This window comes from Medicago sativa, chromosome 2 (assembly GCF_051527215.1).
Source record: "Medicago sativa cultivar Bolivia chromosome 2, Bolivia_mono, whole genome shotgun sequence".
Lineage (NCBI taxonomy): Eukaryota > Viridiplantae > Streptophyta > Magnoliopsida > Fabales > Fabaceae > Medicago > Medicago sativa.
Window position 1 is genome coordinate 17,712,025 of NC_140750.1, and position 72,089 is coordinate 17,784,113.

The 72,089-nt window shown below is 34.9% G+C and overlaps 1 protein-coding gene, 3 long non-coding RNA genes and 1 pseudogene across 11 annotated transcripts; 3 read left to right on the forward strand and 2 right to left on the reverse strand.

Moving 5' to 3' along the window:
- The first annotated feature begins 12,642 nt into the window (after window positions 1–12,642).
- Window positions 12,643–14,262, forward strand: LOC146945117 (GDSL esterase/lipase At4g18970-like; annotated as a pseudogene).
- A 2,924-nt stretch (window positions 14,263–17,186) lies between these two features.
- On the reverse strand, window positions 17,187–20,702 carry LOC146945118 (uncharacterized). 5 transcript variants are annotated; one of them, XR_015026244.1, is made up of 6 exons: window positions 20,625–20,702; window positions 19,891–20,227; window positions 19,358–19,536; window positions 19,119–19,205; window positions 17,586–18,901; window positions 17,187–17,473 (listed from the first exon to the last, which is right to left on the reverse strand). It is a non-coding gene; the product is annotated as an uncharacterized LOC146945118 (long non-coding RNA). The 5 variants fall into 5 exon arrangements; XR_015026245.1 differs by having other exon boundaries at window positions 19,980–20,234; XR_015026243.1 differs by having other exon boundaries at window positions 19,891–20,234.
- A 374-nt stretch (window positions 20,703–21,076) lies between these two features.
- LOC146945119 (uncharacterized) lies at window positions 21,077–22,032 on the reverse strand. Its single transcript, XR_015028157.1, has 3 exons — window positions 21,674–22,032; window positions 21,473–21,544; window positions 21,077–21,368 (listed from the first exon to the last, which is right to left on the reverse strand). It is a non-coding gene; the product is annotated as an uncharacterized LOC146945119 (long non-coding RNA).
- Window positions 22,033–36,279: 14,247 nt separating this feature from the next.
- LOC146945120 (uncharacterized) lies at window positions 36,280–36,809 on the forward strand. Its single transcript, XM_085748028.1, has 2 exons — window positions 36,280–36,462; window positions 36,555–36,809. Exons 1-2 carry the CDS (start codon window positions 36,280–36,282, stop codon window positions 36,807–36,809), a joined length of 438 nt encoding a protein of 145 aa, XP_085604154.1.
- A 12,830-nt stretch (window positions 36,810–49,639) lies between these two features.
- On the forward strand, window positions 49,640–54,572 carry LOC146945121 (uncharacterized). Of its 4 annotated transcripts, XR_015026248.1 has the most exons (7): window positions 49,640–49,889; window positions 50,467–50,525; window positions 50,627–50,735; window positions 51,644–51,728; window positions 51,814–51,891; window positions 52,528–52,695; window positions 54,154–54,572. It is a non-coding gene; the product is annotated as an uncharacterized LOC146945121 (long non-coding RNA). The 4 variants fall into 4 exon arrangements; XR_015026249.1 differs by lacking the exon at window positions 51,814–51,891; XR_015026250.1 differs by lacking the exons at window positions 51,644–51,728; window positions 51,814–51,891; window positions 52,528–52,695; window positions 54,154–54,572 and adding an exon at window positions 51,370–51,388.
- Window positions 54,573–72,089: the final 17,517 nt, after the last annotated feature.

Here is a 72,089-nt window from a genome sequence, read left to right on the forward strand (position 1 = left end):
CTGGTGACGCAGTGTCCCTTAGCCAGTAGAGTTGGGAGCAGCTCACCATACCGCATTGGTATTGGTGGAAAAGAAGGTTTGGGTCGGGGACCCTGTTGTTGCTGCCGTTGCTGTTGAGCGGGAGGTGGTTGTTGTACTTGCTGAGGAATGGCATTGACGGGCATTGGTGGTTGACCCGGTGGTAGAGGATATTGCTGGTAGAATGGTGGGAAGAAAGGATGTTGAGAGTATTGCATGTAGTGATAAGGCAGAGGTAATTGTGTAGCAGCTGCAGACGGGTTACCAGACACCATTCCTACGTCAGATTCTTTCCTCTTGTGATGACCGTTACCGTACTTCTTTGGTGCACTGTTTGAAGATTCACCCTTCTCAAGGACAATAATACCATCTCGGACAGCCTCTTCTAGGCGAGTTCCCATTGTAACCATATCAGAGAAGTTGTTTGGGGCAGAGACTATCATTCTCTCCTTATATTCCTTCTTCAGAGTCTTCAGGAATGTCTGTGTTAACTCCTCCTCATCGAGTCGAGGAGAAACACGGGCAGCTGCCCCTCTCCACCTCTGAGCGTATTCACGGAAGGTCTCATCTGATTTCTGAGATAGGGCTTTAAGAGAGTCCCTATTTGGCCTTAGATGGGTATTGAACTCATATTGACCTTCAAAAGCAGCAGCGAGTTCCTCAAAGGTATGAATGTTATCTTTGCTCAGACTAGTGTACCAATCTGCTGCATCATCTGTCAAGCTACTCTGGAAGCAATGGATCATTAGTGCGTCATTGTCGGCGTAGTTAGCCATCTTTCGGACATACCGGATAACATGGTTATGTGGGCAAGAAGTCCCATTGTACTTGTCAAATTCTGGCTCTTTGAATTTCTTAGGAACCTCAAATCGGGACACCAAGCATAGATCACGAGCTTTAGCAGGAGCACCATTGTTTCCTCGGCTAGCCTTGACCTCACGGAGTTCTCCAGCCAACTCCCTTAACTGTCTCTTCATAGCTTCCATTGCGGGATCTTGTCCACGCGGAGTATCGACATCAATCACCTGTTGCACAGTGTGGACAATAGGGTCGGTAACAACAGTAGTCACCTGAGGCATAGCAGTAGATACAGGAATCTGTCCTTGTCCAGCAAAACCAGAGACACCAGCAGCAGTATTAGGAGAGTAGTAAGCTGAGAGGCCATAAGGACGGCCGTTGGGCATAACAAAACGAGCATCAGTAGCCACAGTAGACAGTGGAATAGAGGGAATCACCTCAGCAGTAACTGGAACAGAAGTGGCTGGCTGTTCTTGTGAAGCCATCATAGCGGACATAGCGTCATGAGCCTTAGCCAAGTCTTCTTTCATAGCAGCCAATTCGGCACGGAGTTGAGCATTTTCCTCTTCAAAATTAGCCATCATCCTTCTCTTGTGAAATCTTGTCTGATGAATTCTATCTGGTTGGTAGACTTTGCGAACACGAGCCACTTTTCAGACTGCGGCGGACAAAACCAGGAGGCAATGAGCACGAGAGAAGTTCTTTGTGGCCAATGAATGCATATGATGCATGAAATGTGTAAATGCATATGCAAAAGACTCTTTTTGTGTTATCGAAGGGTTTTTAGACAAATTATAAACTCGTAAACATTACTAAACAACAATTAACATAAACGGGAAACAAACAACCAACATATAGTTTTTACAAGACGATTCCCTTTGAAATGCTAAGCCAAGGGATAGACTTTAAAATGGAAATAACAACAGGAAATGGAGATCCTCAAGCATAGGAAGTGGAAGCATCATCCTCAGACTCAGACTCATAGCTGCAGTACCGTGCATAGAAATCACGGGCACCCCTAGCCCTCTTGGAGTCTCTCATAAGCAACCTATCTTTCTCTTCAATCTCTCTCTTAGCCTTAGCTAACTCTTTCTTCAGTGTCAAGACCTCATGAGTCTTCTGCTCATCCTTTCCATCCAAAGTCATGATCAAGTTCTCAGCCTCATAGTATCTAGACCTCCACTGATGTTTCTCCCGACTCTCCATAGCTAGATGCTCCTGATACATCTCCTGGGTAGGTGGGAGTAGAGGCAAAGGCATGGTAGGAACAGATGCAGACACATATCTCATAGAGGGGTAAGGCATACCAACCTCCTCAGCTTGGTTTATCACCCACTGTGTATAGGCCTCATGAGCAATTCCGGACCTTACACCCATATGCTTCACCTCTTTCTTCCGAAGCTTAGACCAAGCATCTATGAAGTCCTCTCTTATTCCCGTGGGAGCATTGGAGTAGTGAAAGAAGTAAGGAGCCGTAGCAAGATTGAGGGGCTTATCTTTCATCGGGAAACCAAATTGTCGCAAAGCAAGCTCCGGGTTATAGTTAATTCCACCCCGGGTACCAAGAAGAGGTACATTAAGAAACTTACCACCACCAAAGATAATTTCCTTAACCCTAGAAGCGGGAGTGAGCCAAACCATTTCATTAGGAGTGAGAGCCATAATCCTCTGTGAAATAGACCAATTCTCCGGATTGGCGTGGAAAGACTCCGGAAGGTGCGAAATAAACCACCTATAGAGGAGAGGCACACAACAAAGAATGTAGCCACGACCCTTGCCGGAACGATCATGAATAGCATGGTATGTGTCAGCTAGCAAAGTAGGAACCAGATTCTTGGAGTGGAAGATCATAATAGCATTCATGTCCACGAAGCCGTCAAGATTCGGAAAGAGAATAAACCCATAGATGAGAAGTGCAAGAATAGCCTCGAGAGTGTCCTGACAAGTAGTATTGAGGTTGGCTTTCCCAAGAAGATACTCTGAAGTGAACCCTCGGATGCGTGCTTTAGTGACAAGATTCTTGGAGACATCGGTGGTCCTGAGATAGAGATCCTTAGCAATAACCAATGGAGTAAGAGGAGGCTCAAGTCCTGAGAAAGGTATCCCCTTAGCAATAGATAGGCCCATCAAGTGAGAGTAAGCCTCTAGAGTAGGCACCAACTGAAAGTCTGGAAAAGTAAAGCACCGATACTTCGGGTCATAGAATTGCACTAGAGTGTGCACAAGCTTCTCATCCACATTAGTATGAAGAATAGGAAGTAAAGCCCCGTAACGACGTCGGAAACCAGTTGGATCCTCAATCTTGAGTGCCAAATCTCTAAAACTAGCCAAATCCACTTCCTTGAACTTGTAGGAATTAGTCCTCTTCATCCCTACAATGTTTACAAATTCAACTTGTCTAAGCCCTTCGATAACAATGCATGACAAAAGTTTATGCATGTATGCATGTATGCATGAATGCATGATTATGTTCAAGTTCGGAGAAAACATGGTGGGTTGAAGTTCAAAGTCGAGGAGTCATGGGTGGACACGGTGTCCGGTGAATCTAGGGCTTTAGGGTAATAGTAACCGGGTTCTAAAAGGTTCCCAAGCTGCAACCTCTCCGACGTATATCATGGTGTCACGAGACAACACTCGCTCCAAGATTATCCGCGGAAGATCTAACTTGAGTGTAGTATCGCGTGACGACTAAAACTCGAGACAACACTCGGTTTAGCCTCCGCACTACATCCTAGAAAAATGGCCATGGATGGGTTTGGTTATCTACGGTTCATAGCGTCATAGAACAATTAGAAGCAAAGTGCCTAAACGCGACAACACGCGCCGACAACATCACCCCCAAAATGCCTCAGCTATGTGGGATTGATCGCATAATCCAAAACACGAGGCAACCCCCGGAATGAATTGTCGATTATATCCCTCCTAAATCCTAAGTTCACTCAGCCCGGGTGCAGGACTTTTGATATTCTCACCCCACACGTTTGCAAGAAATTAAACATTTATTCACATAGAAAAGCAAGTAAAAGAAGCAAGTAAAAAGACAAGCGCGAGCGTGGAAATAAAGACTAGGCGTAACTCTCGAATCTCCCCAGTGAAGTCGCCAGCTGTTTTATCTTGGTTTTTCGGGTGTCAAACATTGATTACGTTTGAACCTTTTTAAACCGGTGATATCTTATTTTTTCTTGGGAAGGGAAAAAGTAAGCAAAACCCTTGAGAATCGAGGTCCGGGAGTTGTTTTCGCTACGGGAAGGTGTTAGGCACCCATAACGACTATAGTAACCTATAGGAACCGTCTTTAATTTCTACGCGTGCGCTTTATTTTTAAATGCTATTTTGAAATGTTATTTACACCTAAGAATATTCTATGTGAAGAATTGGAGGGAGAAGAATGTTTTTGGATTTTTATTTTAGTTGAATTGAAGGAATTTTGTTCCTTGCCTACGTACCCGTTTAAGGGATCAAATCCACCGTAGTTCTCTCTCAAAAAAAATGTTTTTTGCTTTTGTTGGTTGATTTTAAGTTTGAAAAATGAAATTTTGAAGAATAAGAGAGAGGCCTCAAGGGCGTGAGATTAGGAAATAGTGAGGTTGAATTAGTGAATTGCAAAATATGGTCAAAGTAGGATTAGAGTTCATTGAAGTTTGATTAAGAAAATGGAAAAGAAAATACTATGGGATGTTGGATCCCAAGGTTTATTTGGAAAAGATTTGAGTAAAGTTGTTCACATTTGTTTGGAAAATTGATTTTTTCTAAGTATAAGTCCTAGGCATTCATCTAAACATACAATCCTAAACATACATCTAAACATGCATATTCTAGCTATATAGTGATGTGTGTGCATGTGTCGGTGCTTGTGTCGGTGTACATCATTAGAGTCCATTGTCCTTTACATCATACCCTAGATCCATTCTATGGCCTCTTTGCCAAGCAATTAAAAGCATGGAAGTAAGATATTACAAAAGCTCCTAAGTGTCACATTCTAACTTTAGTACAAATTAAATTGCAAGAAAAATAGAAATGAATATGGGATGAAATGGAGATGCTTAAGATGAATATGAAACATGAAATGAAAAGGTTAGTAGCACATGATAATATCAAAAGAAATAAAGCAAGAGAAGCACTAAAATATAAAGGGTAGAAAATGAGTGCAAACATGGCCAAAATTTGTGCCTAGAGTGCAAGAACCATATGACCTATAATTCTCACATTCCAATACATTTTAAAGGTTTAGAATCAGGTCTTGGAATGAGGATTAAGGCAACATGATTTACTTGGCAACTTAAAGCAAATTTTAAGCGCATTTGCATTATTTAACTACACAATGCCTTGCAAGCTAAGTAACTAATCAAGATTCACATGTATGCAATAAAATCAAACACAAACAGTAGCAACAAACCCACAAAATCATCTAATATGTATCACAAACAATTATCAAGAATTTGAAATAGAATTTGGACAAAATTTTCATGAATTTTCAAACAATTAAGGAAATAAAGCAAGAAAATGCAATAATATTTTTCATCAAGATTTTCAGTAAACAAAATGCATAAAAACACCACAAAAATTAACAAGAACATGTACAAAAATTTATAGAATTTTCCAAGTAATTTTGATCATGAACAGAGGTGTAAAAAGCAAAACAGTGTTAGGAAATAGCAAAGATGCATGAGGAAAACGAAAATCTGCACAAAAGGAGGTTCAGGCCCAAACTGAGATGGATCCTGGATCATCCAAACGCACCAGGGGCGTTGGATTGATCCAGTACCTCTCAACCCTAGATCTAACGGTCAAGAAGTCATGAAGGCGCATGGTATGGTACTGACGTGCGCGCGTGGGATCATAGAGCAGGTATATAAGCAAAATCAAAGGGGAAACCTCACAATTCTCACTCCTTTCTCTCTCTACAATGTTCTTAGAGAGAGAGAGTCTACAGACTCTCTCTTCTCCGACCTAAGGCCGGTCATCTTCAACCTTTCTCCGACGCGGTGGCCGGCGGTGGCGCCGCCGCGTCGGAGCCCTAAACCGCCCAGAACTCAGACTTAAACACATGTTTTTAAAGCTCTTCTTCTCCTCTACTCGATTCTGAGGCTTGTTTCTCAAAGAAACTTACGAATCAGAGTAGATCAGACTTTTACTTCACGGTTTTGATGCTTCTTTTTGTTAACTCTTCTTCTTTTTCTCTTATTCGAAAGGTTTTTGCAAGAAAACTCTTAAAATGCTCCGATCTACTTTGATTCATAGCCACAGCGCATGTATGAAGCTAATTGTTCAGGATTTTCGAAAGAAAACGTGAAAAGGAAGAGATTGATAGTTTGATACCTGTGTTTTGGACTGGTGAAGTGACGAACGAAGAAGATTTTGAGTTCTTCGATTGTCCTTCCTCTGGTGAACTTCGTATCCTTTCCCTTCTTCTGCTACGGCTTCGAATTCGAACTTTTTCCCTCTTCTTCTTCAAATCCTTCGTGATCACGAAGAGTTCGTCGTTATTGATGAATCTTCGTTGGAATTGCGAAGGTGAGCTTGATGATGAAGATTCTTCAGAATCTCTGAAAGCTTCTTCCTCTTCCTTGCGAATTCGTTTGTTTTTTGTGGAATAGATGCGGAATTCTGTGTTGTGTGATGTTTTTGATTCGGTTATGGCTTGAATTTGATGAGAATTGATGAGTTTGGTGATAACTGAATTCGGTTAGGGTTTTTGGATGATGAATTTGTTCATCATGTTCTTGAGCTTTTTCTGGATTTTTTTTGTTGTGTTGATTCGTTTTTTGTGGAGAGAGAGAGAGTGAGAAGTGTTATTGATGATGTGTTGGAATCTGAATGGCACTGCAATGATTGGAGCCTTTTATAGGCTGCCAAGTGTATTACTGGACCAATGCAAAGGCGCCACCTGGACATGGACTTTGTAACAAACTCTTGGACAAATGGACAAATGAGAAACTGACACGTGTACAGACCTGATGACTTGGACAAAAAGGACTAAAATACAATTTTTTTAGGAATTTTAGGACTAAAAACAAAAATAAAAATGAATTAAAATTGGTAATTGGAAAATAACGTAAAGTGAAACGATTAAAATTTGACAAAATGGACTAAAACGAACCAATGGCCTAAATGAGGTACTTTAAAGTACCTCTCTGCCGAAATTTCGTGTGAAATGACCAAAATGCCCCTGGGGCTGAAAGCACTAAAAAATGACTCAGGTGCAGTTGAAAAATGGATTTTTTGACAGAGATTGAATCAAAGACTCATACAAGCAAAATTAAAGGACTCAGAGACAGTTTTTAGGATTTAAACAGTACTTTGACACTTGAAAAGACTAAAATGCCCCTAGGGGCAAAACTGACTCAAAAATGACTTCAAATGCAATTTTTAAAATGGATTTAGACATAGAATGAAACAGAGACTTATTCACACTACTTGAAAGGACTCAAACAAAATTTTGAAAGACTGAGAGAAATTTGACATAGGAAATGACTAAAATACCCTTGCATGTGAATTTTTGCAAACAATATTGAAATAAAATGCAGAGAAAGATGCAATTGATCAGAGACAGTTCAAATGACTTATAATGCAAGAAAAGAAAAATTGACTAGTATTTTTAGGTCCAAAATTAGGGTATAACACATAATATGATATATTTTTGTACTAAATTTAATATATTTTAGTACTCAATTAAGATATTTTTGTACTAGATCTAATATGTGAATTACTTAATCGCAAAGTAATATGTTACTTGTTCCCAAAGTTTCTCATATTACTTGTTCCGAAAGTTTCTCACTTATTAGTTGTGAATTTTCTCTATAAATAGAGAGCTCACACAGTGCATTCCAGACACCAAAGAGTTTCATTGAGTTGTCGGGAACTCTTTCTCTCTTCTCCCTTTTTTGACTTGTGTTGACGAGTCTTTCTTCTCTTCTCCCTCCTTCGACTTGTTTAACAAGTCATTCTCCTTTTTCTACTCCTTTCTGTCCCTTCGGAATAAAGAGTACTTTTAAGTTCATAGTCCCTTCGGTAATATATGTCCCTTCGGAATAAAGAGTACTTTTAAGATCATAGTCCCTATTTGGAATAATAATGTCCCGTCGGAATCAATAATGATCTTAACGGTATATAAATATTATAACAATATTTTTCTATTTGAGGAGAAATGGTGGTAACACCATATTTGAGTGGTCACAGTACCATATTGATAGTTTGGAGAACTTAAGGGTTAGAATGGTGGAAACACCATATTTGAGTGGTCTTAGCACCATAATAGAATGGTAATAATACCATATTAAAGTGGTTTCAGTATTAAAGAGTGGTCTTAGTACCATATTTGAAGGTGTAATTCTCGAACGGTTTTCTACAGTGCAGTAGTTAACCGCACAGTTGTAGCTGGGCTTGTTTTATCCTGGAGGCGGCGTGGTTGATAGTCTACCTTGCACAACTTTGGGTAGTGCCACGAAACGTCTTAAAGAGAGCGACCTGGTCGTGACTCAACCTAGTAACAACTTCGGTAGATAATAGAATTTGGAAATTCAAATACAATAGTTTGGAAATCCAAAAACAACAGATCTAAAGTGTCGGTGCTACAAATTGTATGTTACATTGCTCATACATGTCACCAAATTAACATTATGCCCATACATGGTTTTGTATAGAAAGTTGAATTAAAAGTTTTCGATAAATAATCAGCATCTTCGTGTGGTCACAAATAAAGCTAAGTTCACCGTTTCTTCCTCCAAAACTAATGTCGACTCACAGTTTCACCCTGCGAGACGCATCATAGAGGTTTCTTGGGAACCTCCACCACTCAACTACTATAAATGGTTATGGTCTCATAAAAAGACACTAGAGATTCTATTTGTGGATGATTGATTAGAGATCCTCGTGGTAGATTCATTCGCGATTTCTACAATAGACTCGACATTTGCTCTATTGTGTCGGCAGAAATCTGTGCTATTCGTATTGGAGTTGATGATATAGCAAACCAGTTAATTATGATCAATAGCGTCAAAATTGCAGCCACCAAAAGCATGTATGAAAACGTCACAATCTTCTAATTCCTCGTTTATTGTTTACAATGGCTAGTCTTTAGAACGACATAGAGTCATTTCATAATTGAATTTAGTTACACATAGAGTTGACAATGAACCGAACCAACTCGAAAATAGTTCGAAACTCGATTCTACAATTAACTCGTTAAACTTGGTTCATGAACCAAATGAGCTGAACTTGAGCGAAAAATTAAGTTCATTAACTAAATGAGCTCAACATGAACTATATATAGTTCGGCTTGTTTGGTTCATAAACCAACTCGATTATATATATATATATATATATATATATATATATATATATATATATATATATATATATATATATATATGGATTATGATAGAAGACACCTTTTATGAAGGTGTCTTTTATCAAGTTACTCTATGAGCATTTGCGAAAAGACACCAACTTACTTTTATGAAGGTGTCTTTTAGCAAAGTTATAACTAAAAAGTAAAAATCACACCTTAAGGTGTGACTTGTTAAAAGACACCACCAAAGGGTGGCTTGTAACAAAACCCTATATATATATATACCTTAAACTTTACTTTTAATTTAAAAAAAGAAAAATATATATCAACCTTTTTTCAACGTAACTTAAATCTATTCCTTCTTGAATTCTTGACTTTCCTTTTAAAAAAATAAAATATTACTTTTAATTTTAGTATTTAGTATACCATACACCTCTTTCCAACGTGTAGAAATTTTCATTAAGATGTTAACATTGAACCTTTACTTTACAAAACTAAGTTCATATAGAGTCCGTGAAGAGGAGGTCTGAAATGTAGGCCGAAGGGGAGGGATGGACCATGATATCAACGTTAAAAGAAGCTCAAAGCTTAGCTAAAAAGGTCGCACAACTATTTCCTTTCCAAAGGGTGCGAGTGATGCTAACATGCTTAATTTTGATATGAACTTAGATATTCCATTGTTTATAACTAAATTCTTAAATATTTCCTTAAATTTGTTTATGCAGCTTTCTTGCAGGCACTGTCATGGCTAGCAATTAAGGTTTTGAATTATTGTCTATGTTGTGTTGTCATCTTTGAAGCACCAACACTTTTGATCGAAGGCGTGTCTTACATGTATCAGTGTTCGACACCGATATATGTGATTAGTTGAATTATGGAACTTTTTTTCTTCAAATTATTAGAGGTGTGGATGCGTCGGTGTTTGTGTTGTGTTCGGTATATGTGCCTGTGTTTCATAGGTTGCCATCTTTGATGTTGTGAAAATTTGAGGTGAATTACTGTTTAGTTGCTTCCTTGCTAATGGGAATTGATAGTTTGTTTTTATTTTTGTTTGAAAAAATGAAGGAATGAATGAATGATCCTTTTTGTGTATGGCACTATGACCATGATTATCAGTAGCTTAGGATACATGCAATGCGAGTCATATCGAGATACAAAATTGAACTCAATGATACGAATCTCTAGTGTATATACTGGACATGAATCTCGTATTGAATCCCTATTCATTATGTTGAACCCTGAGTCACTAAGATAGATATTAATTTGTTCCAATGAATCGTTACCTAAACTTAGTTGTACACCACTTTTTTTTTTCTGTGAATTTTGTGTGGTCTGACACTTTTCTTTTGTCATTTGATTTATGATCATTTGATTTATGACTTGAATCTTAAATTATCTTGAGGTTCATATATGATATATGAGAGCACTGACAGTGTAAATCTTTTTTACACATGCATCTAATCATATCATGAGTAGATATTTGTGGAGATATTTTATGAATTAACTTGAATATTTGTGTGATTTGAATGGATGCATGTGTAAAAAAGTTTTACATTGCTGGTGTATGCAAATTAAATATACGATTCATTACAAGATTCGACCATCGATGTGGAAAATAGTTCTTCTGGTTCACATTATGAATCTCGAATTGATAACGATGTCTATGACTACTATGAAGAAAATAATTTGTTTTTTAAGAATTGGGTTTGGTGTGTGTAGAACTTTTATAATCAAGGAGTTTGGCTGAAACCAAGTTTCTGTGGGTGTGTAGTAGTAACACATTATTAATTTTTCCCTGCATTGCCATCAATCCAAAGGCAGAAAGAAGGGATCTTTTTTATTCTGGGCAGTAATGAATCCTAAAAGAAAGAAAAACTCAAACCCTGATTTAGAAGGAAACTTAGATAATTGAATATGAATATGGACAGAATAAGTATATACTTCGTTAGAACATTGCAAGTAAGTAGTACTTATATGTTACTACAAAACTGCCAAGTGAGGTGTAAAAGTAGAGAGTATAAAAATGGCTTTTAGTCCCACATTGCTAGCAAAGAAACATAACACATCTGAAGCTGTTACATGTAAGATAAGATTGCAAGTGAATTACTAACAATTGCAGTTTCACACCGGTGCCTATTGGATATCGCTGTCCCAATGCCACCTTTCATGTGCCATATAGTTAAGAGTTAATTATGTTTCTAGTCCCTATAAAATAGCGACCTTGTAAGTTTAGTCCCTACTTAATTTTAATAGCATTTTTAGTCCCTATAAAAAAAAATTTACTTATAATTTTAGTCCCTGCTAAAACAAAGTTTGATTAATTATCCTTAAACTCTTAAATTTTTGAACGATTTTTTTGAGACAAGATTAGAACACTATGAAAGGTTCGTTTACTAAAATTTAGAATTTTCTGACATGAAATGAATTAAATATGAATTTTTTAAAACGACAAAAGTTAAAGATAAAAAGTAATAAAATCTGGATGTAGAAATCAAATTTTGCGATAATTTTTTGCGAACGAACTTTTAGTAATGTTCTAAACATGTCTGCAAAAAATTGTTCAAAAATTTAAGAGTTTAAGCATAAATTAAACAAATTTGAATTGAGTAGGGACTAATACTCAGTGCAGAAAAACAAAATTATGGACTAAAAATGCTATTAAAATTAAGTAGGGACTAAACTTACAAGGTCGCTATTTTATAGGGACTAGAAACATAATTAACCCTATAGTTAATAGCGAAACTACGGACTTCCCGACTTTTCTTTTGATTGGTAGCAGTAGTAGTTTTGGTGTTAACGTTGGCATTTGATCAGCGACGTTGGACGGTTTAAAAAGTCAAAAATTTCTTTAGACATCATAACCTTGATCATTTCTTTTTCCTTTTCAAATTAGCTTGTTAGCACTCTATCTCAAGATAATTATTATGAAATAGATTATATTATAGATTGGACTGGTATGGAGGACCATACCACATAGACTTTACTATACATTGACTTTTCAGCATGTCCAACTCAGCTCGACCCCTCAACATGCTCAGCTCAGTACGTCTTCAGTCAACACTGGTTTGATTGTTCAAGACAAGCCAGCCAGTTCAGTACGTCTTCAGTCAACACTGGTTTGATTGTTCAAGTCAAGCCAGCCAGCTCAGTACGTCTTCAGTGAACACTGGTCTGATTGTTCAAGTCAAGCTAGCCAACTCATCTCCTCTTAACTTAATTCCACGTATCACGTACGGACGATCATCGCGTCTCAACTCCACGCGCCTATTACAGATGAGTCACTTCCTAGTCCACGCGCGGCCGTACTGAAAGCAGACAACCAATAGAAGGCTCTGGATCACAACTCCATGGGCCTTGAAGGATCAGAGAAAGGCCCATTAAGCCAACACTTTGAGGACTATAAAAGGGGAACACTTGAATGTTTGAGGGGAGGGATTCTAAGCAGTGAAAACAGTGTTTATTCATTTACTTCTTAAGAGTGCTCTTGAGACTCCACCTAGGACGTTTCACTGAGCAGCTCACCTGTTGTAATCAACTTATGTTTACATACGTGAACATAAATAATAATGTAATGTAATGTAACTTGCCAAAAAAACCAATTATTCGTGTGGTCCATCATTAATACTTATGAGTTATGTCTTCATCTTGTTCTTGGTTGGTTATTGTGGATTCACTAGCTTCATTATATTTTCTTCTTAGAGACTGAATCTATGATCAAGACATGGTTGGTGATGCTTATTCTTTTCATGTCCGCAAACTATTTACAACACTGTGTCTATGAGAAATATCAAGTACCTAGTCTGTTTATCTTTGGAGACTCTTTATATGATAGCGAAAACAACAATAACCTTCCTACCTTTGCTGAATTTGATTACAAACCTTATGGAATTGATTCCTCGATCGGCACAACCGGAAGATTTACCAACGGTCGAACTGCAATTGACATAATAAGTAACATTCTTTCAGTTTAACTATATTTGTTATCTATCTGTGCCTCAACTCAAACTAAAGTCATTTCATTATACCTTATCTTCTTGGATTTTAGATATTCATTCCATCATTTGCAAACACTAATGGTTCAGACATTCTCAAAGGTGTGAACTATGCATATAAGGGAGCAGGAATTCGTATCGAGACAATCATGACTAAAGTATAAATAAATTGTAGTGTTTTACGTTTCATACTTATCTTCAATTGGTTTGTCACATGAGCACACTATCACTTGACACTGATAATAATTTGAAAATTGACATAATTAAATGTAACCACACAATTTTTAAAAGGCTTAAATATGTGATTCGTCCCTGCAAATAGGGGTCGCTTAAAATTTCGTCCCTGCAATCGCTAATCCTTTTTTTTGCCCCTGCAAAGTTTAATCAGTTAAAAATTCGTCCTTTGACCCAGTTAATCACTGCCACGTCATCAATTTACCAAAAATGGCATGGGAATTGACGAAAATACCCCTGGCTTATTTTTTTTCCTTAAAAAAATTTTCAAAATTTTGAAATTTTTTTTAAAATAAAAAAAATCTGAAAAAATAATTAAAAATCATAAAAAATTTCGGACAAAAAAATGTTAAAATTAAAACTGAAAAAACTGAAATTTTTCTGAGAAAAAATTGTAAAAAAAAATCGGGAAAACTCTGGAATTTTTTTTTTGAAGGAACAAAAAAAAAATAAGCCAGGGGTATTTTCGTCAATTCCCATGCCATTTTTTGTAAATTGCTGATGTGGCAGTGATTAACTGGGTCAAAGGACGAATTTTTAACTGATTAAACTTTGCAGGGGCAAAAAAAAAGGATTAGCGATTGCAGGGACGAAATTTTAAGCGACCCCTATTTGCAGGGACGAATAACATATTTAAGCCTTTTTAAAATAAAAAAAAGTAACCATGCAACACGAGTCAGGGTCGTGTCTGTAGCAAATACTAACACGTGTCTAATACCATACACATGGATCATAAATACCGGTGCTAAAAAATGTATGTTACATTGCTCATACATGTCAATTATGTCCATACAAGCTAGGTATTACAGTTGACAAAATCACCGAACTATAGTTTCTGAAATTGCTAGCGGACTTGGAAGTCTTGAAAAAACTCGGCAATACCTTAACAAATGTTTGTGTTATGTAAATATAGAATGTAATATTACATAAACAAATGAATGAAATTTTATTATGTTGAGAATATATATGCGACAATGTTAAAAACAGAAATGTATTCATTAAATGTGGATAACTTTATCTTCTTCTTTATATTATATTATCATTTAATTTTACTAAGGGCATCCATAATGGTAACTGCTATATTGCACGAGGGCCACAACAAACGAAATCGTACTACTTGTTAAACTATGGGAAAAGAAACAACTTTCAGAACTATTGGTCGCACTAAGATACACAAAATCGCTTATTCAATCTCATGGTTTGCATTATCTTATGCAGTTATTCCCTTACTTAACGGAACCATGTTCTTTTAAGGACACAATACTTGAAAATTAACTCCTCGGGTATTACGCATCTCCAAGGTTTTGTGTCAGGCAACAATGCTTCTATGGGGCGTTATATATAATTGATACCGGAAATCTGTCTCACCAAGGAAACTGATATCAGCGATTCAAGTGTAAAGACTAATCAATCCCAATATTTTGGTCATCATGCATACCTGAATTTGTAAAAACAAAATACAAGTGTAAAGACTAATTATAAATGTAATAACTTATAGAAATATGATGGTGGTTTAAGGTGTCGAGCAAATTTTGTGTTCCATTTTTCAGTGGCGTGGTTTATGTTGGTGCGAGGTTTTTTCCAATAGGATTGTAATTTTCTAAATTCATGTTTAGCGAATGTTTGGTTAAAAAAAATGTTCAGTCAATGATGTTTTACAGAAAAAAGCAATGCCAATTAAGTGGTTGGAGAAGGCACAATACCTTATTTTTCAGTAGAATTTCTGAAAGTTGTAATGCTGCTTCAAGGTAGAAGGTATGAAATCATATTGAAAAAGTGAACAAACTCACACAGTTAAAAATTGAGTCAAATTTTATATAGTACTATTCTTTATGGTATTTGCCACATTTTTCCTCAACCTTGTTTCAGTTCAATTATGATATTTCTAAATATTAATTTAAGAATGCTTACGTACGTGACTTATGTTGAATATTTAAAATATTTCAAAAAGTTATTTATTTTATTTTGATTGATTTAATTAATATTAATGAGAAACCTAATTTTGTTGACTTCCTCAATTTTCTTCACGTTTCTGTTTTGCCAAATTTGTGTAACTTCTTTTGAAATAATCTACCTATTAAATAGGTGATAATTATTAGACTTAAATATTACTCCCTCCGTTTCAAAATGAGTGTCGTTTTAGGTGTTTACACACATATTAAGAAATGCAATGATTAAGAGAAAGAGAATGATTATTTTACCAAATTATCCTTATTAACTATTGGTTAGTTTTAAAAGTAATACTTTGGAAGTAGTGTGCAGAGTATTAATTAGAGGGTACAATTGAAAAGAAAAAGTTATTATTGCATTGGAAACTTAAAGCGACACTCATTTTGAAACAAATTTTTTTGGCTAAAGCGACACTCATTTTGAAACGGAGGGAGTATTTTTAATTTTAATGTGCTTTAAGTATGGTAACTGAATTTGACTTGTATCCATAGATGTGTAATTCAATTTCCTTAAGAGTAGAAAACGTACTCCATCTTTTTTTTTTTTTTTGAAAGGACGTACTCCATCTATTTTATTAGTTATAATCATAATTAACTAGCATATTATGTTGCATATAAAAGTTGCTTTGTTGTACATCGGAAAAGTAGTATTTCTTTAAGAAAACTATGAGCTTTTGTTTTCATCACACACCATTAAACTTCCGTGCTGCTTTTCTTTTTCCATTTCAAAAATACTAATGCCTGAGTTACTCTGTGTATTTCTCGTATCTTGATAGCCTCGATACGATTACTGCTGAGATGAATTTGCCCATTTATTGTATCACAACAAACAAAAAAGACCATATTCCAAACTAGAAATCATTTTCAAGTTTCACAAGAGAGAAATCCTCTCTGACGAAAAATACAGAGAGTACCTTCCCTTCCATCGTAACACCGAAACGCAAAGAATTACCAGAAATCCAACAAGGTACCGATCTAAACATAAACATAACAATCATCAATTTTCATTTCTTTTTGTGTGTTTCTGAATTGAACAAATATGATTTTCCATGCATAGAATCTCCATTTTGATTTTTCAAAAAATTGAAGTTATGACCCCCTAACGCTCTCATCGATTTTGATCACTGTTCGTGTGTTTTTGAATTGAACAAATATGGTTTTGCATGCATGAAATTTCGATTTTGATTTCTCACAAAATTAATAACGTATTCGATAGATCTAGGGTAGTATGGATTCAATTTTAATACTTAGTACTCTGCTAACTTCATGATTCAACGAAATGTATGATTTCTTTTCATAAATATTATCAAATAGGGAGGTATAATATTCTAGGTTTGATTCTATTAGTGCCTTGGCTTATGGATTTATGCTTTGTTTCACATCTCACTAGACCATCGACCCGTGCTAACGCACGGATCATACAAAAGAACAAATATAGTGCAAATATGAAAGTAAATATTTACCTTGAATTCAAAAAAATAGTATAAATCAACTCATAAAATAAATTGCCACAAACGTTTTTAATGTACCATATTAAACAATTTCCATGACATTGACCCTGTTACAGAAAGGAAAAACACTGAATCCTAAATGTCTGATTCATGAAGATTGAAGAAATTCGATAACAAAGCAGATAGTTCCAGCATTCGAGCAAGTTAAACAACTTTAGTGTCGGTAGGCTCAATCTTGACACGAACATCCCTGTTAGGTTTTGTAACCGATGCCTACCAGCTTCACCATGTTCAACAGCCACAAAGTTAATGCTATCAGAGGACCTCTTAAGACTTGTCTTGCTGGTTGGTGTGTCAATCACAGAGGTATTGCTGCATGAGTCTTCAACCTTCTGTACATCCTGCAGACATTTGCGTAAAAAAATTTGTTTAAAACATAACTTGAATAGATATAAAATACCCACAAATTCTTTGACAAAACAATACAATTGAGTTAATGTGAGTTTGAAAAATTACGATTGACTCCGCCATAGGATTGGATACACAGTTTTTTAATAGGGTACCTTAGAAATACATTATCTCAATAAGGAACTTAGTAATACTAAATGTATGCCATTCACACCGAAGAATATAACATAATGCATCTACAATGTCGTTAGATTGACTTCCAATACATATATTGACCGATGGGTCTTGAAACAATAATGGCATCTAAATCTGCTCACCTAGCTCCCAATTCACCTGCCAACATTCAAAAAAATACAATTTGAGAAGCATGAGTGTTTATATTAACATATATAAGTAAACATTTAAATGTTCCATCCTGAAATATGCCTATTAAACTCGAACATACCAATAAACGTTATGTCTTTCAAGTGAACAAACGGATTGAGCAGCATGTATCGCAGATCAGTGGGTCTACAATGTCACCTGGTTTCATCTGTACGAAGCGTACATGGCTAATAACATCACATACAGACTGAATTCTCCGGCACAAATACAGGAACAAACAAAGGAATCACTCACAGTACAATATCATTATACTATATACGATTCTGTTAAATCTCAAGTCACAATTTACCTGTCTCCATGCAAAAGTAGCATCTCAGCCACAACAGCAAAACTGATTTGATTTCACACTAAAACTACACATTGTAGAAAACTTCTTTATATACCACATTTGATGTAGTGTTGATGTAATTACCCTCTTCATCAATCAATAGAATTTTCAGTCTGTTTCTTGATGTAATTATAAATACCAGCATGATGATATAAAGATAATAGAAGATTCACTTTAATAAAAATAACATGATAAACATTGATCCACGTCTTTTTTTTTTTTGAAATAATCCACATCCTTTCTTGTATTACAAAAAAAAACATTGATCCACATCAATGATATGATGATAGGAGTCATTTTTTTATGTTTTGGATCAAATTAAAGATATATGATGTATGAACTGTGGCAAATGAGTAGTAAGTGATCTCAGAATATTATTTGAGCAATCAAATGTGATCCAAATGCTACCAAATTAAATACTATGCATCCCAACATACCTATTCACATATACACAATTTTAGATTTGAAAGAAACATCCCAAAATTTGTAGATAGAGTTATTAGTGTAATGGATTTTAAAAAGTAAGAATGACCGAGCTGAGAATCCCTCAATTTCTCATTGTTATTGAGAGAATATATAATATGTTTGCACAAAAAATTAAAAAATTTTAATATAGAGTTATTTTAAAACCATCAATCAGATAAAAAAGAGTTTAAAACCCAACACCAACATTCAAAATTATGGTAATTTTTTAACAGTACAGTAGGCCAGTAGTTTAATGGCTTAATTGCACTTTTGGCCCCCTATCTTTCCAAAAGTTGCGGTTACAGCCCCTTAACTAATTTAAATACAAAACAGCCCCTTAAGTATTGAATCTTTGGCAGTTTTGGCCCCCAAGGCTGACGTGGCACCATAAGTAAGGTGACACATGTCTTTTTTTTAATTTTTTTTTTGGCCTTGAGAAGGTATCAAACCATTGCAAGAAGGAAAAAAAAAGGACAGAAACTATACCAATTTAAGCTCTTAACATTGTTTACTTAACATGTAACATCATCATGTTGTGCGCTCCTCAACTCCTTCTTTAATAGCCTTCAAATTTGATTACATTCCTTCATAAAGAACAACTGAAATAAGCAATTTGAATATAGTAAACATGCTTAAAAGTTAAGAGGGAAAGAATAGCAATGTTATCTACTTTAGTCATTTTTGCAAATAAAAAGTCAAGACCAATAACTTCAACTTATATAATATAACAGGAACAAATATGTAGACAAAATTACACTAAAAAGCCTAGTGATGAAGTGACATCTGAGTCAATTATATTACCATCAATTTTAAAGATCCAACATCAATATCCTAACACATAGCAAATTGTCTTCAAATCCACACATACATCTGAGTCCACTCCTATTGCTGCAAGGATGGAAGGAAGTAAATTAATTATAAATAAGCAGAATTGTATGATTAGCAATAAGCAATGCATAAACCTCTTATTGAAATAAAACTATTCATTTCAACAAAACCAGCCAGCATATGTTGCTGCACAGACCACTGCAGAACCGCACCAGATAAAACACACAGCAGGTGCAAGGCAGCAAATGCAGATCATGGAGCAAGTTGAGACCAATTCCTTCATTAGAGAGTCCAGTAGTACTTTTGAGAACAATGACTACACTTTATCTTCTATCGTAATATAGGCAAGTTATACCAATGCAAGTTGGGCCCGAATTACATTCATTCTAACCTATATCAGCAGAAAAGTTGGAGTTGAAAATTTGTTTATCAATTGTCTAGGATGAACTATATCAAAGATACATTGAAACAAAGTATGCTATATAAATTAACCAATAAAATTAACCCTCAATAGTTAAAATGGTATTGAAAAGGACACTTGAGTAGTTAAACCCTCCACAAATTCATCTTAAGTAGACACAATCATTTCCAATATGATGATATTTAAAAGGCAAACCACATTTAATCATGTAGTAAAAGCATGTATTCGAGAAGAAAAAAAATCTAAATCATAAAGACATAAGATCCCTTTAACGGGAGTAATTGAGCATTGTGTCGCACTTGGTTTGAGCATTTAACAACATACCTTCCGGATAAGATTCCTTTAGAAAAGCATAGAAGAGTAAAGCTAGCACTAAAATCATAGTAATATTAACTTGATCAGCATAACCCTACCTAGACATTTTGAACTACTACAAATAACATCCAGTCCGAATAATTTTATAGCTTGTGGTGCTCACCCCGCACGTTCAATTGAATTTAAGGATAACACTCACATCCTGCTGAAATTCAAATCCATAACAGGAGCATTATAATTCCTAAGAAGAACATATAACTTCCTTTGAGGCCGCTGTATTATAGTAACCAACAGAAAAACCTCATGTAAATGTGTCGTGGAATCTCATCTCTTCATCATATCAAACCTGGAGACTTTCCATAAAAATCTCATTCGAGTCAGAATACATGCAGCGTAAGACATAAGTAAAGGAATGCCAAAATATACTTTCCTTTCTAAAAGAGAAATTAAATGTCAGAGTTTCAACATCAAGGTCATGGACCAATATTGATTACAAACCACATAATCCACCAAACAGAAATCAAAAGAAGTTGAAATTTTATCTAAAAAATAACATCAATACACAAACAAAACTATCATTCACAGATATTATAACTAATGTGCAGAACAATAGTAACTTCTTTCCAATTTTTTTCCTGATTCCTAAAGTAGTAACCTAGTAAATACTATATCATACAATCAACCTATGAATTCACAGGAGTATAACAAAATTTCTGCAAACAGTTGAAAGAGTTAATGCTTACCTATTGCTTCCAAACAGAGAGTTTGAAGTTGATTGGAAGACACATAAATGACTTTCTTTTTGCAGCTGATCAAATCTGAGAATTTGTACAAATTAATATTAGTATTTATCCTATCAACTGTATGGCAAATTGACACAAAAAAAGGCAATGATAAATAGTCAGCATAGTTGGGTAATCTGACACATTATTCTATTCACATGTTTTAGCTACTACTAATCAATGAGTAATCTGACAAAAAAGCCAATGATAAATAGTCATCATAATTAATTAAGTGTCCGAGACAACAATCTTAATTACAATTAAGTGGCATGATTTATCTTTATGGATGCTATAAATTTTCATTAAGCATACACTTAACACAAATAAAGCAATTCTTATTTTGATGCAATTAGTGTATATTCTTTATTGTTTGCTTCAATCTATATACATGATCGAAAATATAAAAAAAAAATTAAAAAAACCAATCGTCAAGCTAAAAAAACTCAGATTTTGCATTCACTCCAAAATATCTATTTTCAAAAGAACGGTGCTTTTATCAAGAAAGCATACATCCCGAAAGTATAGTGAAGAAACAGGGCCGTTGGATGCTAAAATTGTTTAAAAACAAACATAGCAGATGAAAAGGAATAAAATCTGCTGCAATACAATTACGCCTGCCGCGAGGTTGTCATGAGAACACAATTTGCGATATTTAGCATTAGCATTTTCAAAACAGGGTTAACAAAACCAGAAATCAACAAAAACCTGTAATCAGCAAATAAAACTCACTAAATAGGAATACAAACTTATAAGCAACATGAAAATCAAGTTAAAACATAAAACTAATTGAAGAAATTTGAGAATCATACCTGATATTGAAGGTTATGTGTAAATGGTACCAAACAATGAGTCGAGAAATTTGAAGCCCCTTGCGATTTTGTCTGTAAATGAATAAACAAAAAACGAAACAAAGATCAAAATCAATGAATGATTCAGTATTAGAAATGAGGAATACAAAAGCTGAAAATAACAATTAACCATGCAAAATAAAAGAAGCTTCTGACAACGACCTCGGCGAGATGAAGAGCAGATTCCGACACGGTGATTAACGACGGTCGTGCAACTCCGACGTGGTGAAGAGCGTATTCCGTGGCGGTGGTCAACAACGGAAAGCAAGTGAGTTTTGTAGAGGACGAAGAAATGAAGGTGATGATGCTTTTACTTTAGAGGATCGAAATGAAGGCAGAAGAAGAAGAATGATTGATTTTTGTGTGTTTTTGAAGAAGAAGAAGAAGAAGAAGAAGAAGAAGAAGAAGAAGAAGAAGAAGAAGAAGAAGAAGAAGAAAAGGGTATGTGTGTTGTTACGTGAGAGAGAGAAAGAGTGAGGAAAAAGAGGGGTCAATTTGTTTTTATGTTTATCTTTTGCGAATTGCGGAAACAACTCATTTGGTAGCAGAAACAACTCATTTGGTAGAGGAAACAGATGAAAACAACTATTTTTCTTTTTTGTTTTTAATAATTAAAGTTTTGGTTAGGGTAAATCAGTAATTATAATCATTAGGGCTACGGTAAAATTAGGGCGAAATTGTTTGCTTGGGACAACTTTTATATATAGAATAGATATTATTTCCTTTGGAACATAAAATTCCTTTTCTCTCAATGTATGCAGAACAATTGTTTGAGTGTTGGTTCTTGACTATATTTGTAGGGACTTTGAATATATTCGTTAGAATGTAATAAATAATAATTGATTTAAACCAAGCATAATCCATGGTTCTGTAAAGGTCAAATTCTGAAAATATATGAATGAACCTAGAATTTAGAGTGAATATAGATATCACTACCTTTAAAAGGAGAAATGTTAAACTATAGTTTTAGAGAGAGTAAGGTTGGCAATCATACTCTTGGTTCTAAATTGGAATCTCCAATCAAAATTGTGGCAGAAATAGAATACCTTTAAAACTTAGAAGTCTATGCAACAACATCTAAACTGCAATTGTAACTACATCAACCACATGTTACCACAACCTCAATTTAAAACAATGATGTTATGAAAGAATTGAAATTAATTGATTAAGTCATATACCTTTTACCATAATCCATCTAAAGCTAAAATTAAAAACTCATGATTAGATTCAATTCTGAGAACTTTGGTCTCAGTTTCAGCAATCACACATCGTTTCATGTGTCTATCACCAATGCTCTTTGAAACAACAAGATATACTTGGATTCTCCTTTGGGATACATTCAATTGATACTTGTAACATACATTGAACTATTTGCTGATTTGCTGTCTTTATTAATACTGTCATGATTCAGTGATAATTTTGCATTTGTGATTTGTCTCAAGTGAAAAACTTTGAAATGCATTCAATAATTGCCATGTCTGTTACTTAAAATTATGATGAACAAAATCCTATCCAAAATAAATATAAAATGTGATTATCTATGTTAGGATTTTTGAAAGTTTTGTAAGAAATGGCTGATCGAGAAGACGAAGATTTCCTTTCTCACTTTGTGATTGTTATGACCAAAAATTCAACCCTTTTTCAATCCATGCAGAAAAATTCTTTCATCGTTTTGTTTAACATATACTCTTCTTTTTGATAGGATCATTCATTCCAGGTACACAGCATCAGACAGAGAACGTCGTCAATTCGATAGATAACAAATATAGAACCTATATCATTGATTTTGAAATCGAATCTATTCGTGATCCTATACTTTTAAATTATTATTATTATTCTTTTGAAAGTAAAACCACATTAATATTGTAAATTTACAATTTGTCATTCACTACAGGGTATTGTCATGCTGCCAATCTCCTTTGCTAATAACTTTAACAGTGAAATTGATGATTATGCGATACTAATGGATAATAACCACCATTCTGTTGAAATAAAAGTCGATAGAATGGGTGGATGCATTGTGATGTAAGATTTTTCCTACACGTCATATAACTATGTACACGTGAGTATATATAGGATCGTTTCCACAGGGAGTTACGTTTAATCATAAGCATTTACACAATCGTTCACATTAAGGGTTTGGATATAATTTGTTTGTTTGTAACACTATATCCATATTTGACACTAAAGTAAAAACGAGAGGGGATCGAACTATTTCGCTTGCGGTATAAGATAACGAGCAAGCATAACAGCAGCAATCTCTCGATCGATTAACAGACTCTAGCTTTATAACCAATATTATCACAATCATTTCTACAATATCCTTCGTGTCCAAAGCGACATCGTTATTTCCAAGTTAGCGTTTAAACATTCGTGTCCAAATTCCTTAAACGATAACAAAGTCGATCAGATAACTTAATCGACCGTGTCCAGCCTGATTAAGTATCCGAAAGCATTAAAATCTTGATTAAAAGTAATTATCAGAGGTTTACAAACTTGTCAAGAGTGATATAACATAAGATAGATTGTTATTCTAGTTCTAGATTCAAGAGTTTGTGTCCAAATCATCTTGAATCTCTTTGAAAGCATTAAAAGCAAGAATAACAACAATATTGAATCATTAAGCTAGAACCTTATATATTAAAAGATCAAAAGATTACATAATAGCTTGATTGTTACCTCAATACTACAAAGAAGGTGATAGTTACATATAGACATGTAAACTAATGCAAGGAAGGAAGGAAAGATGAAGATTCCATGCCAAGATCCTTGATGTCTCAATGAATCTAGGGTTGAATCTACTCCTTAATCACTTGCTTTGTGTTTCTCTCTTATGAAATAGCTCTAACCTCTCTCTAGAAATGTATAAAATGTTTCAATGGAATAGTGAATACCTAAAAGAGAGGTAAAAATGCTATTTAAATGGCCTGTGTTTTTGCACCTGCGCTAATAGCGCAACTCACGCTAATAGCGTGGTAAGGCGGCCTATAATTTGGCCAATGGGAGCCTGCCACGTTGTTCTTGCCCTGCTGCTACGCTCCAGCCACGCTAATAGCGTGGCTCTCTGGAGCATTTACGCTAATAGCGTGAAATACGCTAATAGCGTAGCTCTTCAAGAGTGCTCCAGATCCACGCCCCAGGTGCGCTAATGGCGTATCCCTCTGACCTTTGGCATTTTTTCATCACGCCAATAGCGTAGGACACGCTAATGGCGTAGCTTCTTTGAACTTTGACATTTCTTGCTCCTTGCTTGTAATTTCCTGCACAAAAAGGGTAGACTAAGGCTCAAAAGCATAAATGACATATTAACACAATATTTGGAGTTTTCCATAGAGAATCTTGCAAAACAAGTCACTAAAACGCCTAAACTCCTATGCAAAATATATCACTTTTAAACACTTATCAAACTCTCCCCAACTTGGCTTTTTGTTTGTCCTCAAACAAATCAATTGAAAAGGAAACTAACAAGGCTTTGGACAAGGTTTTCAACATGATGTCAAACAATTCAAAACAAAAATAAACAAATGGTGATTCAAAAATGATCGCGTGGACAAGCATGAAGTCCTCCGCTACTCTAGGTTCAAACTAAGAATGCGAAAAATGTCCTAAGCACAAACTATACATCACAAACTTCAAAACATAAACATATCTATCTATGAACCACACCTAACACACTTCTTTGAAAGTAAATGCAATATAATGTTAACAATGAATGAGGTAATGAACACACATCCAACAATCATGCTAACATCCTATTTAAGTTAGGTGTCCATCCAAATATCGTCTCAAAAAGCATAAAAGCATGGATCAAAAGGTCTAGCAAGGGTTATAACTTGGCCGGGCTACAAAAGAAATGTCATATGTGGGGCAATTGATCAGAAAGCCTATCAAAGAGGAACATTTTTTTGTATCACAACTTGAAATCCATATACTTCCCTACCAAGAATTAAAACCTTTGGTGATTAACAATCAAACTTATAACCTTGACAACTTATTCTATTTTTGATTTTTCTCTTTCTTTTTCTTTTCTTTTCTATTCTTTTTCAAATGTACAATTTTTTTCTTTGATTCAATGTTGTCAGGTTATTTTACAACTTCACCAGAACTTAACATATAATGCCTCCTTTTTCTCCCCAACTTGAATACAACAAAAACTCTAATTGAATGTTCCCCTATCCTAAGGCAAGGGACAAAGTACAAAAAGGTTAAGGGTTCAACAAAGTAAAAATATCAAAGTCCTATAAGATTCAACCATGAACTGGATTTTTGAAAAATTTCAGGCAAATTCAACAAGCATTGTGCTTATGAATATTGACAGTTCATGTTTGAGGACTTGATTCATTAGGCTCGGATTGGGGTATCAGATACTCGCTCTTCTCACAGGTATGCTTTATGTGGTCAAGTAGGTTACTCTCAATTCAAAAAGTGCCTTGATCCTTTCCATGCTTTCAAACAATTCAAAATAATTATCAGATTTAACATAACTAAAACAAGTTAGACGGTGATTATTGGTCTCCAGCATATATACAACAGATTAAAGCTACCTCACATTTATGTTAAGTACTAAGTGGTTCAAAAATATTTATGTCTATGAAAAGAATTAAATGATATATATTTTGTGCAAAGTACAAGTTTCAAATTCTTATTAAAAACCTAGAATAAAAGAAAACCAATACCTTGGCCTTACGCTTTATCACAAGTAATATCATTATCACTCACCTGCTTTTGCTCAAACATGGCTCCATGGAGCACTTTAAGATTTATTGTTCATGAGCAATTTTCTTTTGAGAGACACAAGCAAGATGTAACAAAAATTTCATCCAAAGCATAAGTTATTAAACTAAAAAGCTAAGTTATTAAACCAAATATAAAGTAACAAAGTAACAAAGTAACAAATCAAGCACTAAAAACAACAGTGCTTGAAGAGTACAAAATACAACCAAAATAAACAGATGTTCCAACATGAAATAAAAACGAAGAGTTATAAAGCAAAAAGAAAAACATCACTAAAAACTCAAGTTCACTGATCATCCTCTCCAGCATCATCCATATCAAGATCCTGGTACACATCATCATCATCACCCACGACTCCAGCATCATCAGGTGTCGCCTCATCATCAACAGCATCAGCCACCCCCACATAAGGATTTGGCCTGCCCTCAGGCCAATGAACATAAGCCTGGTACTGCTCAGGAGTCATAACCGGGTACTCAGCATTTCCCGGATGCATGTGAGCATTGTAGAGGTCCTGGTGTATGCCCATGTTGCTCCTCCAAATTGCCTCATTCTGGTCCATTAAGAAGCTGTTCTGGTCCCTCACGTACTGGTTATGCATCTGCTGCTCCAGCATAAAGGTCTGCAAACCTGAAAAGTCAAAAGAACCAGCAGCCTCAGATGGGCCACCTTCATCATCAGAGAAATGGGATTGGGCTGCCCTTTGCTCTGTTTTCTCCCAGGTGCGAATATGAGTGTCAGTAATGACCCCTTCAATATCTTCATCATAGGGTCCAGAAATAGGCACTCCATAAGCCTTCAGCAATCCCATAATCAAACCCGGGTAGAACAAAGCCACCTTCTTAGCACCAGTGGCTACTTTCAAAGCCACAGCCTTCATCTCATTAGCAATGATGCGAGCAATATCAACAGGCACTTCTTTCATAATGTACCAGATGAGTGGTAGAACGGCTTTTGGGGCATCGGAAGTATGGGCTCTTGGAAGGGCATTGTGGACAAGGAATTGGAAAATTAAGCGGGCAGTAGCTGTCATCTCCTTGGTAAGTGCATGCCTAATCTCTCCCTTGTCATTTTTGACAAATAGCCTACCCTTGTTCATTATATCACGCTCAATTTGCTGATATTTCCAATTTCCTTGAGCGTTTCTCTTAGCATAGGTACACAAGGTGGGCATTGTGGGGTCCTCAGATGGCTCAAGGTTTAAAGCATTTTCAAGGAAATCATTGATTGCATCCCTATCAAAAGGGATTTGCTTTCCTCGGACGTAAGAAGTCCAAGAGAAAGTCTCAGCAAAGGTAGCGGGTGAGGCATCAGGGACAGCATTACAATAAAACTCCCTGATTAGGTCGGTGTTAATCTCGGTTGCGGGCACGAGGAGTTTGGTCCATTTGCGACCAGTGAAAATGTGGAGCATATCAGAATGCTCACCACTAGGATGAATGTCAAAAGTTTTCTCGTGCCAGGTTTTGTACTGTGCCATCTTCTTAAACCTGGCAGAGTGGGCAGGGGTGGGGAAACGGTTTGGGATTGCAGGTGCAGCAGAGGAAGAGGCACCTTTGCCTCTAGGACGCTTAGTCCCGGTAGTTTTTTCAACATTTTTCGGTGCCATCTGCAACAAAACCAGGAAACACCAACATATTGCATAGAAAATATTAGCACAAACTACAATTGGTCATTTAAAAATATCAAAAATTTTGAAAATCTGGACAAGTACGAAGAACTACGCTAATAGCGCCAGTCACGCTAATAGCGAAATTTTTCTGGGAAACTTTCGCTATTAGCGTAGGATACGCTATTAGCGAAATTTTTCTGGAAAAGTTGCGCTATTAGCGTATATTTCGCTAATAGCGTACTTCTTCGTTCCTGCAATTTTCAAATTTTCAAAATCTTTGTTCCTGCAATTTCTCAGCACAACCCAGCATATTTCAACCCTAGGTTTCATCCTATGTCTCTAAAACACAATAAAATCATGAAAAGGAATCAGAATCACAACATTGACACCAAATCATTCAAAACCCTTGTTTTTCAAATTTACAAAATGGGTCAAAATCAAAAGATGAATGTTTGTTGCATGTGGGTTATGATTATTGTTCCTTTTCCAACTATTATCATTAAAGAACAATCTCTATTCACAAATCAAAACTCTAACCCTAACCTAACCATCTCTAATCATGTCAAAAACATGGTTTTTTTTTTCAAATTTAAGAACAAAGATAGGAAGAGAATCAAACCTGTTAGTGCAGTGATTGGATGCAAGCAATAGAATGAATGATGCAAAGATGAATGCTTGGAACCAATTGACCCAAAAGAAAAGGGTTTTGATTTTTAGGGTTAGTGTGTGAGTGAGAGAAGTTTTTGTGTGTGAGAGTGAGAAAGGGAAGAATGAAACCGTAAAAGGAATAAGAGGAGTGGGTTGTGGGAAGTTATGGGGAGTTAATCCCCTGGGCCCACAAAAAAATTTTCTCCCACGCCAAACTCACGCTAATAGCGTGGCTCTCTGGAGCTCTCACGCTAATAGCGCAAATTTCGCTATTGGCGTGAGGCTTCAGGATCAGTTTTTCAAAGTCTTTCATTTCTGCTGTAAATGTATATGTACTACTACTATATGCAATAACCATAAAAATACTTACAAAACTGGGTGTGCCTCCCAGCAAGAGCTTGTTTTACGTCCTTAGCTTGACGCATTTTGAAGAAATCATGGCTCGATTAGTGAAATCGTCGTCAAACACCGATCAATTTCACCACCGAAGTAGGGCTTAAGCCTTTGCCCATTAACAGTCCAGTTGGCTTTGGTGACTGGGTCCTCAAGTTCCATAGCTCCGTACGGTTTGACCTCTTTAACCATGAAAGGTCCGGACCACTTAGACTTCAATTTGCCCGGAAACAACCTCAGTCTTGAATTGAAAAGTAATACCATTTGTCCCGGCATGAATTGTCTCAGAGTGATCTTCTTGTCATGATACTTCTTGGTCCTTTCTTTGTAGAGCTTTGAAGATTCATAAGCTTGATTTCTCAATTCTTCAAGCTCATGCATTTGAACTTTTCTTCTTTCACCGGCTTTCTCTTGATCGAAGTTTAGGAACTTCAATGCCCAAAAGGCTTTATGTTCGAGCTCGACCGGTAAATGACAAGATTTGCCATAAACCATTTGGAAAGGAGTGAGGCCTATAGGAGACTTGTATGCAGTCCTATATGCCCACAAAGCTTCATCAAGTTTAGCCGACCAATCCTTCCGAGATGTAGAGACCGTCTTCTCAAGTATGCGTTTGACCTCCCGGTTAGAAACTTCGGCTTGTCCATTCGTTTGCGGATGATACGGTGATGCTACTTTGTGCTTGACTCCATAATGATCTAGGGCCTTGGCAAGTTGTGCGTTGCAAAAGTGTGATCCTCCATCACTAATAAGCACTCTTGGTGTACCAAACCGGGTGAAAATATTCTTCTTTAAGAACTTCACCACCGTCTTGCTATCGGCTTTAGGCGATGCTACGGCTTCCACCCACTTTGACACATAATCAACAGCGACCAAGATGTACTCATTTGAATATGATGAAGGGAAAGGGCCAACAAAATCTATACCCCAACAATCGAACACTTCCACTTCAAGGATGAGTTGTAGAGGCATCTCATTTCTTTTTGACATTGATCCGGTTCTTTGGCATTCATCACAATGCTTGCAATGTAAGTTGGCATCTTTGAATAGAGTTGGCCAATAGAACCCGGATTGAAGTACCTTTGCGGCTGTTCTCTCCCCGTTGAAGTGACCTCCATAGGGCGAATTATGACATTGCCATAGGATCTTCTTTGCCTCTTCATCATCCACACACCTACGCAAGAGATTGTCCGCTCCAATTTTGAACAAATAAGGCTCATCCCACACAAAGTGGTTAGCATCATGAAGGAACTTCTTGCGTTGTTGCCATTCAAAATCTTCCGGAATGAACCCGGTTGCTTTGTAGTTCACCATGTCGGCAAACCACGGTCTCACATTGATTGCTAGCAACCGTTCATCTGGAAATTCTTCACGAACCTCCGGTTCATTCTTGGTTACCTCATTGTTTGTCAACCTTGAAAGGTGATCAGCTACAAGATTCTCCGTGCCTTTCTTATCCTTGATCTCTAAGTCAAACTCTTGAAGCAACAACATCCACCGGATGAGTCTAGGCTTTGAGTCGGACTTAGTAAGGAGATACTTGATAGCTGCATGGTCAGTATAAACAACAATTTTGGAACCTACAAAGTAAGAACGAAATTTCTCCATTGCATAAACTATTGCAAGTAACTCTTTTTCAGTTGTGGCATAATTGATTTGTGCCTCATTTAAAACCTTACTTGCATAGTGAATAGCATGAAAAATTTTGTCCTTACGTTGACCCAAGACCGCACCAACAGCATAATCACTTGCATCACACATTAATTCAAAATTTAAATCCCAATTAGGAGCAATGATTATTGGTGCGGTGGTCAACTTTTCTTTTAAAGATTCAAATGCATCAAGACATTCATTATCAAAAACAAAAGACTTATCTTTGTTGAGCAAGTTGCTCATAGGCTTTGCAATCTTTGAGAAGTCTTTGATGAACCTCCGGTAGAAACCGGCATGACCAAGAAAACTCCGAACACCTTTGACATTTACCGGTGGAGGAAGCTTTCCTATGACATCGACCTTTGCTTGGTCTACCTCAATGCCCTTAGCAGAAATCTTATGACCAAGGACAATACCCTCGGTAACCATGAAGTGACATTTCTCCCAATTGAGCACCAAGCTAGTTTCAATACACCGCTTCAGCACGGTATCCAAGCTATTCAAACACGTATCAAATGACGAACCGAAAACTGAGAAATCATCCATGAACACCTCCATGCATTTTCCAATAAGTTTGGAGAAGATTGCTTGAACACACCGTTGAAAAGTTGCGGGTGCATTACACAAGCCAAATGGCATTCTTCGATAAGCAAAAATACCAAAGGGGCAAGTGAAAGCCGTCTTCTCGTGATCATCTGGGTTCATGGCGATTTGATTGTAACCGGAGTAACCATCTAGGAAGCAATAAAAGGATTGACCGGAGAGTCTTTCAAGCATTTGGTCCATGAAGGGCAAGGGAAAGTGATCCTTCCTTGTTGCTTGATTGAGTCTTCTATAATCTATACACATCCTCCATCCGGTGACGGTTCTAGTTGGGATCAACTCATCTTTATCATTAGTGATCACCGTCATTCCTCCTTTCTTGGGAACTACTTGAACCGGGCTTACCCAAGCACTATCCGAGATAGGATAGATCATGCCGGCTTCAAGCAACTTCACTACTTCCTTTCGCACCACCTCTTTCATGTTTGGATTCAAGCGGCGTTGCGGTTGTGCTACCGGTTTAAAGTTTTCTTCCATCATGATCTTGTGCATACAATAAGATGGACTTATCCCTTTCAAGTCGGATAGCTTCCACCCTATTGCTTCCTTGTTGGCCTTGAGAACCTCTACCAACTTTGTTTCTTCATCGATGGACAAGGAGCTACTAATGATCACCGGTTTTGTACCATCTTTCTCAAGAAAAACATATTTCAAATTAGATGGTAAAACTTTTAATTCTACCTTGGTGTCATCAACTTTGGCTTCTTCCTTGGATTCTTCTTTCAAATCTTCAAGTATGGCTTGATTAGGAAGAACCTCCTTCAAGGAATCTAGCTCCTTTAAACACTCTTCAATGGCACTTGCTTCGTCTTCATCAATAGCATTGAGTGCGTCCACCAAAGCACTCTCAAGGGGTGTTCTATTGTGCATTTGCTTCCGAGTAGTCAAGATGACTTCTTCGGTTGCATCCATTTTGAAACATGCACCCTTGTCTTTCGAGTACTTCAAAGCTTCTCGGATGTTGAAGGTAACCTCTTCATCATTTACCTTGACCTTCATGATATTATCATCAAGATCAATCATCATCCGAGCCGTTTGCATGAAATTCCTTCCCATTAAGATAGGCACATCCTCATCTTCTTCGACATCCATAACCACAAAATCAGCCGGAAAAATAAATTTGTCCACTTTTACAAGAACATCTTCGGCCATACCTAGTGGTTTTGCAAAGGATTTGTCGGCCAATTGCAACATCATCCTAGTCCGCTTTATACAAAGGTCACCAACTCTTTTGGCAACGGACAAAGGCATGAGATTGATGCTTGATCCAAGATCAAGTAGTGCTTTACCTACATGTGTTGTGCCAATAGCTACCGGTAGAGTGACTCTTCCCGGATCTTGCTCTTTCTTTGGCATTGTTCTTTGAATAATAGCACTACAATTGGCATCGATTTGGATCGTCTCTTCATCGTTGATTCTTCTTTTCTTGGAAAGGATATCTTTCATGAACTTTGCATAGACCGGCATTTGCTCCAAGGCTTCCGAGAATGGTATATCAATTTGCAACTTCTTGAAGAGTTCAAGAAACCTTGCGTATTGCCGCTCTTTGTCTTTCTTCGATGGAGCATGTGGGTATGGTAAGCGTTGAGCCACCACTTGCTTCTCAACTACTTGTTTCTTCCCTTTATCTCTCCCCACATCTTTATTCTTCCTCTCCATCTCCTCTTGTAACTCTAGATCTCTTTTTTGATTTTTTTCTTTTTCAACTAATGCTTCTTTATTCTTTATATACACTTCCTCCTCTATCTCTACACTATCCTCCTCGAACTCCTCTTTGTCCTCCTCATTGACAACTTCATCATCCTTTTCTTCAACAACAATATCATCACCTACCCCTATACCTACTACTCTCCCACTCCTTGTAGCTATAGCTTTTGACTGCTATGCCTTGTTGTGCTCCTTAGGATTTGGTTGAGTGTTAGCGGTGAAAGCTCCACCTTGCGGAGGACCTTGAGCCATTTGTTGAGCTAACTGACCAACTTGTGTTTCAAGGCCTTTGATGGACGCGTCGGTGTTTTTCTGGTTAGCCATGGACACTTGCATGAATTGTTTCAAGACCTCCTCGGTGCTTTGGGAATTATTCGGTTGTTGAGGGTTATTTGGTGGTGGATTTTGGTATTGATTATTGAATGGTTGTTGGTAAGGTTGTTGGTAGTAGTTTGATGATGGATATTGATAGTTATTGTTGTACGGTGTTCTCCAAGGTCTTTGTTGGTTTTGGTTGGCCGGATACCTTCCTTGGAAGTTGGAAGTACCCGGATTTTGTTGTGAGGTTCCGGCTTGTTGTGGTTGGTTAGGCCTTTGTTGGTTTCCCACATAGTTGACCTCTTCCCCTTCAAAAGAACCGGGCTCGGGACAATAGCCGGTGGGATGATCCCCCGTACAAAGTCCACAAGTATAGACTTGAACGGTTCCTCCTTCTTGCTTGAGAGATTCAAGAATTTGTTTAGGCATAGCTTTCATCTCCTTTTGCATAGCTTCTAATTGTTGAGTGAGAAGCTTATTTTGAGCTAAGACCGCATCATTTGCTTCAAGCTCAAGAATACCGGCTTTCCTTTGATTAGGATTCCGATTGTGAGAAGATTTTCTTGTGTTGAGAGCCATTTGGTTAATGATTTTGACAGCTTCAGCTGGGTTTTTCAAAGCAATAGAACCTCCAGCACTTGCATCTAGCATCGTCTTGGACATGTCTTGAAGCCCTTGACGAAAAAGATATAGTTGCATTTGGCTATCAAAACCATGCTTTGGACAATTCCTTAGCAATGATTTATAGCGCTCCCAAGCTTCACAAAGAGTCTCACTTTGGCCTTGAGCAAAAGTTGTAATTGAAGTTTTAGCCTCAAGATGCCTATCCTCCGGAAAGAACCTTTCTTGAAATGCTTTCTCTAGCTCACCCCAATTTTCCATCAAAGAAGTTGGTTGATCAAGATACCACTCCTTAGCCTTCCCGATCAAAGAATGAGGAAACAATTGCACAAACACACCCTCTTCCTCATCTTCTTTCATACCAAGTGTACCGGCGGTAACATAGAAGTTGGTAAGATGTCTATATGGATCCTCATGATCCATACCGGTAAACTGGTTATGAGTTATCAAGTTTATCAACCCAGACTTCAGCTCAAAAGATTTGGCATTACGGTTGCCAAGATTAGCTAGCCTCCTCGGACTAACCCACATAGGTAGAGCATTCTCATCTTCATTAGCCATGACTACTTCTGGATCACTCCTCGGAGATGAATGTGCAGAAGAATGTGATGAAGAATCACCTAGTGATATAGTATGCACCGAACCTGACGGAGAAGGAATAAAAAGTAAAGATTCCGGCTGAGCCAGCCTGGCTAATCTCCTAGCTTCCTTTGCTTGCTTTCTAAGTAACCTAGCAGTTTTCTCAATTTCAGGATCAAATTGTAGGTCTTCTTTATCAACGGTACCTCGCATAAACAAAGTTCACCAAGACTATACCAGGTGGTTAGCATAAAAAATAATGAATGATATATGTGTATAAGTATATGCATGAAAGAATTTTGTGCAAAATTGACTTAACATGACAAAATTGTTTCGATACTTATGATAAAAATTTCCGTTACTCCCCGGCAACGGCGCCATTTTGATGTAAGATTTTTCCTACACGTCATATAACTATGTACACGTGAGTATATATAGGATCGTTTCCACAGGGAGTTACGTTTAATCATAAGCATTTACACAATCGTTCACATTAAGGGTTTGGATATAATTTGTTTGTTTGTAACACTATATCCATATTTGACACTAAAGTAAAAACGAGAGGGGATCGAACTATTTCGCTTGCGGTATAAGATAACGAGCAAGCATAACAGCAGCAATCTCTCGATCGATTAACAGACTCTAGCTTTATAACCAATATTATCACAATCATTTCTACAATATCCTTCGTGTCCAAAGCGACATCGTTATTTCCAAGTTAGCGTTTAAACATTCGTGTCCAAATTCCTTAAACGATAACAAAGTCGATCGGATAACTTAATCGACTGTGTCCAGCCTGATTAAGTATCCGAAAGCATTAAAATCTTGATTAAAAGTAATTATCAAAGGTTTACAAACTTGTCAAGAGTGATATAACATAAGATAGATTGTTATTCTAGTTCTAGATTCAAGAGTTTGTGTCCAAATCATCTTGAATCTCTTTGAAAGCATTAAAAGCAAGAATAACAACAATATTGAATCATTAAGCTAGAACCTTATATATTAAAAGATCAAAAGATTACATAATAGCTTGATTGTTACCTCAATACTACAAAGAAGGTGATAGTTACATATAGACATGTAAACTAATGCAAGGAAGGAAGGAAAGATGAAGATTCCATGCCAAGATCCTTGATGTCTCAATGAATCTAGGGTTGAATCTACTCCTTAATCACTTGCTTTGTGTTTCTCTCTTATGAAATAGCTCTAACCTCTCTCTAGAAATGTATAAAATGTTTCAATGGAATAGTGAATACCTAAAAGAGAGGTAAAAATGCTATTTAAATGGCCTGTGTTTTTGCACCTGCGCTAATAGCGCAACTCACGCTAATAGCGTGGTAAGGCGGCCTATAATTTGGCCAATGGGAGCCTGCCACGTTGTTCTTGCCCTGCTGCTACGCTCCAGCCACGCTAATAGCGTGGCTCTCTGGAGCATTTACGCTAATAGCGTGAAATACGCTAATAGCGTAGCTCTTCAAGAGTGCTCCAGATCCACGCCCCAGGTGTGCTAATGGCGTATCCCTCTGACCTTTGGCATTTTTTCATCACGCCAATAGCGTAGGACACGCTAATGGCGCAGCTTCTTTGAACTTTGACATTTCTTGCTCCTTGCTTGTAATTTCCTGCACAAAAAGGGTAGACTAAGGCTCAAAAGCATAAATGACATATTAACACAATATTTGGAGTTTTCCATAGAGAATCTTGCAAAACAAGTCACTAAAACGCCTAAACTCCTATGCGAAATATATCACTTTTAAACACTTATCACATTGTTCTAACTACAGGTTGCGGTGCCCTACGTGATTTTTACAACATAAGCACCGGAGTATGAATAACTTTGCTCTATATGGGATTTGGAAAATTTCACATCAAAAAAATCAAATCAAAGACTACAAAGAAGATGGTTATTCCTATTTATGATCCTCCGATGATATTTGAAATTGACAGGAATGTCAATCATGGAGCCTTATTTCATAGTCTTTCTGAATCAGTTCATCAGCTTTCATATCGACATAACTCAAATAATTTCCGCATCTACTATGAAAAGTTACTACACCATGTTGATATCGACTCAGAATTTCTGGTAAGAGATTATATTGACATTAGTTTCAAATACCATACTACATATTTTTGTAGAATATGCTTACCTAACAATTTCATTTCTTCATATTAAAGATGTTGGAACCCTCTATGTTCCGCAAACAATGTTTGCAAAAGAAGAACGCTAATTTAACACTAGTAGATGACAATGGCAATATATGGAAGTGTAGAGTAATTGTTGGAACTTTAACTCAGGCTAACTGGAAGATAGGTGGCCAATGGAAAACAATGATTGATGCACGTAACATTAAGCACAGATCATATATGATTATGGGTGCACCAATACCTGGAACTATTGACGCTGCATTTTTTAGCATTAAACATCTATGAATCTTTAGAAGTCAAAACTTTAAGATTTTAGTTTAGCATCCAACTTCTATGTTTATGTATCTTTGCTCTTCAAATTCTGATAAATGAACAATTTGAAGGCAAATGTCATATTCTTATATACGTGTAATATCTATGTTTGAGATCAGTTTCCTTTTAAGCATGTTAACAAATCTGTGTCAAAGATAGACTTAATATCCTTCAAGAATAGACTTAATATCTTGGTGTCAAAGATATGTATGGGCTGAAGAATAATCTGCATATTATCCAAATAATATGGACTTTATTTGGTAATGCTTTCATTAATTTGCACTATGGCTTACGGAACATTAGATATGTATGGTGTTCATATAACTAAAGCATTTTGCCTGATGTAATATATCCGTCGTTGTACTATCTATTCTTTCAATGTAATATTTTATCGAATATTACATTACTGAAAGAATAGATAGATAGTATAACGACGAATACATTACATCAGGCAAAATGCTTTAGTTATATTAACACCATACATATCTAATGTTTCGTAAGCCATAGTGCAAATTAATGAAAGCCTTACCAAATAAAGTCCATAGTATTTGGATAATATGCAGATTATTCTTCAGCCCATACATATCTTTGACACCAAGATATTAAGTCTATTCTTGAAGGATATTAAGTCTATCTTTGACACAGATTTGTTAATATGCTTAAAAGGAAACCGATCTCAAATATAGATATTACACGCATATTAGAATATGACATTTGCCTTCAAATTGTTCATTTATTAGAATTTGAAGAGCAAAGATACATAAACATAGAAGTTGGATGCTAAACTTAAATCTTAAAGTTTTGACTTCTAAAGATTCATAGATGTTAAATGCTGAAAAATGCAGTGTCAACAGTTCCAGGTATTGGTGCACCCATAATCGTGTATGATCCGTGCTTAATGTTACATGCATCAATCATTGTTTTCCATTGGCCACCTATCTTCCAGTTAGCCTAAGTTAAAGTTCCAACAATTACTCTACACTTCCATTTATTGCCAATGTCATCTATTAGTGTTAAATTAGCGTTCTTCTTTTGCAAACATTGTTTGCAGAACATAGAGGGTTCCAACATCTTTAATATGAAGAAATGAAATTGTTAGGTAAGCATATTCTACAAAAATATGTAGTATTGTATTTGAAACTAATGTCAATATAATCCCTTACCAGAAATCTCGAGTCGATATATGATGTAGTAACTTTTCATATTAGATGCGGAAATTATTTGAGTTATGTCGATATAAAAGCTGATGAACTGATTCAGAAAGACTGAAATAAAGCTCCATGATTGACATTCCTGTTAATTTCAAATCTCATCAGAGGATCATAAATAGGAATAACCATCTTCTTCGTAGTCTTTGATTTGATTTTTTTGATGTGAAATTTTCCAAATCCCATGTAGAGCAAAGTTATCCATACTCCAGTGCTTATGTTGTAAAAATCACGTAGGGCACCGCAACCTGTAGTTAGAACAATGCATCCACCCATTCTATCGACTTTTATTTCAAAAGAATTGTGGTTATTATCCATTAGTATCACATAATCATCAATTTCATTGCTAAAGTTATTAGCAAAGGAGATTGGCAGCATGACAATACCCTGTAGTGAATGACAAATTGTAAATTTACAATATTAATGTGGTTTTACTTTCAAAAGAATAATAATAATTTAAAAGTATAGGATCACGAACAGATTCGATTTCAAAATCAATGATATAGGTTCTATATTTGTTATCTATCGAATTGATGGCGTTCTCTGTCTGATGTTGTGTACCTGGAATGAATGGTCCTATAAAAAAGAAGAGTATATGTTATACGAAACGATGAAAGAATTTTTCTGCATGGATTGAAAAATGGTTGAATTTTTGGTCATACCAGTCATAGAGTGAGAAAGGAAATCTTCGTCTTCTCGATTAACCATTTCTTACAAAACTTTCGAAAATCCTAACATAGATAATCACATTTTATATTTATTTTGAATTTTAGGTACAATATTAATCTGTGTAACTCTCATCCTTCTGTTTTGGGTCATTGTTATCCATTTTTAGTCAAAAATCGGGTTTACGAGTTATTTGATCGGATTGTTCCGAAACTTCCCCTGAAAATCAGAAAAAATTCAAGGATCATGACTCCCTTAGAAGAGACTTTTTACGGGATTCCGCCCCTCAAAATCCAAAATTTCATCGTTTAGATCTATTTTTTATTTTTTTTATTTTTCATGTTCTCATAAAAATCTGAAAAAATTGCATTAGTTTTATTTGATTTTTAGAATTTTTTGGTGGTATTTTTATATTTTTATGATTGTATTTGACAGATTTTTAGCATTTTTTATTTAGTTTTTAAAAGCAAAATTCAAAACTGCTGAAATGTGAGAGAGTCTGATGGTTGATTATACATAAGAATTGTCCGGATTATAAAATCCGAAATAGTAAACATTATTGATAATATTTTTTTTTAACATTGTTTCTTTGATTTAAATACAATGGTGATGTTTTTTTGCCGTGATAGTCACACTTGAATTTTAGTTGATTCGTCGGAGTGATACGATTGCATGTGGAATTTTTTTTAGCTGTTTCTAAGTATAGATGTGGTTATATTCGTTTCATGATTGTTTTTGAGAAATAATTTCCATATTGTCAACAATTCTTATACAAAGGGAATCAAATTAGAAAAGACATATTAATTAATGAGTTAATTAATTAATCAATTATGGAAAAGAAAAGACATAATAAGAAAAATGAAATATAGACAATTATTTTTCACAATTTAATGGAAAACTTTCTATGTAAATTATTTTAAATTTTTTAATCTTTTTTTTTTGCTATGGTTTGTTGAGTTTGCCTATGGTTGTATCAGGAATTGGACCAGTAAGACCAATACTACAAAGGTTCAATTCAACAACATGTTCCTTATTGGAATCTCAGTAAACACCTTTCCATGAACATGAATAAATAGATACAACAAATCACGTTCGTACAACTAATGATACAACACTACACATCCGATACATGGTATATACACACTTGAATCCATAATAATATCCTGCAACCGGTACAAACGAGCACTTGCAGAATATCCATTCGGTCGCATGCTGCTACATCCTGCTAAACCAACCTGCTGGTCTGAAACAAATAAGGATTGGGATGAGACATATTGTCTCAGTGAGTTCTACCTAATCCTAGGCTATGGCTAACCTCGGGGAAACCTATGATCACTACGTGTCTACAACACAACCATTAGGTTGATTATACGTGTGTGGAACTTACTTATCTAGACGATCGTGATTAACTAAGATCGCCATAAATCTCTACATGCCATAACTTATAAGTCTTGCTAAATGCTCTGCATACCATGGCGGTCAAGGGAAATAAGACCACTATGACGGAAACCGTCATTATCATGGTTTAGACATATCATATGTGCATAACATATTCTGATTGGACAATAGGGGAAGGCTAATATCGTCGACGGCGAGTTCATAACTTGTTGCAGAAGCATATACCTATACACATCATAGCATAATCATATCGTACCGCATCACATTCATAGCCATTCATTATTTTAGAGGTTAGCGTGTAACAAACAACATTATCTTGGTTTGTTTTACGGATTAATTTCGAGTCGAGTAACCCTGAAATATAATCCCATGAAATAACCGATGAAATTCCTATTTGAGGCTAACACCGGTGCTCCTCTTAATGCCGTGCGGGCCTACCTTGCGGAGCGTATCCCGTGCTCATCGCATTGGAGTTGATGATATAACAAACCAGTTAATTATATCAATAACGTCACAATCGCAGCCACTAAAAGCATGTATGAAAACGTCACAATCTTCTAAATTTCTCGTTTATTGTTTACAATGGCTAGTCACATAGAGTCATTTCATAATTGAATTTAGTTACACCACTTTGAAGCGGTATATAAAGCCAACAATCTAAACAAAAAGTTGAACACAAATAAGAAGATATAACACTGTAAATAAATAGCCTAAATAAATTGGTTATAAGACAATACAAGGTTTGAGCAGAGTTGCGAAACATTTAAATGGCGAGCCATTAAATTTTGCGCATACGTCTAAGATAAGTGATTTTGTTTGACTATATGATCTTATTATTCATGTAATATATTTTGATCATATTTTCTACTACTACATACGTTAAAACTCTATAAATTAATAATGTCAGGACCGGAGAAATTTATTAATTTAGAGAGTTATTAATTTATCGATAAATTAATAATTATTATTTTAAAGAGTTTTTAAGTAATTATACTGTACATATCAAACAAAAAGGCAAATTAGTCTATGCCTCTTAGAATTACGTTGCAGCGAACCTTGGGACTCAACGTAAATTAGTAACTACTGTGTTTATATTGCATTGGAAATTAATAATGACTTTTGAAGTACAGTAAATGTAAACAAGAGGAACAAATGTGTTCAATGTATTCTTAATATATTTTTTTCAGTTTCTATGAATTATTAATTTATGATTTTCTTGGGACCGAAAATTATAAAGGGATCTTCCGAAAAATTATTATCTTATTATTTTATCGAGTTTTTCAATTTTTTACATTGACCCAAGTCGGGACTGGACAAATTTATTATTTTAGAGAGTTTATTAATTTACCGAGTATTAATTCAAAGAGTTTCTACTGTAATAACAAATGGTACCATATTTGTATCGATGAATATTTATAAAATATCACATTTTTATATTTTTTTGCTAATACATAATTAAATATATCAAAGGTCAAAATTGTGCATTGACATGTAAACTATGCAACTAAACTCAACTAGTAAATGGACTCATAATTATATAGAAAGTTGATGGAGATTTTAAAGAAGTACTCATAACTATATTGAAAGTGAGAGAAGAAGTACTCATAATTATATTGAAAGTGAGAGCAAAATCTATTCCAAATCAAATAAAGGTAGATTAATACGGTTAATTGACAGCGGAATCCACAATGGCGGAGCTAGAAAAAATATCTTGGGTGGGCCAGAAAAATATACTCTTATGTATAAACACAAATTTTTTGTTGTAATAAACGCTAAACACAAATTTTTCGAGTAGGATTGTAATAAACGCTAAGCACAAATTTTTCCAGTAGGATTGTAATTTTCTAATTTCATGTTTAGCAAAGAAAAAAAAAATGTTTAGTCAATGTTTTACAGAAAAGCAAAGCCAAACAAGTGGTTGGAGAAGGCACACCCATACAGTTAAAAATTGAGCCAACTTTATATGCCACTATGCTTTATGGTCTCTGCCACTTTTTTTCTCAACTTTGTTTCAGTTCAATTATGAGATTTCTAAATATCAATTTAAGATTGCTTATGGAACTTATAATGTACGTGAGGTTGATTATAAAGAATTTGCTACGTTGGAAAAGTTATCTTATGTAAGGTAGTTGTCTGAAAATAATCTCAATTATTGGATCATAAGATGGTGGACATAAATTAATTCTTTGAAATACTAGAGTCCACAGTACAACTCGATTATAGAACATTGGAAGTAAGTAGTACTGATATGTTACTACAAGTGCCAAGTGAGGTGTGAAAGATAGATAGTATAAATATGGCTTTCAGTCCCACATTGCTAGCAAGGAAACATAACACATGTGAAGTTGTTATATATAAGATAAGATGACTTACTAACATTTTCAATTGCAAAAGATGTCTATCGGCTATCACTGTGCCAATGGCACTGTTCAAGTCAGCATGATCATCAAAACTGTCGACTCTTTGACTTATCATTTGATTGGTAGTATAGTTTTGGTGGCCTTGGTTCTTGATCAATGATATTGGACTACGGTTTAAAAAGTTCAAAAATTTCTTTTTTTTTTTGGTTTTCAGATTAGATAGTTAGGACTCATAAGATAAAAATTAGGGTTAATTAAGTAAATGGTCCCTATAGATATTCAGAATTTTGTTTTTAGTCCCTACAAAATAAAATCACACTTTTTAATCCCTGAGACATTTTTTTTTAGTATTTTAGGGACCAAAAATGCTAACGTAAAATTTTTACAGGGACTAAAAATGTTGATGGAAAATTTTACAGGGACTAAAAATAATGACGGAAAATTTTACAGGGACTAAAAAGTGTGATTTTATTTTGTAGGGACTAAAAACAAAATTCTGAATATTTATAAGGACCATTTACTTAATTAACCCTAAAAATTATTATGAAATAGATGTAGATATAAAATAACTCATTTCAGTTATTTTGGACTGATTTTTTCTCTTTTCGAAAATACCATTAATTTTCAATACAAATGTAACAAATAGTTAAGAATAAATTTAAATATTTAAAAAAATGTAGCACATCTGATTTGATATGAGTATATGTTTGTCCAGTTTTTTTTCTTCCCTTTATTATTTAAAAAGTGTAACAAACTAGATGCGTATATTTATACTTATCTTCAACACAACTTTTTTTTCCTTTATTATCCTAAAAAGTGTAGCAAACCTAATTTAGATTATATTTTTGTTATATAGTTGGTGTCATTTAAATAAATAATCATGTTTAGTTTGCTTTGTTATAACTTAAAAGCAATAAACATTTATATTTTTAGTTTTAATCAAAATTAAAATTTCATAAAATAAAAAAAAACACCGTTCATAATTTTCAAACATTAGCGCAATAAAAAAAGCGAAAAAAACCCAATTTCGCTAATATAGATAACAATGTTATGTAACTTGCCCAAAAACCCAATTTCGGGCTTCATTAGATTTTCTTCTTAGAGTCGAAATCTATGTTGAAGACATGGTTTGTGATGTTATTCTTTTTTCATGTCTTCAAACTATTTACAACATTGTGTCTATAGGAAATATCAAGTATCTAGTGTGTTTTAAAACAACAATAACCTGTATACCTTTGCAGAATCTAATTACAAACTTTATGGAATTGACTCTCAGATCGGCGCAAAAATTTACCAGTGATCGAACTGCAATTCACATAATAAGTAACATCCTTTCAACTTAACTATATTATTGTGAACTATTAGTTATCTCATGTGATTCAACTCAAACTAAAGTCATTTCATTCACTACAACTCGCCTACTTGGATTGGTTTGCAAACACTAATGGTTCAAACATATTCAAAGATCTGAACACTAACACGTCAACACCGATAATAATTTAAAAATTGACATAATTAAGTATAACCGGACAATTCTTAAAAAAATGTAACCTCTGATAATGAACCAAATCAGTTCAAAAATAGTTTGAGACTCAATTCGGTAATTAATTCGTTAAACTTGGTTCATGAACCAAATAAGTTAAACTTAAATTAAAAACACAGAAGGTTCCTTTACTAGGATAATTTCATGTTCGTTTCCGTTTGGATCACGCAATGTTACATACATAGGAATTTGATACCCACACTCCCTTGTAAACACAGAAGGTATCTTTGCTTTTACCTGTTTATAATTTAAACATGGGGAATTAGTCACTTTAGTCCCTGAATGGGGAACGATTCGTCAATTTAGTCCCTGAATGCAGATAAATTGCAAAATAGTCCCTGAATGTAGACTTTGTCAGTCAATTTAGTCCCTGAATGCAGACTCCGTTAGTCAATTTAGTCCCTGAATATAGACTTCGTTAGTCACTTTAGTCCCTGAAATTGACCATGCAGGGACTGTTTTGCATATTATCTGCATTCAGGGACTAAATTGACGAATCGTTCCCCATTCAGGGACTAAAGTGACTAATTCCCCTTTAAACATCAAACCAAATGTTCAAAATGATATATAGTAGCATGAGTTTTTTATAAAACAAAATTCAGATCTTACCTACTTAAAAATGTGTATGTTCCCTTATAAAATGTGTCTCTCTCTTTTTTTTTTTATCATAAGTTTAGTCATTCATATTTCACAAAAACGTGTTTGTTCCCTACCATACTAACATTGTGTCTGATGATGTTCTAATCATGTATACATTTAATTTGAATAAGTTCTGCTGTGTTAGGATCATCATGTCATTCATCTATAAACCAAATTTAGTTATTTAATTACAATTGACATCCATATACCATTCCATAAATTTGGAGTATCCTTCCAAGCATGAACCTCGCTTGGAGGCTATGGCAGCAGGTACTGGTTTATTAACTTATAGTATCAAATTTATAAACTTGAATTGCAGCCAAATAAACCTATCTATTTGATACTCAAAGTAGCATGATGGTTTCAAAGTGATCAAAGAACACTGCAATTTGGAAGTAAGTAGTAGTACTGATATGTTAATACAAGTGCCAAGTGAGTTGTGAAAGTAGAGAGTAAAAATATGGCTTTTAGTCCCACATTGCTAGCAAAGAATCATAATACCTGAAGTTGTTCTATATAAAGATGACAAGTGAACGACTAACAAATGCAATTTGATAAAGATGTCTATTAGTTATTGCTGTCCCAATGATACTGTTCTGGTGCCTCATTGCTGAAACTGCTAACTTCTCCTACCTATCATTTGATCGGTAGTGTAGTTTGTGCTGTGGGGTTCCAGAATAGTAGCATTGACAGTTTAAAAAGTTCAATTTTTTTATTTAGAAATCACAACTTTGATCCCTTTTCTTTTCTCTTCATTTTCTTCGTTGATTCAGCTCAAACTAATGCCGTTTCATTGAGCTGCAACTCCTTCTTGGATTTGAGAAATTCATTTCATCATTTGCAAACCCTAATGGTTTAGACATACTTAAAGGTCTGAACTATGCAAACTCTAATCGTATTTTTTGACTGTTCATCTTTAACTTCAATTGGTTTTTGGTAGGTGTCTAGAGGACTATGTAATACTCATGCAGTTATCGAACACGACACTGACACGTGAACATCAGTAACAATTTGACAAAAAATTTACATTTAAATGTAATCACATGACTCAGTGTTGTGTCGGCATCTATGTTGCACGGACGGGTGCGGGTACGGGATACGACATTTCTCAAAAAATAAAGGTACGGGTACGTTAGGATAAAAAAAAAATTTAAAATAACATATCATGAGGAAATTATATTGCAAATATAGTATAATCAAGTGAGAAGTGAGAACAAAAGCTTAACAAGGATTGGATTTTATACAATACGAAAAAGGAGGATAAGAATATACATTGCACAGTAAAATAAATGGTTTAACAAGGCTTTTGAGTGTTAGACTTTTCTACTTTTCCAACTATTAGCAGACAAGAAAAGGTGGACAATAAGTAAGTAGTAGCAGTTCCAGAGTCTAGTAAATGTTGTTGTGGCTCTTGAACCGTTTGAGTTTATAAAAAAACAAAAAAAAAACTATAATTGCTATTAATTCTCATGAAAAGCCTCATTTCTCAAGAAAAACGGTTATGAGTACCCTGAGAGTACCACCCCGTACCATAACCGTACCAACAGTTAAAAATTGAGCCAACTTTTATATACCACTATTCTTTATGTTCTCCGCCACTTTTTTCCTCAACTTTTTTCAGTTCAATTATGAGATTTATAAATATCAATTTAAGAATGCTTATATAACTTATAATATGAGGTTGATTATAAAGAATTTGCTACGTTGAAAAAGTGACCTTACATAGGCAGTTGTCTGAAAATAATCTCAATTATTGGATGGTGGACATACATACATCAATTGTTTGAACTACTCTAGGCCACGGTACAGTTTGGAAGTTAGTATAAATATGGCTTTTAGTCCCACATTGCTAAGTGCGGTGTGAAAGTAGAGAGTATAAAAATGGCTTTTAGTCCCACATTGCTAGCAAAGAAACATAACACATGTCCCTCAAAAAAAAAAAAATCATTAATATTAATACTTATGAGTTATGTCTTTTCATCTTGTTCTTGGTTGATGTTCTGGATTCACTAGCTTCATTAGCATTAGATTTTCTTCTTAGAGACGGAATCTATGATCAAGACATGGTTGGTGATGCTTATTCTTTTCATGTTCGCAAACTATTTACAACACCGTCGTGTCTATGAGAAATATCAAGTACCCAGTCTGTTTAGACTCTTTATATGATTACAAACCTTATGGAGACCGTGTCTATGAGAAATATCAAGTACCCAGTCTGTTTAGACTCTTTATATGATTACAAACCTTATGGAGACGGAATCTATGATCAAGACATGGTTGGTGATGCTTATTCTTTTCATGTCCGCAAACTATTTACAACACCGTCGTGTCTATGAGAAATATCAAGTACCCAGTCTGTTTAGACTATATGATTACAAACCTTATGGAATTGACTCCCCAATCAGCACAACCGGAAGATTTACCAATGGTCGAACTGCAATTGACATAATAAGTAACATTCTTTCAGTTTAACTATTTTTGTTATCTCTTTGTGCTTCAACTCAAACTAAAGTCATTTCATTGACTATAGCTTGCCTTCTTGGATTTTAGAAATTCATTCCATCATTTGCAAACACTAACGGTTCAGGGTTCAGGCATACTCAAAGATGTGAACTATGCATCTGAGGGAGCAAGAATTTGTATCGAGATAAGCATGATTAAATTATAAATAAATCTTAGTTTTTTATTGTTCATCTTTATCTTCAATTGGTTTTTGGTAGATGACTATAGGACGAAGTAGCATTCTAACACAACACTGACACGTCGACATCAGTAACAATTTAAAAAGATGACATAACCGGACACACCGATCAAAAGTGTTGGTGCTACAAAATGTATGTTACATTGCTCATACATGTCACCAAATTAACATTATGTCCATACATGGTTTTGTATAGAAAGTTTAATAGGAAGTTGTCGATAAGTAATCAGCTTCTTGGCCTTGTCACAAATCAAGCAAAGTTCACCGTCTCTTCCTCCCATACTGATGTGGAACCTCCACCACTCAATTACAATAAGATGAATGTTGACGGGTCTCATAAAAAGTCACCAGAGAATTCTACTTGTGATGATTGGTAGATTCATTGCGGTTTCTCTACAATAGACTTAACACTTGCTCTGTTGCTTGGACAAAACTCTGGGCTCTTCACATTGGAATTGATATGGCAAACCAATTAAATATCAATGACATAATTTTTGAGATCAATTCTTTAATAGTAGTCGTTAATATGGTTACATCTGGTGCATTACTACACCCCGATGTATGTGATTACGTTGAACTATGTAATATTTTCAAATTATTACTAGTGTCTCGATGTGTTTGTGTTGTGTTCGATTTGTCCTTCCTTCATAGGTTGGCAACTTTGATGTTGTGAAAATTTGAGGTGAATTACTGTTTAATTACTTCCTTGATGATGGGAATTGATAGTTTGTTGTTATTTTTGTTTATCGCACTGTGACCATGGTTACTAATAACTTGAGATACATGTGAGGTGATGCGAGTCATATCGAGATTGGACATGAATCTCATATCCATATACCTATTCATTATGTTGAACGTAAGATAGATCTATATTCCAATGAATCATTACCTTTTTTGTGATTTTTGTGTGGTCAGCCACTTTTCTTTTGTCATTTGATTTATACTAGTGTGTTGCCCGTGCGATGCACGGGTAGAATTAACGTTGGTAACAAACGGGCAGGTGGAATTACAATCGGTCACAAATTACACGATGACATCATGACGAACATGTAGAATTACAGTCGGCCACAGACAGGTGAATGGAATTACAATCGGTCATTGATTACACGACGCACGAGTGGAATTACAGTCGGCCACACACAACACGACACCACCACAACACAGGAACAAAAACTAAAACTACAATAGTTATAATTTTCTTCAATAAATTTCTTGAGTAATTCTTTTGGAACAATTACATTCTCTTAAATATATGAAAATTATAAACTTTTCTAATAATTTCTATTCCCGATTCTTATGAAAATAAATAACAATCGGTGGGGTGTAAATATCATCTCTTTGATTAGTTTATTGTGAAGATTATTTAATTATTTTTTTAGAAAAATCATTTGGCACTAATTTTGTTGAAAATAAATACTTTTTCCATTTAAAAATAAATTATTTTGATTTTTGCCAAGTAGTTTATGAATAGGTAAGATGTCGGAGGTTCGAATTCCAATTCCAATTAATATAGATAGATAAAAAGAAAAATAATCTTAGAAATCATGCACACAAATGGAGCGATTGGAGTTCTAACCTCAATAACAACGTCTGACCTTACAATTTTGGACACGTGGACAACTCACGTGAACATTTAAATATATTATATATATTAATTAATTAGTAAACCACCAAATTGGTCTCTGTCTTTGTACCAAATTTTCAAATTGATCTTTGACTCTATTTATAACTCAAAATGGTCCATGTCTTTGTCAAACGTTTCTCAAATTGGTCCGTGACTCGATTAGTTGTTTTGCATTTTAAGCCATTAACGTACCAAATAAGATCCAAAAGACATTATTCCATTAATCACTAAATAATATCCAAAAGACATTGAGTCATTAACACTCAAAATACAAAACAATTAATAGAGTCAGGAACCAATCTGAGAAACATTTGACAAAGACATGAACCATTTTGAGTTATTAATAGAGTCAGGGACCAAGAAAATTGGTACAAAGAAAATGATCAATTTGATAGTTTACTCATTAATTAATAGACTAATTAATATATATATTTTTAATCAATATCAAATCCTATCTTATTTTTTATAAATTATTTCACTTATGATGATATAGACAAAGCAATTTGCAGCAAAAAAAAAAAAATAAATAAAAAGCAAAATCTAGAGACTTCTAACGTGAGTGGCCTTCTTTCAAAAAAATACGTGAGTGGCCTTTCTCTAATAAAAATTCACCAATTTTACTATTAGTAAGAAAATAAATAAATGACCAATGTCAACGTTTCTTACCATTTTCTGTTTTAATTTTTCTCTCCTCAAAAGAAAAAACACAAACTCTCTCCTTCAAACCCTAGCCGATACACTCCTTCATGGCCTCCGATACCATCGTGTTATCTCATTTTTCAGTTCCGACAACCTCCGATCATCCATTAAGTACTGGATCTATAATCCTCATCACTAAAAACCGTCGGATTGGTTGGTTTATTTTCAGATCCGGGCACGTCACCATTCCACCACGTCGGAATTCGTCTCCGTGGGTATGATCTTTCATGACATTCCTCGTATTATTCTTGTTCTATTTTGAGTTATGAAGTTAATTTTAAGCTTTCTACTAAAGTGTTATTATGAAGAAAAAGTTGATGTGTTTACTTATACGTTGAATGGTAATGAATGCAGTAACGATTTCTTTTTGTGTTTTATTTTATTTGTTGTTTCAGGGTTCAGTTATTTGATTTTATGTTGAAAGTTGTGTTTTTATTTGATTTCATGTTGAAAATTACGAATATAATTTCTGTTACTTTTCCCTTCTTTCAGTTTTTAGCAATTTGTTTTGAATCATATTGTAGATCTCTCAGTAAATTTGTTTTTCAAAGTCTTGTAATGCTTTATATTTAATTTTGAATTTTGTTTAGAGGAAGAAAAAAGATAAGGAATAGAGGATTGAAGTAAATTAGTATTGGTTGAATTATATATATTGTTACTTGATTAAGTGGAAGACAATACTTTTGGTTTCTTTGGGATTGTCGGTCAATTTAAAATAGAATATCATGTGTGTTGAAAAGTTATTCTTTCATGATTTTGAGTCATGATTTTCTTATTTGTGCTTAATTTCAGGCAGCAAAGGTTCCTATGCATTTGAGTATAAAAGGCTTGCAAAAGTACAATCTGAACTGGTATATTCCTCCTTCCTCAAGTGCCAATAAAAAAAGTATTTAATACAGAAGTAATTGTAGCTTATCTTAAACTATATCTCATCTGGATTTTGCAAGAGAAGATGGTGGCCAACACTTATCATCTGAACTCTATCGCTAAAGAAGCAGCATATATATTGGCATATAATGCACACTAAGGGATTCTTCCATGCTCACCGCCTTCATTAATTGGTATAACTTTTTCATCACATTTTACATTATGGTTGTATTCAAATTCCTGAACTGTATGGATATCCAGGTCTTGCAAATAGACAAATACAAATCTAAATTGATCTAGGAATGAAATTGTGCACAAACACGTATACACCAACCTTAAATAAATCAAATGCCTTTTGGATTTCTCATATTTTCCTTTCATTTACCTTTTGTCCTCCTCATATTTTCCTTTCACTTAATATCAAGCTTCATAATAGAGTCAGGTTGCAACAATTGAGTAAGTCATAATAATATAAGAATATAAGAATAAATTACTGAACCTTACACTAATGTTTGTTCCACTCACTATTTTTAGGTCACAAATGAACTAAACTCTACACTAATGTTTGTCGAATTCTAAACAATTACATGCTCTATTTCTAACTGATTTGAATGGTAATTTATGAACTTCTTGAATATGGATTACTTAATTATGATTTGGTGATTTAGTGATTATTTGAAAAAAAAACAACTTTGCATAATATCTTGGGAATTTTAACTTGTATGATTCAGTGAAAAAAAAATAATACATCTTTACATGGAATTTATAAATTTATAACAACTTTGAGATGTATGACTTACATTTGCAGCATCCAATATGTTTGTGTAGGTTTTTTGTGTTGTGCAACATTTGCATCAGATTTGCCTCCTTACTCCATTTCTTCGTCTGTTTTTTGGTTGTGTTTCCCAAAAACATTGTCCATTTTTCACTGACCTTTAGAATAAACTTAAGAAAGACGAAATATTTATGCAAAAGAAAGTTATTGATATTGAATTATAAAATCAAAGGCTACCTATTATTTATAGTACAAATTTCACTGTACATGGTCAACGTCAACCTATAACTTAAATTCACTGCTAATAAACTTAATTATTGTGTGCAGGAATCTCAAAAGGGTGTAATATGAAAAACCTTGGTAGCTAATTAGCATCTTCCACTCTGCAGCTGGAATCAGATAACAAACCTTGGTAAAAAATATTGCCATATAGATAAAAATTGTTTGGTTTGTTTTTGTCTTGCTTTTTCCCCACTTCAATTGGTTTTACTTTTCAGGACAAATAATACAGTGAAAGAAAGAAAAATCACCTCCTAAATTTACTTATTTTGGAAATTACCACTTAGAAAATCAAGGTAATCATACTCATCCAACATACCATATGTTGCCCCTTTGTCCACTTCTATATCGTCTGCCATTGCAAACTGTTTGAGTGTTTTCAATATATAATATAATGCAACAAAGAGGCTTCCAATTATGTCTTATCTTTTTTTTTTTTAATAATGGCAGATTGGACATATTGCTTCAAAATTAAAAGCTTCAACTTTTCTTTTACACTCTATCATATTGCCATTAAAATGAAAAGGCAGGTGTTTTTCACCTTTGCTCATGATTTGTTTGTAAAACTAATCTTTTCAAATAAATTTGAATTTGTTTTGCTTTAAATAATTCTAATGGAAATAATGGTAAGATGATACTCTAATCTGGGTCTAAAAAAGGTCCTAAACATGTATCTTCAATTTTTTCTTGTAGCATTTAAAAAAAGAGAGTATAAACACTAATGTATGTTAATATTTTTTCCTCTAACATAGTTTGAAAGATTTTTCCATTATTGGCTGTTCATTAAAAATATAAGGACTGCCTTCAATAAACATTCAACGGTAGATCTAATAAGCAACAAAGAAACTACCTTTCAAATATCCAAAAAAGAAGACAAACGATTAGCAAAGTGTAATCCAGAGTTTGATAAACGGTGAATTGTGCATTTTCAGAAACAATGGAAGGAACAAAGAAGAGTGTTTGCTTCAACAGTTTCACCAACAATGGTGTTTCTGTTTATTGGTTTTGTTGTTCTTCTAAAGTTACCAATGGTCTCAACTCCAAGGTTGGTGGTAGAATAAGCTGGAACACAAATTTCAACTACACTACTTGAGCTAAGGGTAAGAATTTCTTGGCTTTGTAAGCTCTCTCTCGCTCTCCCTCTCTATCTATCTATCTATCTATCTATCTATCTATCTATCTATCTATCCATCTATCTATCTCTCTCTCTCTCTCTCTCTCTCTCTCTCTCTCTCTCTCTCTCTCTCTCTCATGTATAAATCATGTCTTTCAATCTAAAACATTTAAATTCCTTAATCAATCTATGAGTATGATTGGGTTATGCAACACTGTAATATATAGTAGAAAGGAAAATAGGTGACTTTATTATTATTAGCAAGAAAAAGTAGTGATGTCAAATTTTTGTTTTTTACTGACTTTCTACATCCATTAAGGCTAAAGCTCTAGTCTCATAGTTACTGAAAAACCTAAAGTCCTAATTTTTCGGTAACCCATATCTTTTTTACTTCAAAACTTGAATTTGATCGTATAATTTACCTATGAGTTAGATTTATTTTATGGTTTGATTTGATTATTGGACCAATTTATGTATAAATCACAAATCCCCCATTGCTATCTTGAACGTGTATTTCGTCTCATTATTTTGAAAAGCCATAATACCATTTTTTTTATACATTGAAATAGTGCTTTGTTTCAAATTTCATCTTTGATGAGTCTAGGTCCTAACATCAAAAGTGATAACTTTTTTGGATGAATATGTTTAAAGAATGCATAGGGGTTATAGATTTTCCTAATGAAGTCTTCTTTCCATACAAATTGTGAATACAAAAAGAACTTCTAATAAAACTATTCCATTTTTAAAAAAGCCTACACTTGCCTCTTCATTAAGATGTTATAACTTCTCAATTTAGAGAGGATATATAATTTGCTTTCATAATGAGGGCTGCAAACTTCAAAAATGAGAGAGGGTGATAGAAATTGAATGAATACCATCAAATGATAGGTTATGAGGTAAACATCAATTGTTGTTTTTAGCTTTAGTTATGTGTGTTTGTCGTGTTGCAGTTTGGAGTAATTAGCGTATATTCGACAACATTATAGGAAGCCAGAGCTTGGCAAAATTTGGTTGTTTATATTTGTGTCTTAAATCTGAATACTTTTTTTTTTTTTTTATGATTTAGCAGAAAAAAATTCAGTTTTGCATGCAAATTTCTTGAGTTTGAGTTTTAACTATTAACTTTTGGATGATTTAGTGATTTGTATAAAAAATCTAGCTTTAAACTTTATTTCCTGAGTTTGAACTTCAGTATAAGTTTTGTATTTTTTACGATTTAGCGAGAAAAAAATATCCAGCTTCATGTATAATTAAATGAAAACCATAAAATGATGAATTACCTTTGCATATGGGAAAGTTAAAAATGAAGAGGTTAAGTAGTGTGGTTGGTAGTAGCAAACAATCCCCCATATTCCTTCACATTTGTTGTCTCCTTAATCATATTTTTTCTCTTGTAATAGCTTTTATAATAATCCCCCTCATTTTTCTTCACTATATTCTGCAGGGAGAGAGGATGAAAGAAAACACCTAAGAAGTCCAAAGGAACATATGTTGACTATTAAACCAACACAATGAGGTTATGAGAGGAGTAAGTAAGATCTGGCAAAGCATGACAAACTAAGCGGAAGGGTGGAATGCTAGCAACAAAGCTTTATATAAATACTACTTGTATGAATAAATAATTAAAATCTGATAGGTTTTATACGGGGAAGGTTACATTATGCCCCTGACACAGCCATGACACTGCATTTTTCTGGCACTGTTACTGACACAACTGCACTGCCATTCTCCTTGGAACTTGCAACTAATTTCCAATTCAAATATGGGCGCCAAAATCCTTTCACCAAAACACCATGTAAAGATTATTTATTATTGATTGATATTGATATAAAATCAAATAAGACAAAAAGTCTCTTAAGATGACCTAAGATGCATCGAATTTAGACAACTAACATGTATTAAAATCATTATCCTATTAGGCTGAAATCATCTACGACCTAACCAAATTAACTGGGCCACTGCCTATTAAAAACTTCTCTTTGAAAAAATTAAATAAAAAATGTGCAGTCATTAGAATGCTAGCATATTTCAGGCATCATCCTTGCCCTTATCCTTGTTAAATGAAATTCATTAAATGCTAGAGGACAAAAACGTCCCATTTGGTTGGATGAACAGTGTATGGGAGTAGAAAACATCACGTCGCATTAAATGGAAGACTCTAAGAAGCCTTGGAGGAAAGTGTGAACAGTACTTAAAAGTTTAACTCAATATTGAAGATATTGATGACTTGAGTCTTAATTTTTTTAGGTTCATATATGAGATTAATTTTCATACATTTCCCATTGACAATGTATTAATTTTACACATGTATCTGGTCAAATCATAAGTAAATATTCGGAGAGATTTTTTAGGAACTAACTTAAAAAAAGGCAAACCCACTTGGTTTGACCTGATGACATTGACTTGGGATTGTGCTTCTTCTGAAGGTCTCAGATTTGAATGCATGTGCAAAAAAGTTATACATTTCTCGGTGCGTACAAATTAAATACATGATATATTAGCTTATAAATTTTTACTCGAAAATATCATATTTTTATTAGTAATATATCTTACGATTCATTATAAGATTCGATCCACGGTTTGAAAAATAGTTCTTCCGGTTGACGTTATGATCTCGAACCGATAACAATGTCTACGACAACTATGAAGAAAATAATTTGTTTTTTAAGAATTGGGTTTGGTGTGTGTAGAACTTTTATAATCAAGGAGTTTGGCTAAAACTTCTTGAATGTGGTCCTTCATTAGGATGCTTTCATAAAGAAAAAGGAATGAAAAATAAAGTTGGATTGAAATTCCAAAATGGCAAAATTACACGATTAGTTCCTTAACTTAATTTTAGGTAACACTTTTATCCTTTATCTTTTTTTTTTTTGTAACGATTTAGTCATTTATGTTATAAAATAACAACATAGTTATCCTTAATTTTATGAAAAAAAATAATCAAAAACTTCAAAAAAAAAATTCATCAATCTCATAGACAAACGCAAATATTCATCATACAAGCATAGAAAATCAAATTTCTTTGAAAAAATCTCATAAAAAATGATAAAATATTGTCATTTTATATCATAAAGGATTAAATCGTGAAAAAAAGAAAGATAAAAGGACGAAAGTGTTACCTAAAATTAAGTTAAGGAGTTAATTGTGAAATTTTGCCTTCCAAAATTGAAAAAGAATGAGGTTGAATTTTCTGTTATTTCTATTTTATTTTGTTTGAACATATTTGAGATAATCTCACAAGTCTATAGTGTAATGCTAAAGTCACCGGAGAATTACAATGGACTTAACACTTGCTATGTTGTTTGGACAAAACTCTGCGCTCTTTCTTAGAAATCGTGGTTGAACCTAATACAACCTACAAAACCGATTTGTAAATTGATGATTGTCCCCACTTATAAACACACAATCTCTTATCCGTTGTAGGACTTTTTAACACTCTTCACATTGAACCTAATATCAATGAAGGAATGAATGAATGATCCTTTTTGTGTATCGCGCTGTGACAATGGTTACTAATAACTTAGGAGTCTCTCTAGTGTGTATCTATATTGGACATGAATCTCATATTGGATCCATATCCCTATTCATTATGTTGAACCTAAGATAGATCTTAATCTATTCCAATGAATCATTACCTTTTTTGTGAATTTTGTGTGGTCAGCCACTTTGCTTTTGTCATTTGATTTATATGACTTGAGTCTTAATCATTTTTAGGTTCATATATGAGATATGAAATTAATTTTCATACGTTGACAATGTATTATTTTTACACATGTATCTGGTCAAATCATAAGTAAATATTTGGAGAGATTTTTTAGGAACGACCTTAAAAAAGTGACACCATGATCCCCCCCCCCCCCCCCCCCCCCCAAAAAAAAAAAAAAAGTGGCACCATGATGTGATTTGATTGAATGCATGTGTAAAAAAGTTATACATTATCAGTGCGTACAAATTAAATATATGATATATTAGCTTATAAATTTTTACTCGAAAATATCATATTTTTATTAGTAATATATCTTACGATTCATTATAAGATTCGATCTACGATTTGAAAAATAGTTCTGATATGTTACTACAAAACTGCCAAGTGAGGTGTAAATGTTGAGACTATAAAAATGGCTTTTAGTCCCACATTGCTAGCAAAGAAACATAACACATGTGAAGTTGTTATATATAAGATTGCAAGTGAATTACTAACAATTGCAGTTTCACAAGGTGGCTATTGGCTATCGCTGTCCCAATGCCACCGTTCATGTGCCAAATGGTTAATAAAGAAACTACGGACTTCCCAACTTTTCTTTTGATTGGTAGTAGTAGTTTTGGTATTAACATTGGCATTTGATCAGTGGCGTTGGACGGTTTAAAAAGTCAAAAATTTCTTTAAACATCATACCCTTGATCATTTCTTTTTCCTTTTCAAATTAGCTTGTTAGCACTCTATCTCAAGATAATTATTTTGAAATAGATTATATCTTTATATAATACAAAAACATACATCTATAAGCAATAGTATGAAGGTGAGAAAAACACAAGAAGGGGGGTTGAATTGTGTTTTAGAAAAATTCTTCGTTTCTCCTAAAAACTGAACACACTGATCAGAAGCTAAGCGAGACAGCTTCTGAAGTGATAATCAGAATCTAAATGCAGCGGAATAAAACAGAGAGAGAGAGAAGAAGAACGTCACAAAGCAATTATACTGGTTCCTTCCACAATCCGGAAGTAGTCCAGTCCCCCTTGCACTTCCAAGGAGATTTCACTATGAGTAATATCTGATTACAAATGCTCAAGCACACAAGCAAGAGACTTCCAATGCTCAAGCACACAAGCAAGAGACTTCCTTTGCTCAAGAACACAATCAAGAGACTTCCTGCTCAAGCACAACTGCAAGAGACTTCCTAACTAAACAAAATTACACAGAAAATTGTTTAAGGTTGAACACTTGATATACAATCAGAGGTGCTCACAATACAAATCAGATACAGACTCAATGGACTTAAGAATTTCTAAGATATGACTTTGAGACACAGAAATTCTAAGTGAATGCAGAACAATTTCAGCAGAGGTTTGGTACTTGTGAAAATCTTGTGAGTCTTTCGTTCAGCGTTCTTGCATTACCAATTCTCTAGGTCTTCACTCCTTTATATAGAGGTGTGAGAGAGACGTTGTGAAATTGCCAGCACACCAAAGAGTCGTTGTTGAAGCTTGATCTTTCACCAATAATCTTTTGCCTGATTTGGCTGTTGTCCTATGAAGAACAAATTTGAAATCCATTCCTTATCCAAAGGAACATCTATGCAGGCGAAACCGTATTCTGGAGCTGTTTTCTTGTCCTGTAGCGCGGACACAAAACAGAGTAGTGGAGAACGTGGTTGTACAATTCGTACAAAGTACAATGTCAACGCTTTCGTCCAAATTGCAAACACACGCCTTCAAACACCTTTGAAATGACCGTTGCAAACTCCACTAATCCTTTGTTTGTGTTTTCGAATCCAATAGACAGCTTTTGCATTGATAATTCTTCAATTCTTGATTCTTTGCAAATCCAGTTGATATTCAGCTTCTGGTGAAATGGCTTCTGATGAGGCAGCTTCTGATGATGCAGCTTCTGATGATATGACTTCTGCAGCTTCTGATGACGCAGCTTCTGATGATGTGGCTTCTGGACCTCTTGTCTTCAGAAGCACTATTCTTTAGGAGCAGCTTACTTCAGGAGCGCTATTTCTTTAGGAGCAGCTTGACTTCAGGAGCGCTTTTTCTCTTCAGTAGCAAGTTGCCTTCAGGAGCGTCCAAGCTTCAAATTTTTGTTGTTTCCATAGCTCTTTATTTGCTCATTCAGAACCAATGATGATGTAACTTTATAATTATGGTCCTGTACACTTGAACAAATATTAGCTAGTCCAATTTACAATTTTTAATACCTTGTTATCATCAAAACCCTTTAAGGTTCATTGTTAAACACATTTTGTTCCAACAATCTCCCCCTTTTTGATGATGACAAACAAAAGTATTTAAAATTGATCAATTGTTGTTAATCTAATTAACAAGTTGACTTTGGGGTTATGAGGTTTGTAAGCTCAGAATCTGAGGTTTGTAAGCTCAAACTCCCCCTGAGTCTGATAGTCTTTAAGGTGAGGTTTGTAAGCTCCCCCTAAGTTCTATCCAGGTTAATTAAATTCATTTTTCGCGCAATAATATTATCAGAGCTTAAAAACAAAATTGAATCATTGAAAGAATTAACTTATAGATAAGAAGAATGGTTCAATTAATTTTACTTGAATTTTGATACTCCTTCGTTCGTTCATAGCTTATACCAATAAGATAAAAAAAATGATAGAAGGTTTTCAAAAATTTCAAATGCCATTAATGGGGCTCAGAGCCTTTAAATACTTGTCACATATACTCCCCCTTTTGTCATTATCAAAAAAAAATTAAAATAAATTTAAGCATAAAAGACAAAAAGATATGAGAAAAACTCAAACAGGAGAGAGTATAAAAGAAAGTGAACTAAATAAGTCAGAGCAAAATATATGAACATGTATATCAATTGTCAGAAGCAGCTAAACAGTCAGAATCAGTAAGCATTCAGAAGCAAGAGAAATAAGACAAGATGGTTTCAGAAGCAAGGACTAAGAAATTTTAAAACAGACAACAAACAAAGAAAAACACAAGGGTGTGCAACTAAGGGTTGGTTTGTTGTTGTTTCTTCATCTCTTCCATTTCTTCAATCTTCTTCTTCAACAGTTCTTCAAGTTGTTGTTGCCTCTGAAGAAGAGCTTGTTCCCTTTCTCTAGCTTCTTGCTGCTGCTGTGCCATCTGTTTCTTCAGAAGCTTACACAGCCTTGCTTCTCTGGTCAAGTAATCCGTTTCAAAGAAGAAAGGCTGGTTTGCCAGGAGCAGTGTAGAACTTCTTACTCTAAGACTCTGATTCACTTGCTCCATTAGCCTTCTGACTGAAGCTTGCTTGACTCTGATGCATTTGGCCTTGATTTCTTCAATAACCCCAGCTGCCCGGTTTTGAAGAGATGCCCAGGAGTCTTCATATGCACCTGTGAGATCAATTGTCCTTCTTTGATCCACCAGATTATGCATCTGACTCAAGATTGTGAGAAGCTCAGAATTAATATATCCAGATTCCAGGATGTTTGTGGGTGGATGATCAAGGGTTTCAAGATCAGAATCACTGATTTCTAAATCTTGAATGGGGTTAGGAATTGGAAAGGTAAGGTGTGTTTGTGTGTTTGAAGACGAAGGCTGGTCAGAATCAATGTGTGTGGTGGAGGTTGAGTGTTGAACATTGACTTGAGAGATGTCAACATCCATGGGAGTTGGTTCTGGAGAGTGTTCAGGTAAAGGTTGAAATTCAGTTTCAGTTGGTGGTTGTTGTAGTGAAGTTGTTGTTTGATTGTTGAGTTGGTGGTCAATGATGGCTATTGGTGATTGTGGGGGTGTTGTGGGTTTTTGTGGTTCAGGTGTTTGTTGATGGGGGTTTTCTGAAACAACATTTTCAGAAGCAGCTGCTTCTGGAGTTGCTTCAGAGGCCTTTTCTGTTGTAGACTCAACATTTTCTGGAGGAATCATGTTGAGAGGTTGAATGTTAAGAGGTTGAGGGTGAAGGCGAAAAATAGTATCAATGACTCTTTCTCTCTGCTCAGCCAGTTCAGCCAACTTCTCATTAATTATGTGACCAACTGGTTCATAAGTAGTTGACTGAGAGGGCTTATCGTTGGTTTTGGTTGATGTTGATTGGCTTTTTACTGGTTTTCGAAACAGTTGAGCTAAGGGTATATCATCATCAGAATCATCAGAGTCTGATAATGATTTGGATGCGGAATCTGATGATATATTAATTACCTTCTCTGGTTCAGGATCAGAATCCTCTTGAGCAAACTCACTGGTCATCTGCAACATTTTCTTGGCTTCTGAGACTACAGACTCTTGTAGCTCAGCAGCAATTTCCAAGACTTTTTCAGCTGCTGCCTTCTTCTCTTGTAACTCCTTTAACTCCAAATCAGAAGCATCTTGAGCTGTAGAGGTGATATGAGGAAAATCCTTGGTCCTCCTCAAGGCTGGCTTCCTCTTCCTCTTTGGTATAGCAGGTTGATCAAGAGAAATGCCAACATCCATGATCAACCTGGAATCCATGTCTTCAATGGCTTCTTCAATAGAAGGTACTGATGAACTACCAATTTTGAGCTTGTCAGTAGCAACTTTTGCCTTTTTAGCAGGTTGTTCAACCTCTAGATATTGCTCTGCAGTTATCTTCCTTTTTGACTTTCTGCCTCTGGCTCGTGGCAGAGCACCACCATACATTTCCTCTGGAATATCTTCCAATCTGATTCTCTCATTGGTTGCCTCAAAATGTTCCTTGATATAGTACATCTGCACTTCAATGGGATCCTTCTTGCAGATGGGTGGAAAGTCCTTCTTAAGATCAGACTTAACAAATGATTCACTTAAATCAGTTTGAAGTTTGGTGACTTCACTGATTAGCTTCATATTCAAGAGAGTATGAGCATTAATGAATTTTCCAGTTTTTGTGTCAAGTAGCTGATCTGTGAAGCCTTGAGATTGACTGAGACTGTCCAAGATACCTCCTTGATAGAATATCTCTGAGAGGAGTCTTCCATAAGGAACCAAGGGTTTATCCAGTAGCTGACTCTGTTTCAAACACTCTACCAAGTACTTGAACATGTATTTGGGCACATTCACCTTTTCCTTCTTGATGAAGTGCTGGAGAAGGACCTTCTGAGCTAGATTTGGTTTTACACAGTCACCACTTGGAAACAGGTTCTCATTCTGAATCTTCAGAAGCATCTTAGTTTCCATGCTCAATTCAGCATATTTCTTCTCCTTCTCAGAATTGTATATCACCAAGTTGGCTTGCTTTTTCCAAATGCGTTTTTCAGCAGCATCTGAAAGATCAATTCCAGAGTAGTATCCAGAGGCTGCAGCCTTGAGAACATACTCTATGTGCCATTGTGCAAGTCTTACTGGAATACCACAGATGCTGGACCTGATTTCATCTTCAACAAATGGCGCAAGACCCATTTCTTCTCTTGTTTTCCCTTCTAATTCAGGATACATTAGCACCATCTGACTTTCCTCAGCTAAGGATGCCGCTTTGTTGTAGAATTTTGCTCTTACCCAGAAGTGTCTAACCAGAGCTTCATATGTTGGTCCATTCAACATTTTGAAATAATCCATGAGTCCTTGCTCTTCATAGTAGCTTCTGATTGAACACCTATGAAAATTCAGAGAATCAAAGTCCACTGGATTCTCTATCTGAACCTGCAAATCCCATTCTTCCAATTTCATGCTTCTTCCTCTGTAGTCATATTCAGGGACCATTCGTGAAGTAGATACTGAATCTTCTCGTTGCGAGCTTGATGATGCCATTTGATGATTGACGAAGACTTGAAGAAGATGAAGATTTTAGGGTTCTAAGGTTGAGAGAATGCGCTTACTTCGCAAGAGGTTTGAGAGCAAATGTGTTTGTTGTGAGTGAGTAGTGTGTGAATTGACAAAGTGTTAAAAGTAAAACGATTGCAATTCAAAAGAGACAAACAAACATAACATTAATGACAAAATTGGGGGCGCGTGAAAAGTACTTTCAAAGCTTTTAAATCATCATTGCCCTTTTAGTTATACACCAACACATACAGGCCACGTAAGAAGTTCACAGAGTAACTACCAAGTTAGTGGGCCAAAAGTTACTTTTTAAAAGGTAACTTCCAACGTTTCCACTAATTCAACTATTCAGAAGCAATAAATCCAGCTTCTGGACTTCAGATGCTGACGTCATCATCAGAAGCGAGTTTTCCTCAGAACCTCAATAAAGAGCTTCTGATGGACTACTGCTTCTGAACTAACTTCAGAACCTAAAATCCTATTCAGGAGCAAGCAAGCATTTAATCAGATACAAAGTGCATGTTCAAATTTTTCTTTATAAAATCAAATCTTTCAACAGTTAAAGGCTTCGTAAATATATCAGCCCATTGATTTTCAGTATCAATGAATTGTATATCTAAAATTCCTTTTTGAACATAATCTCTGATAAAATGGTGTTTGATTTCAATGTGCTTCGCTCTTGAATGCAAAATTGGATTTTTAGACAAACAAATAGCAGCAGTATTATCACAATAAATGGGAATACTGTTAGCAGTTATCTGATAATCTTCCAACTGATTTTTCATCCAAAGTAGTTGTGTACAACAACTTGCAGCTGAAATGTATTCTGCTTCTGCTGTAGACATAGCAATAGTTGTTTGTCTTTTGCTAGCCCAGGATATAAGATTATCACCCAGAAATTGACAATTGCCACTGGTTGACTTTCTTTCAATCCTATCACCAGCATAATCAGCATCACAGAATCCAATTAGCTTATAATCTAAGGATTTCCTATAAAGGAGTCCAAGATTGGTTGTTCCTTTCAAATACCTGAAGATTCTCTTGACAGCAGTCATATGAGATTCTCTAGGATCTGATTGGAATCTTGCACACAAGCATACACTGAATAAAATATCTGGCCTAGATGCAGTGAGGTATAACAAAGAACCAATCATACCTCTATACAGCTTCTGATCTACTTTAGTTCCTTCATCTTCTTTGCTCAGGTTGCACGTAGGATGCATTGGAGTGTTCATCACTTTACAATCTTCAAGTTTGAACTTCTTCAGAAGCTCCTTTGTGTACTTTGATTGATGAACATAGACTCCATCTTTGCATTGATTGATTTGAATGCCAAGGAAGAACTTCAGCTCTCCCATCATGCTCATTTCAAATTCATCCTGCATTAACTCAGAAAATTCCTTGCAAAGAGATGCATTAGTAGAACCAAATATTATATCATCAACATATATTTGCACAACAAGAATATCTTTCCCAAGGGTCCTTCTGAAGAGTGTAGTGTCAACCTGTCCTCTCTTAAAATCATTTTTGATTAAGAAATTACTTAGTCTATCATACCAAGCTCTGGGAGCTTGTTTCAAGCCATATAGTGATTTCTTCAATTTAAAAACATGGTCAGGATATTTAATATCCTCAAATCCAGGAGGTTGCTTAACATACACTTCTTCTTCTATGACACCATTGAGAAATGCATTCTTGACATCCATCTGATATAATATTATGCCATGATTAACTGCATAGGAAAGAAGTAACCTGATTGCTTCCAATCTTGCAACTGGAGCAAACGTTTCAGTGTAATCAATGCCTTCTTGTTGACTATACCCTTGTGCAACAAGTCTGGCTTTGTTTCTTGTTACTTCACCTTGCTCATTCAGCTTGTTTCTGAATACCCATTTTGTTCCAATAATGTTCTTGTGCTGAGGTTTGGGTACCAGATCCCACACATCATTTCTTTGAAATTGATTCAACTCTTCTTGCATAGCTAGGATCCATCCATCATCTGAAAGTGCTTCATCAACTGTTGTAGGTTCAATCATTGAGATTAGTCCAATCATTGACTCTTCTTGTCTGAAATGTGATCTTGTTCTTCTTGGACTATCTTTGTTTCCAATGATTAGCTCTTCAGGATGTGAAGACTTGTGTTTGAATGTGTTTCTGGGAGGATCTTCTTGATGTGAGTCATCTTGTGCTTCATCAGAAGCAGCTTCATCTTGTGCTTCTGATGTGGGTTCAGCTTCTGGACTATCTTCAGACTCAGCTATCTGATCAGGTTCTGGAGTAGCTTCAGGAACCTGTATCTCTGCAAAACTTTCACCTTGCTTTGAAGTTTTATCTTCAAGCTCTTTGTCATCAAATTTAACGTGCATAGATTCTTCAACACAGAGTGTTTCTGAATTATACACCCTGTATGCCTTTGACCTTTCAGAGTAACCTAAAAAGATTCCTCTTTGGGCCTTGGCATCAAATTTCTTTAGGTAGAGCTTGTTGTTCAGAATGTAACATGTACATCCAAATTGATGAAAGTAAGAGATATTGGGTTTTCTTCCTTTAAAGAGTTCATATGCTGTTTTCTCCAAAATAGGTCTAATATAGATCCTGTTTTGAACATAGCATGCTGTATTCACTGCTTCTGCCCAAAAATGTTTTGGTAAATTGTTTTCATGAATCATGGTTCTGGCCATTTCTTGTAAAGTTCTATTCTTTCTCTCTATAACCCCATTTTGTTGTGGTGTTCTAGGAGAAGAGAATTCATGGAAAATTCCATGTTTTTCACAAAAAGCTTCAAATGGCTCATTTTCAAATTCTCCACCATGATCACTTCTGACTTTCAAAATTTTTGATTCTTTTTCAGATTGAATTTGAGTGCAGAAGCTACTGAATACATCACACGCAACATCTTTACTCTTTATGAATTTCACCCAAGTCCATCTGCTGTAATCATCAACAATGACTAATCCATATCTACTTCCATATAAGGATGCAGTACTTACTGGTCCAAATAAATCAATATGGAGTAATTCTAAAGGTCTTGAGGTTGAAACAATATCTTTTGTTTTAAAAGATGATTTCACAATTTTCCCTCTCTGACATGCACCACAGAGTGCATCTGAATAATAGTCAATGTCTGGTAGCCCTTTCACAAGTTGTAACTTACTAAGCTTAGAGATTAACCTCCAGTTAGCATGTCCCAACCTTCTGTGCCACATCCATTTCTTATCATTCACTGATAGTAGGCACATCACCTTCTGATCAGCCAGTTCAGAAAAATTGATTTTATAGACATTGTCAACTCTCTTTCCTTTGAACACAATGGATTTGTCTTCCTTGTTGATTACTGTACAGTTGGGTTTTTCAAAAAGCACATCATAACCATTATCACAAAATTGACTAATGCTCAAAAGGTTATGTTCAAGACCATCTACCAACCATACATTATTAATTGAGGTAGAGGAGTTACCAATAGTTCCTGTACCTATGATCTTGCCTGACTGGTTGCCTCCAAATTTCACATTTCCTCCCTCTTTCATTGTTAGGCTGAGGAACATGGACTTGTCTCCTGTCATGTGTCTTGAGCAACCACTGTCTAGGTACCATGATCTTTGCTTTGGCACTGCTCTTAGACATACCTGCATCATTGACATTTTTAGATTTAGGTACCCATTGTTCTATGGGTCCTGGAAGGTTAGTACTTAAGGCTTTACTCTTCACTTCTTGTACCTTGTGCTGTGAGTTGGGTTGCTTCTGATTAACCATCACCTTAGGTTTTGGTACTTCAGAAGCAGTAACTGTCTTCTTCTGAAACTTAGACTTCAGAACCCCAGATTTTGGTTTCACCAGACTCTGAGGAATAGGTTCTGATCTTTTCAGGATCCTAACCTTTGAAGTTTTGGAATCAGATTTGATCATAGCCTTTGACTTAGAGTTCTTTGGCTTTGAAGTAATCTTAGCCTTAGAACTAGAAGCTTCAGGTTCTGATTGAACAACAGTTTCCAACTCAGCCCCTTCTGGTACAAAGAATGTTTTCAGACCTTCCTTGATGCATTCACAACAAGACTTTAGATTGGTTTTCTCCAGTTTCACTTCTGGAAAACCAATTCCTCTGCCATTGTTCTTGTAAATGCTATAAATCATAGAAGCCACTCTGCTTCTGTCAATGCCAGATATAATAAAATCTTCAAGAGCAATTTCATGGTTACTTAAAGGTTTTTCATTACACTTTTCTTGTAGCTTCTGACATAAGAACCTGAGCTGATCTTCATATGTTTTACACATGAAGTCAAAGCCCCTAAGTCCTTGTTCAGAAGCTTTCAGATCCAATAAAGTTGATTTTTGCTGTTGTACCAAATCAGCATATTTTTCTTTTAAATCCTTCAACTCATTGGTTCTTACTTCAAAATGTGTAAGAAGTTCTTTAAGTGACTCAACAAGTTCATCTCTGGGAATTTTGGAATATACCTCGTTTTCATCTTCTGAGTCTGAATCTGACCCAGCTTCTGAAGTTGCTGTTGCTACCAACCCAACAACTACCTTTGCATCTTCATCAGCTTCCTCTTTATCAGATCCAGATTCACTACCCAAATCATCCCAGGTTGCCATTAAACTCTGCTTAATCTGCTTCTTGAATTTGCTTGGTTTGAATGTAGACCTCTTTGACTTGTCCTTTGACTTTTCTCTTTGAAGATCAGGGCATTCAGCAATGAAGTGACCTGGCTTCTTACAGTTGAAGCATCCCTTCTGATCTTCTTTCCTTGAGCTTCTGGAGTTACCCCTTCTGGAGAGAAACTTTCTGTTCTTCTTGGCCAGATATTGAAGTCTGTTTGAGAGCATGGCCATTTCTGCAGCATCTGGTTCAGAGTCTGAACTTGACTGTTCTTCCTCTTCAGATTCAACCACTTTGAGAGCTTTTGATGACTTGCCTTTGGATGGAAGAGCTATTGATTTACTCTTCTTAGTAGACTCATGTTCATTAAGACTTAACTCATGAACTTTGAGAGAACTAACAAGATCTTCGACACTTAAAGTGTTTAAATCTTTAGCTTCCTCAATGGCAGTCACTTTTGGTCTCCATCTGGCAGGTAAGCTTCTGAGTATCTTGCTTACATGATCAGAAGCAACATAGCTCTTCTTTAGAATCTGTAGACCAGAAACTAAGGTTTGAAACCTTGAGTACATCTCCTCAATAGTTTCATCATCCTTCATTTTGAATAACTCATACTGATGTACAAGCAGGAGAGCCTTTGCTTCTTTGACCTTCTTGCTCCCTTCATAATTTGAACAGAGAGAAGCAAACATAGCTTTAGCAGTGGATTTGTCACTCATCTTCATGTATTCTGCTTTGGGTATGGCAGTGACAAGAGCTCCTCTGATAATATGATGCTTCTTGTAAAGTTTCCTCAGTTCTGGAGTATGTTTCTTTCTATCCACAGCAGCTCCTTCTTCATCAAGGACTAAATCACCAACACCATCTTCCAGAATATCCCATAATTCTTCATCTAGGCTCATGATGTAACTGTAAAAGTTGGTCTTCCACCAAGAGAACTCTTCAGCATCTCCATTGAACTTTGGAACTTTTCCAATACTGGTTTTCTTACTATCACTATAATCATGTGAGACATGTTTATAGCTAGTATCACCAGGACCAGTAGGAGTAGGAGTAGACATGTTTTTCTCAGATCTTTGACTGTTGCACGGTTAAGTGTTACACAACAGACCAAGGCTCTAGATACCAATTGAAGGTGAGAAAAACACAAGAAGGGGGGTTGAATTGTGTTTTAGAAAAATTCTTCGTTTCTCCTAAAAACTGAACACACTGATCAGAAGCTAAGCGAGACAGCTTCTGAAGTGATAATCAGAATCTAAATGCAGCGGAATAAAACAGAGAGAGAGAGAAGAAGAACGACACAAAGCAATTATACTGGTTCCTTCCACAATCCGGAAGTAGTCCAGTCCCCCTTGCACTTCCAAGGAGATTTCACTATGAGTAATATCTGATTACAAATGCTCAAGCACACAAGCAAGAGACTTCCAATGCTCAAGCACACAAGCAAGAGACTTCCTTTGCTCAAGAACACAATCAAGAGACTTCCTGCTCAAGCACAACTGCAAGAGACTTCCTAACTAAACAAAATTACACAGAAAATTGTTTAAGGTTGAACACTTGATATACAATCAGAGGTGCTCACAATACAAATCAGATACAGACTCAATGGACTTAAGAATTTCTAAGATATGACTTTGAGACACAGAAATTCTAAGTGAATGCAGAACAATTTCAGCAGAGGTTTGGTACTTGTGAAAATCTTGTGAGTCTTTCGTTCAGCGTTCTTGCATTACCAATTCTCTAGGTCTTCACTCCTTTATATAGAGGTGTGAGAGAGACGTTGTGAAATTGCCAGCACACCAAAGAGTCGTTGTTGAAGCTTGATCTTTCACCAATAATCTTTTGCCTGATTTGGCTGTTGTCCTATGAAGAACAAATTTGAAATCCATTCCTTATCCAAAGGAACATCTATGCAGGCGAAACCGTATTCTGGAGCTGTTTTCTTGTCCTGTAGCGCGGACACAAAACAGAGTAGTGGAGAACGTGGTTGTACAATTCGTACAAAGTACAATGTCAACGCTTTCGTCCAAATTGCAAACACACGCCTTCAAACACCTTTGAAATGACCGTTGCAAACTCCACTAATCCTTTGTTTGTGTTTTCGAATCCAATAGACAGCTTTTGCATTGATAATTCTTCAATTCTTGATTCTTTGCAAATCCAGTTGATATTCAGCTTCTGGTGAAATGGCTTCTGATGAGGCAGCTTCTGATGATGCAGCTTCTGATGATATGACTTCTGCAGCTTCTGATGACGCAGCTTCTGATGATGTGGCTTCTGGACCTCTTGTCTTCAGAAGCACTATTCTTTAGGAGCAGCTTACTTCAGGAGCGCTATTTCTTCAGGAGCAGCTTGACTTCAGGAGCGCTTTTTCTCTTCAGTAGCAAGTTGCCTTCAGGAGCGTCCAAGCTTCAAATTTTTGTTGTTTCCATAGCTCTTTATTTGCTCATTCAGAACCAATGATGATGTAACTTTATAATTATGGTCCTGTACACTTGAACAAATATTAGCTAGTCCAATTTACAATTTTTAATACCTTGTTATCATCAAAACCCTTTAAGGTTCATTGTTAAACACATTTTGTTCCAACATAGTACACGTGGCGTCTTCATATTTTCCATCTCATTTAATGCTTTTCTATCAACCAATCAAAATGGATATTGAATCATTTATTTTTTATTAGCCAATCAAAATGGATCAATGACTCATTTATTTTTCATGAGCCAATCAAAATTGATTATGACATGATTTTTTTCCTATATATAGAGACAATTTGGTTTTCATTATTTTCATCTACATATCTTCCTCCCATAAAAAATCATTGTTTTCAACCCCAGTCTCTTTTCTTTTATTTGTTTTTTTTTCTTATTTTTTATTTTTTGTTTAACATTTATTATTTGTATGTTACTTTTTATTGTGATTTCTTATGTTGCTATTTTCTATTCATATTCTCTTTTAATTTTTTTTTCGGTGTTTGTTTCTATGTTCTTTGTTATTGACCGAATCTCTATTCATGTTTCTATTTTCTTTTGTATATACAAAAAAAAATTGTTTTTATGGCTCCTTTGATTTATTTAAAACAGACAACAAGGCAAAACTAATATTTTATAATTAAAAAAAAAAGATATTTGAGTGGACAAAGTTAATTAATTGACGAGCGTATAAATAAAAAACAAAAACAAGACCTTGCGTTAGTGTATAGTGTTTATGATATTTTTTAGTTTTATTTCCTTCATCCTTATGAAATATTTAAATGAATTCATACAATTATTAAAAATAATATCCTTTTTTTTTATTTTGGTGGTGGCCGGGGTTCGGACCCTAAACCTTGCATATTTTATGCATTGTCCTACCAACTGAGCTAAGCTCACGTGGACTAAAAATATTTTTTTTTGGTACAACTAAAAATAATATTCTAATTAAAGATTATTAAATTATTATATTGTTTTAGAAAAAAATTTAAAGTTTTATTCAACGCCATCTTTGTATTCATTTTTTTTTTACGGAGCATTCATTCTATATTGTTAAAACTTATAATCACAAATGGTTTAAAATCGACTGCATATTTAATTCTTTCCACAATATTCGTTCCATCCTTGACTTCTACGGAAAAACAATTCTTTCAAAACACTTCTACAAACTTGAAAAATTAAAATTGAATGATTTTGAAATTGTAATCATAGTAATTTAAAAAAATAAATATGAAAATCAGGTATTTTGGCTCAAGTTGTTTATGAACTCCATCAAAAAATTTTTTTGGAAAAACCCGAATTTTAGTTACTTCGCGGTTGAACTCTTCTCTTAGGAACCATAGGGTTAACAAAAAGAATATATAAAGACACATAAATACCCATTATTATTATTTTAGGGAATAAATGCTCATTATCATTTTTCCTAAAAATAATCATAAAATATACAACAATATAATTTCCACTAAACGGTCTTTATTACTTTTCTAAAAATAATGAAATTGAATATGTCATCATATTTTTACACCTATTCCTTTTTAAAAAAAAATGATATTGCATAGGTTTGTACTACATACAAATTTGCTTCTATTTAATGGTGTTTTTTTTTGTTCATGCTACTAACAAAGTTCGATTTTGTTATATGATAAATGATCAAGTTGCACTAACTTACACAAGATAATAGATCAATTTGACTTATTAAAATTAAGGGACCAAACTGAGATTTTAAAATAAGTTTATGGGCAAAATTGACCAATTTTAAAGTTATGGGATTACATTGAACTTATTTTTTTTTTTTGAAGGAAGGGACTACATTGAACTTTAAAATTAGTTACAGGGCCAAAGTGACATTTAAGCCAAAGAAAAAAATTAACAAGATGGAAAAAACATATAATTATAGAAATAGTAATAACAACAACATTTAAAAGGAGAATTGAATGATATTATTAGTATTAATATTTGTTGTCATGTTTTTTTTTAAATATGGTAGCATGTCTTTAATTTTTTTTAATAAGTTAATACTAAATTACTAATAGTAGCATTACAAAGAAAGGTAGACTCAATTGGTAAAGAAATGACTTAGCTGTAAGGTAATTGATTTAACTTATGGTGTCTGCGCGAGGACTTCTTTAGTGAATGATTTACAAGTACCTCTCTAAATGATCTTTGAGCCATGAGATTTGTTCTGACTCTGATGAGCTTCCGAAGCCTAACTCATCTAAGTATTTTATCATTTTTTTTAAATTGTAAATTTAAAAAAAAATTAAAAATCTCAACTTTTTGATTCAAAATGAAAGCCTAAATTTTAGCATATTCTAAAACAAAAAAGATTAATAAAAAACATTTTTTAGGAAAGATTATTCAATAAAATGGAAAAATCATATAATTATAGAAATAATAATAACAAAGTTTTGAAGAATAATCGAATGTTACCCAAAATTAAATTTGAGCAATAACCGATGTTTTTTTAAATTCCAATTTTACTAATTTTCTACAAAGTTTGTATTTCAATTTTTTTTAAAGTATGTTGTGTCCTTTTAATAGCATAATGCATGCAAATGTCTTTTAATAACAATTTTTTAATGCATTTATGTCTAATTTTATAAATAAAAATGTACATGGGATAACTCTTTAATGATCATTGCACTAACGATTTTTGAGATATAATATTTAACGAAGTAAATAAAATAAAAAATAAAAATCACAATGAATTTATTTTTAATAAAAAAAAATGTCGACGAATGTTAATTTTGTGAAAGGTATGAAATATGATTTCATCTATGTTGATCTCATTTATGTTGATCAAATTCTACTCTTTTTTCCAATATGTAGAACGCTGACTCACACTTCATACATTAACGTATTTTAATCAAGTGTGTGATTTTATGCATTCATAATTAT

What these genes read in the sequence shown, in the direction of transcription:
- LOC146945120 (XM_085748028.1), top strand. Translation starts at nt 36,280, where the DNA reads ATGGTTATTCCTATTTATGATCCTCCGATGATATTTGAAATTGACAGG. An exon ending in ATATCGACTCAGAATTTCTG is followed by an intron (nt 36,463 to 36,554) that starts GTAAGAGATTAT and finishes TTCATATTAAAG; the next exon opens with ATGTTGGAACCCTCTATGTT.